General features: G+C 36.4%; 3 protein-coding genes across 4 annotated transcripts; all 3 read left to right on the top strand.

Moving 5' to 3' along the window:
* The first annotated feature begins 16,952 nt into the window (after positions 1-16,952).
* On the top strand, positions 16,953-20,634 carry LOC110704071 (programmed cell death protein 4-like). The gene is made up of 3 exons (XM_021881855.1): positions 16,953-17,118; positions 17,283-17,377; positions 18,241-20,634. The coding sequence occupies exons 1-3, from the start codon at positions 16,953-16,955 to the stop codon at positions 20,080-20,082; spliced, it is 2,103 nt and encodes a 700-aa protein (XP_021737547.1). The 3' UTR covers positions 20,083-20,634.
* A 25,270-nt stretch (positions 20,635-45,904) lies between these two features.
* Positions 45,905-54,636, top strand: LOC110704187 (KRR1 small subunit processome component homolog). The gene is made up of 13 exons (XM_021881978.1): positions 45,905-46,201; positions 46,684-46,918; positions 48,439-48,515; positions 49,894-50,004; positions 50,195-50,263; positions 52,276-52,332; positions 52,605-52,643; positions 53,016-53,120; positions 53,436-53,518; positions 53,608-53,689; positions 53,874-54,017; positions 54,098-54,172; positions 54,261-54,636. The coding sequence occupies exons 1-13, from the start codon at positions 46,166-46,168 to the stop codon at positions 54,366-54,368; spliced, it is 1,221 nt and encodes a 406-aa protein (XP_021737670.1). The 5' UTR covers positions 45,905-46,165; the 3' UTR covers positions 54,369-54,636.
* Positions 54,637-55,277: 641 nt separating this feature from the next.
* LOC110704186 lies at positions 55,278-59,603 on the top strand. Of its 2 annotated transcripts, XM_021881976.1 has the most exons (9): positions 55,278-55,428; positions 55,866-55,911; positions 56,001-56,039; positions 56,131-56,202; positions 56,699-57,388; positions 57,580-57,721; positions 57,809-57,886; positions 57,974-58,069; positions 59,580-59,603. In XM_021881976.1, the coding sequence occupies exons 2-6, from the start codon at positions 55,885-55,887 to the stop codon at positions 57,652-57,654; spliced, it is 903 nt and encodes a 300-aa protein (XP_021737668.1). In that variant the 5' UTR covers positions 55,278-55,428; positions 55,866-55,884; the 3' UTR covers positions 57,655-57,721; positions 57,809-57,886; positions 57,974-58,069; positions 59,580-59,603. The 2 variants fall into 2 exon arrangements, with proteins under 2 accessions (XP_021737668.1, XP_021737667.1); XM_021881975.1 differs by lacking the exon at positions 59,580-59,603 and having other exon boundaries at positions 57,974-58,389.
* The last annotated feature ends 12,486 nt before the right edge of the window (positions 59,604-72,089 follow it).

Here is a 72,089-nt window from a genome sequence, read left to right as displayed (position 1 = left end):
GATTGACTGACTTGAAGTTGACTCAATGTGACTGACTGACTTGAGGTTGACTCAAAGTGAAATGACAAGTGTGACTCATGACTCGTGTGTGCATTGTATTGTGATCGTGCGACTTGAAAATGCAAAAAAGCAAAAATTTTCCGTCATTTTTGTGGAGGGTACCGACTTTCTCCCGAAAAAGAAAGACGCGAAAAAGAAAGAAGCGAAGTTTTTGAAGGTGCATGTTGAATGATCTTAATTCGTTAACACTGTCTCTCATTGTACAAGGATTGTAACATCTAAGACTATCCTAGTTGACTCGATAATGAAAGTATTTAGGTAACTTAGGCGCGGAGGCTAAGTACTTCATACTTTGTGATGTAATGATGATTGATCTTAATGAGACAAGGCATGCTTCAGCGTTGTGTTAAGATTTCATGACAAAGGGTTCCTAAGAGAAGTATATTTGGTCAGGTATCTGTGCAGTGTGTGAAAGTGACACTAAAGTTAGGCCGCAAGGGCTAAGTGTGTGGGAAAATATTATTTCAAGAAGATCCAAATGATGGTGACCCTTTAGGCTAGGTAAGCTAATGATGTAAGGATCAAGCCCCCGAGTCTAGCTCTAAGTAGATAGGGATGAGCATAGGAGATCCCTATATATGATCAATTATGAGTGTAAATATGAATGCATTTTTATTACGGCCGCACCTCAATGTGAGGTTGCCTACGTACCTGTTTGGAATCAGGACGAACGTAGCTCTAGCCGAACCTCGTACAAGTGTGTGTATACCTCAAAAAGGTCTTTTTAAGGGTTGTAACGTGGGTAGGTTGAAAACTGAAAGGTCTATCGTTAGACGAGGCTCAAAGTGGTTTATAAAAAAAGGATTGCATATTTGAAGGGTGAAAGGTGATATGATGTGCTACAAGGGGTGCCTCAAATCATTGTTATACCTTGTGCTTTTTTTTCTTTCTTTTTTTTTAATTAAAATGCAATGCAATGCGATGATCATATGTAAGGAAATAAAATGCTCATTTTATTAAAGGAAAAGAAATAATGATCTTACAAAATAAATCTAAGGAGTATAAAAAGGTGCCTATGCTAGACTTATTAGGGAAAGGGTAAATAAAAATAGAAAAAAGATCATGAAATCTTGTTGTTGAAGCTTGCCTCTTATCCCTTGGCTTATCATCACTTGGTGTTCTTGCCGACTGGAGGTATTGGAAGCCCCTTATTGTCGATCAAATATTGGATTGCTTCCTTTAGCTTCCAACATCTCTCAGTAGTATGACCCCTACCTTGATGGTACTTGTAGCGTACATTTGGATTCCAACTAGGAAATCTCTTCTCAAGTGGGGGATCTTGAATGGGTCCAATAGGAGTAACGAGTCCCTTTGAATGGAGTCACTCGAAAGCATCATTGTAGCTAATTTCAATAGGGGTGAAATCCTTTCTTAGTTGCTTTCTAAATCCTCGATTATCCATGGCTAAGATTTCATTAAGGTCGAAAGTACCAACACTGTTACTAGAGTAGGTGTTTTCGGAAGAAGAAGGATAGTCGTTCTTCTTTCCTTTACATCCACTGTTGTTATTGTTACTAATCCTGGCCTTTTTGTTGCTTGGAAGAACATGGAGGAGACTTGAATCAATGAGGTCTTGAACACGATCTTTGAAAGCGAGACATACTTCGGTGGTGTGACCACGACCTCTATGGTATCGGCAATAAGATTTTGGATCCCAATTGGGATATCGTTTTTCATGCGGAGGGTCTTGACTGGGACCAATGGGGTAATTGAGACCTTGATTGTGAAGACAGTCAAAAGCTTCATTGTAAGTCATTCCTATTGGTGTGTATTCTTCAATGGTCCGTTTTGCCCATGGCTTAGGGGCATTGAGTTTTTCATTAAATCCTTGGTGAGAATTTTGTTCAATAACCATCACCCAATTTGCTAATCCTTCTACCATATTCAAGAGCATGACAATGACATCTTACAGCTTTCGAACGTCTTCTTTTGGACTTGACAAGTTTTCCCTGGTATTATCTAAGAAAAGACTTTCATCCTCCTCAATCATGGCCACTTCATCAAGAGAGGTTATATAAGCTATCTCGATCATGGGCTCGCCTACAAGTGTGATAAGGAGTGAAGGATCGAAGGATGTTTGATCTTCTACGATGGCTAGAATCTCGAAAGTTTTATTGTCATCAATCATATCTTGAATAGCTTCTTTGAGTATTCAACACTCCTCAATGTTGTGACCCTTTCCTTGGTGATATTTTCAGTGCTTATTAGGATCCCACTTGGGTGGCTTGGCTTCTGGAACTGGATCCTTGATAGGTCCTATGGGCATGACTAGTCCTTTGTGGTGTAGTTTTTCGAAAGTTGTTTCATAACTCATGCCAAGTGGAGTGAACACTCTTTTCGACCTTTGGATTCGTGGTTTGGGGGTGAACGTAGCATGTACTTCGTTAATGGGAGAGGAAGAAGAAGGGTGGTCGTTCTTCTTTCCTCTCGCACTATTATCTTTCAGAAGGTCATCTTCAATGTCAATGCCTATATTATACACAGCCTTGAAAGTATTCAAGTTGTATTGATATGTTAAGTGTTTTGCATATTTTTCTTGAAGGTTTTTTATGAACATCCTTACAGAATCTTTTTCGGTAGGAACCTTAACCATATTCGCAGAAGTTTCCCTTCATTTGTTGAAGAAAGAAGTGAACCCTTCGTTTTCTTTTTGTTTTAACATCTCAAGTTGTCTGTGGTCTATTTTGTCTTGAATGTTGCACTTATATCTATCTATGAAAGCGTTTGTTATCGAATCCCAGGTAGAGGTTTTCTCTTTGTCAAGGGAAAAGAACCATTGTTGACAAACGATTTCAAGAGATAAAGAAAACAAGGAATGAAAGACTTTCCTATCAATTTGTTCATTATGGTTTCAAAGGCTCTTAAGTGAAGATAAGGATTATATATTGCCTTGAATTTAGGGATGTCAGTGACATTGAACTTTTTCAGAAGAAGCTCCTTGTCCTCTGTAGACACCTAAAAATGTCTCCGCAAAACCAAACCCGATGATGAACAAACCTTTCACCGCCATTATTGGTCGGGTTGAGTATTTAATCTTGGAGTGCTTATATCCATATTTACATTTCATAAACCAACCCAACCCAACTCCTAGCCCATTTCCCCAAACCATAACGTATTTTCCTCTTTTCATGCCTTTAAACCCAAAATAATTCATTTCGTGTCCTTTAAAATCATTCATTTCGTGTCCTTTTTATAAAAATGTTTAGTCCAGTTTATTTTGGTCCATTATCTGGGTTCAAGGATTGAATAGTTGGATGGGGCTTTAAAAGATCTTTACAACGATATATTATAAACCCAAATCCGAGTTATAACAAATAAGTTATGGCCAAAATATTAAATTGAGCCCAAACCGAACCTAAGCCCACCTTACCTACAACCCAATGATCATGTGGAAGGTTCAAATTATTTAATCCCATTTCTAAACCAAATAGGATTAATTGGAAGCTTCTATAAGTTTCTACAAGATCTTAATTATCCTTTTTGAAAATATAAGATTAAAGAGTTTGAAATTGAATAAAAATTTTCTTTTTGAAAATCCTATTTGTATCCGAATTGAAAGACGTTCAAATATAGTCAGATATGATTTTCCAAATTTTATATGGTTGGATAGCCCTTGAACTTATATTTCCAATGATATATTATGATATCAATTCCGAGCTATAACGGAAAAGATATGAATAAAATGTCAAACTCTATCCAAAACTGACATCGTCTCTCTATTTCGGCCATATCTTTTATTTTACAAATTATTTTAATCTGATTCTAATTTGGTTAGAAATTAGACTTCAAGAGATTTCCAACAATATTTTATTTATCTTATTCCAATTTCTGGATCAAAAGATATGATAAAAACAAAAACCGCAAAAACTACAGTCAATCGAGTTTTATTCCGATCTTATCTTTTTTTTTTTTCTTCCCTTCTTTTTTCTCTATAAATAGAGGTCATATATTCCTTTTTCAATCATCAACAATCTTAATCACAAAATAATTATTTTCACCCTGTTTAGCCTAAATACTAGCCACACTATTCTTCCATAATACTTCCTTAAGCACTCCAAGGAGTTCATACAATACCCAAAGTTCCATACTTAAACCAAGGTGTGAAAGGTATAAACAACTGAGGTTTTGGACCAAATCAGATATATATTTATTTAATTTAATTTCCATTTAATTTATATTTTTTTATTGAAGTTACTAACAATTTATTCAAGATGTAGCAATTTAAAGGAACGTGCAGAATGTGAGTAATTAATTAATTTAATTACTCTTATTTTATTCTTGTTGCTAGTATCATGATTAGGATTTTAATATTTTATTTGACTAACTATTTATTGTTGAATTGCTTCCAATATTAATGTTTATTCTATTGTTATAATGATCACTATATTGCATGTTTAAAGGTAATATGTAATTGAAAATCACGCCTAATAAGATAATTTGGACAACCGGTTTAGGTTCCTTTTTAATCTTGTTATTAATTCAAGTGATCACAATATTTTAAAATTTTGTGTTGCATTAATATTCAACCAATTCAGCATAATAATAGTTTGGAGAAAATTGAATTTTTGTTTGTATGCCTTTGAGATTGCAGGAATCACTTTTCACTATAAGAATCGAGGAGAGGCCAATACGGATGAATGTGACTCCATGACTCACTTCGTACCATCATCCCCGATCCTCCTTTCGTGGTTCCGAACCATATGGAGTAAGTAATCTCATGGATTATGAATGGGGTGTAACCTTCACGGGTCAATCGTTGTTGCCTATCGTTGTCCCTTTATCGTGGTTGCCTTTTATGACCCGTGAACGATTTACAAGTTCCTTAAAAACTTGTTGGCGGCTCCCTAATTTCCTTATCCCTAATCGTATACGTCAATTCCCACTTCCTAAGAGTTCCAAGCACATTCACCACATGCTTTTAACGTACGCGCACTTCGAACGACGCCTACAATTTGGCGACTTCACTGGGGAGGATTCTTGGTTATTTATCGATTTGAGTGATCGGTATTTAACTAAGATGAGTGGATGAGACATGCAATATTCTTGAATTGTATTCCTGCGATTTAATTGGCATTGTCACATATGCATATGCTTTTTAGGTTACCTATTTTTCCACAATAGTACGTGTTCTACGTATGTGGCTAGCTCTGGGGATTTAAGCTCTATCAACCCGAAAACGCTCATGGCAATAAAGGTTCATCCGAGTTTTTAAATCTACCCAAACCATGGAGTTGAGTTCGATTTTATCACGAACTCGCGGAGCCGCCCATTGGCATACACCCTCAAGGGAGGCTGCCTTGCTAACGCGTCCAAACTCTTAACCATGGTACCCTTTGACACCCAAATAAGCTTGACCAGAGTCGAACATAGAATTTGACTTTAGGTTGCGAACTTCATTGCATCATGCGTGACAATGTGCTTATGTGTGCATTTCTTTTTCTTTTCATTTATTTATTTATATTTTTCTCGTATCAAAACCCTTTTTTTTATTAGAGTCGAGTCATTGATTTTTTTTAAAAAAAATTAAGTCACCCGGATTTTTATTCCCGTATACTGTACAAGAGTCAACTTGTTTTGGTCATATCTGGAGTTGTGGAAAGAATTACGTGTCGTGAAAACTATGGATCTGTAGCCCCGAGTTTTATCTTTCATTTGGAGCTGGTTTAGTCCTAATCAGAGTCACAAATCGAAAGTTATAACCGATATACTACAGCCTATCCAGTTTAGGTGTCTTTTTAGCGTCAACTTTCTTTTTTAAATTTTTTTTTAATTTTTCTTTATATATTTCTTGTCAAGCTAGTCTTAGCCAAGTCCTTTAATCTGTGTCAACTCAAATAACATAGGATTATAGATTTTTATTTATTTTTTTATATCCATGAGTCCTAACTCTTCTAGAATTCTAGTCCTCTTCCTAGTTTCTTGTGATTTTTTGTGCTAACCTTAACATGTGTCCTTTGTCTTTGATTTTGGTTGATATTATTTATGACTAATGATTGCCAATGGACCCTTTTCACCTAGTAAATAGCATAAACATTAAAATTGGACAAAATTAATCAAGTTAGTTTGTCTTTTAGTCTTCCGTGCTATTTGGTCATTGGATCCTTTGTTTTTCACAACGTCCTCATATCTAGCCATGCGATCAAACCATGAGTCTTAATAAACTCACCTAATACACATGTTGAGCCATTGCACACAATTTGTCTTCGAGTAATGCACTATATAGTTTATGATCGTATATTAGGACCATGCATGCATCGCTTTCCGTCGTAATGAGTGGAGTATTTCCCGATCGTTTTCAAAATTGTTTCATACACTCTTCCTTTCCAATTCGAGTATTGAGTGGATGCATTAAGTGATGAGTTCATCCTTACACATTACTTGAGTCTAAAATCACTAGGAAATAGTTGGAATAATAAGGGGAACGTCACTCCTTCCTTATTTCCTTCCAATCAAAGCATCAACAACAAGAAACTTTTTTTCTCACCAGGCGGCAAGAAGTTACTCATAAACAGCCATGAAGACAATGCACGATGCAAGCTTCTCACCAAGATTTCATGTTTTCTTCTTCTTTTGTTTCAAACCCTTCCCCCTAAAAAGTCTAGCATATGTTCTCCTTATCCATGTGTCTATGTGTCACATTTCTTACCTTCTTCATAAATGAGCATCTCTTTCTTACATTTGATCACGTAATTAGAAAAAATAATAAAAAAAAAATTACCGAACTAAATACAAGGTACACCAATGACTTAAGGCACCTTTGCACCCTTGTCATTCCCTATTAACCATTCAATCACATTCCATTTCTTCATCAACCACTTTGAGCCTCGTCTAACGTTTGACCTTCATTTCTTCAACCTACATTCACTTAACCCTGGGATGGGAAGGTGTGTAATTTGTATAACATTCAAAGGCAAGTTTAAAAAAATGTCTAAGGGCAAGTGTTCCAATGTCTTTGATATGAACATGTCTCAAATTACGTCTCTTATCGAGTGCTTGGTACCGTGCTTGAGAAACATGAATGTTAAGTGAGTGATAGACCGCATGATCTGAGATTGCCTACATTGATTCAAAAGAATTAAAAAAAAAGAAGAAGAAAATAAACTTACAAAATTCAAAATTTTCAAATGCACAATTACACATCTTGGGGGCTTCTCTCGGGTCTTGAGCCTTTTTCCCCTTTTTTCCTTAAACCATCAGCTTAACCACATTACAACCCTTGAAAGACCTCTTTGAGGTGTACATACACTTGTGCAAAGTTCGGTTAGAGCTAAGTTCGGCCTGATTCCTAACGGATACGTAGGCAACCTCACATCGAGGTGCAACCACATTCATATTTACATTTATATTCATATCCATGCTTGATCGAGTCAAAGAATATCCAATGCTTACCCCTACCCATTTAGAGCTAGACTTGGGGGCTTGAAACCACATCATTTATCTTACCCAGCCTAAAGAGTCATCATCTTTGTCTCTTCTCACATATATTTCCATCACCATAACCCTTGCAGCCAGCTTTAGTATCACATTCACACACTTCACTCACACATCCATATCCATATCGATCAACCTTCCCTTTAAGAACCCCTTATCATGAAATCTTGTTTCAACACTGTGCATGTTTCATCATCTTTCAAGACAACATTCATTAAAAGAAACATTGTATACTTGCTTAGCTTCCTGACCTGAGCAATGTTCATTGTTTCATGCATCGCATAATGTTCTTAATATCATTTATATATCAATGATTTTTAATCATACAAAGCATTCGTTCTTAGCTCCTTGACCTAAGAAACATTCATTATGCAGTACTCAATAATCACTTCATCTATATACGTGCTTAGCTTCCAAACCTAAGTGACGTTCAAGATCGTTTCTTTACACCATATATGATGCTTAGCTCCACGACCTAAGTTCATCATTCATCTATCGTGTCACATGATGTAATTGTCCTTAGCCTCCTGGCCTAAGAACATGCATCATGCATACGTTATTTTCAAGACAAGTAATTCAATCCATACGATTCATTTCATCTTGCTCAAGGAGGAAGTTCAAAACTTCTTCCCTTTTTCATAAAATATGTTTTCCTTGATTAATCGCCCTTCTTTTCTTGACCAAGTACTGTGGAAAGGGAAATTAGGGATATTCATTGTTAATTATTTGACTCAACTCTATTCAACATGCATAGATGGAAGAAGACAAGAAGAATGAAGGTTGTGATATGAAGGGATCATGTAGAAAATGGAAAGTTGATGTAGGTGGAGAGATGTGAAAAAATTAGGAATAGAATGTACCCCCAACTCAAATGACAGAAAAAACCGACTCATGCATGAACCTAAGACATGGTCATGGTGACATATACTCAAAGTGTGTGCTAAGGCTAGTGAGTGTAGGTGACATGTTAAGACTCGTGTCATGACCATGTGGCTAGACTATGTGACTAGACTCGAACAAAGACTAAGTTAAGACCTCGCGTATATGCATTTAACCGGACATGCTGTGGTATTTTAGTTATAACTTTTGATCTGTGACTTTGATTTGGATGAAACCAACGCCAAATTAAATATTAAACTCTGGGCTACAGATCCATAGGTTGTATGACTCGTACTTCTTCCTAGAACTGTGGATATGACCAAAACAGGTTGACGCTTGTGCAGTATACGGGAATAAAAATCCGGGTTGACTTAAAGGGACTATGACTCGATTTTAGACATATTTATTAGCTCAAATTAATTAACTAATTAATTAAGAAAAGTCCTTTAGTCATTAATTAGTTTATTAAGACTTATTTACAAATACAAGTCAAACCAAACGGTTAGTTTAGTCACATAATAAGTATGCACAAGAAGAGATGCACAAGTAGTCAAGTAGGCACAATTAGGGGTGTACAAAAACTGGACCGGACCTGAAACCGGACCTGAACCGACCTGATCCGGACCGGACCTGACCCGGACCTGTTGATTCAGGTCCGGTCCCGGTCCTTAAAAATCAAGGTTCCCGGTTCCGGTCCGGACCCGGTCTAAACCCGGGGTTTTCAGGTCCGGACCTGAAACCCGGAAAAATTGTATTTTTTTAAAAAAAAAATCAAAAATCAAAATAACGCTGCAAGCTGCTTGAGTGACGCTTCAGTTCTCTTTCATTTCATTCTAACCCTAACAAACAGCTATCTGACTATCTCCATTCTCCAAGACTCCAATCTCCAAACTCCCTGGCTGTCTCCCCCTCTCCCTCACGCTCACTGTCTCCAGTCTCAGCCCAACGCGGCAACGCCCACCGCCGACACCTCCTGCCTTCCTCACTCTCTCAGGCGAAGCCCAGGCGCCCACCGGCCACCGCATGAGACAGCTACTGCGCGATTTTCCATTTCTCCGGTAAGTTATTTTTTTTTTTAATGTAAATCTAAATTATCTAATTATGTTTGGGTATTTTGTATTCGAAATAATGAATTAAGTGTTAGAATTTATATGTTTATTCATGTTTCAATTGCTTATAATGATTATTTGATGTTTGCATGTTGAATTTCTTTTTTTTACTTCAATGTTTTAAAATTTATGTTTTCTTTTTTGGTTTATTTTCGAATTTCTTTCGAATTTATGTTTTTTTTTTTGGTTTTTTTTAGTTTAAAGTTTAGGGTTTTAGGGTTTAATGTTTAGAATTGATAACAAGTATGGTTTATCTTCGAATTTATGTTTTTTTTTTTTGGTTTTTTTTTAGTTTAGGGTTTAGGTTTTAGAATTGATCACACTATCACAGATTCACAGCCTTTGAATCTCTGCTAGGCCAAATTTAAATAAATAAATAAATAAATAAACGTAGTGCATGATTTGTAAGAGACTCAGATGATTAAATAAGTTGGCTAACTTGTATCAAAATTGATAAGACATGGTTGTATGCAGTTCAGAATTCATATTTGAGTTGGCTAACTTGTTTAGAATTGATAAGATCATAAGACATAGTTGTATACTTGTATGCAGTTCAGGGGTTCTTATTCTTGTTCTTATTCTTGCAGACTTGCCTAGGGCTAACAAGGGAGTGGAGGAACCACGGATTCTTATTCTTGCAATGTAAGTTGCTCTTAAATTTTTTTATAAAATGGTATGTGTATATAATTGTTACTTTAAAATTACTTATATTGTCTATAATTATATTGTAGATGGAGAGCTCTCAATCCAAACGGTCTGCTTCTTTTTCTGAACAAACGTCACAGCCACTTTCTGAAAAGGATATGGAAGAATTGCAATCTACTTTGCCTCCTGATAAGAAGCTAAAAGCGGGGCGGGAGTATATATGGAACAGAAAAAGTAAGAGGAAAGCTGAGTATTGGAAATATTACTTAGAGTACGTCGAGAATGGAAAACTACGAGCTGAATGTAAGTTTTGTCCTAAAACTTTTGCTGCTTATGGTAATCTTAATGGTTCCAAAAATGTTAAAAATCATGCAGAATCATGTCTCGGTAATCCTATTAATATAGAAAAAGAAAAGGGCAAAGAAAAGCAAACAAAATTGTATTTTGATCAAGACATGAGAGTGGTGAATTAAAGTGTGGGAGTAGGATTATTAACTTGAATGACGTTAGAGAGATATTGGTTCACATGATTATTGTTGATGAGTTACCATTTAAGCATGTGGAAAAACCCGGTTTTAGGCACTTTGTGCAAGTTGCATGTCCACAATTTCACATTCCATCTCGTGTTACCATTGCTCGTGATTGTTTAAAGTTGTATTATAGTGAAAAAGAGAAATTGAGAGAAATGTTTAAGACATGTCAAAGAATTTTTGTGACCACTGATACTTGGACTTCAATACAAAGAATTAATTATATGTGTCTTACAGCTCATTTCATTGATAATGACTGGAAATTAAATAAAAAGATCATAAATTTTTGTCCAATTTCTAGTCATAAAGGAGAGGCTATTGGAAAAGCAGTTGAGGCATGTTTAGAGTATTGGGGTATTGATGATAAACTTTTTACTGTCACTGTTGATAATGCTTCTTCAAATGATGTTGCTTGTGCACACTTGAGTAGAATGGTTAGAAGAACAGGATGTATTAATGATGGAAAAAATCTTCATGTTAGATGCATTGCTCATATCATTAATTTAATTGTGTGGGATGGTATTAAAGAACATGGTGTGTGCATTGATAGAGTTAGAAATTCTGTGAAATATGTTAAGAACTCCCCTGCAAGAATACTTAGATTCAAAGATCTTGTGCAAAAAGCAAACATAGATTCAAAATCTTCTTTATCCTTTGATGTCCCCACTCGTTGGAACTCCACATACATAATGTTGGAAACGGCTTTGAAGTTTCGACGTGTTTTTAGTGGGTTATCTCTTCCTGATGGAGAGGATTTGAATGACAATGAAAGGCCTCCCGAACCCGAAGATTGGGAAAAGGTGGAGAGGTTAGTTTTGTTTCTAGAGGGGTTTTATCTGTTGACTAAACGAATTTCTGGTTCCCATTATGTGACAGCTAATAAAGGTTTAGGAGAAATTGCTTCTATGTATGATATGTTGAATAATTGGGAACAAAGTGAGGACTTGAATTTTCAAGCTATGGCCATTGCAATGAAAAAAAAGTTTGATAAGTATTGGGGGGATGTGGATAAGATGAATAAATTCATTTATGTTGCTCTTCTTCTCGACCCTCACTCTAAGATGGTCATTGTTGAATTGACACTAACGGACATGCATGGACCGGAAAAGGGTACAAAACTTGCTAATGATGTGAAGGAGTTCGCTTACTCTTTATTTGAGGAATATAGAAAAATGTATGCTACTTCTAATATTCCAGATTGTGGAGATAATATGTCAATGGATATTGATAATAGTAAAGGAGTGGGTTCCGATTATGTGAGGAAACTAAAAGAAAGAGCAAAACGATTGAAGGGAACAAGTGGGTATGCGATAAGTGAGTTGGATAGGTACTTAAATGATCAATTAGGGCCGGAGGAGGAAGAACAAGATGCATTGACATGGTGGGGTAAGAATGGTCAGCGTTATGTGATTCTTAATCGCATGGCACGTGACATACTAGCCATCCCATTATCGACCGTTGCATCGGAATCTGATTTTAGTACGGGAGGTCGAACTCTAGATCCATTTCGGAGTTCTTTAACTCCTAAGGTAATGCATCGTTATCTTTTTATTTTATAAAATCAAGTTTGTTTATATCTTAATATGACTTTGTTTATACATATTTGTGTAATATTTTTGTATTGAAGATGGTTCAAGCGCTACTTTGCACACAAGATTGGCTTAGAGCTAAGGAAGTGCCAATTGTTGATGTGGAAGAAAATTTGAAAGAGCTAGAGGAAATAGAGAAAGGTAGTAATAATTTTATGTACTTGAAATTTTGTTACACCAAATTTATTATTTCATTGTTATCAATCATTAATATATTCTAACATATTCTATATTGTATTTTATTTAGAGGTGCAACGTGGTGAATCTAACGATGTAGACGATGAAGTTGTTTTCGTGGACTCATTAGTGTGAATCACGCGATCAAAGGGAAAACAACTCGTTGGAGAATTTATATATTTCTAGTACTTGAGACTTAAGAGAATTTATGTAATGTTATGAGTTTTCGTGGACTCATTTGTACTTTCGGTGGACTCATTTGTATTTTTGGTGTTTGAGAATTGGGACTTTATACTTTTATAGACTTTATGTAGTTTTGTACTTTTGTGATTAATAATTTTGGTTTGTATGTAATTATTAAATTATGCAACAGGTTTAAAAATCACAAAACAGGTCCATACGCAGGTCCATATGCAGGTCCAACAGGTTTTTTGTTAAAAAAAATAAAAAAAAAACGAAAAAATCACAAAACAGGTCCATTCAGGTCCAAACCTGGACCGGACCTGATTTTTCAGGTCTAGCCCGGAACCGGACCTGTTAATTCACGTCCGGTCCCCGGTCCTCATAATTACCCAATTCAGGTCCCCGGTCCAAACAGGTCCAGTCCAGGTCCGGTCCGGTTTTGGACCGGTGTACACCCCTAGGCACAATAAGATGCAATGAGTTTGAAACCTAACCATAATAATAATAATAATAATAATAATAATAATAATAATAATAATAATAATAATAATAATAATAATAATAATAATAATAATTAAAATAATCATAAAAACAATCATAATAGCAAGATCCTAGGCATGACACTAACAAGATTAATAACAAACCCTAGCATGTCACTAAGCATCAAAGATCAAATATATAGCCCTAACATGATACTAACATGAATATTAGGAAAGAAATAGGAAGCATCGCAGAAATTACAATTGTCATATTTGATATTAGGAATTATAGTTATTACCCTAAACATGATACTAGGAAGATCAAAACGTCCTAACATGATACCAGGAATCATAATAACAACCTAGACATGATTTCTAAATCATAATATCAATAAATCAGTTAAAGCACTTACTTGGATGCCTAGTATCTCTTTCTAATAACAAAATACACACGTTAGTAACTTTAAGAAAAATATAAAATAAAAAAATTAAATTAAATAATTGAAAGAGAGATTAGGGACCAAACCCTCAGAAATTAAAACCTTTCACGTCTAGGGCGAAGGCAACTTCGAACACTGCTAGGTGTTTCTAGATCTTGTGAATGCGGAATTTTGTATGCGAAAAGCTTGTTTAGAAAAGAGAGAGAGAGGAAGAATCTTGAGAATCTTGAAAACTAGTGAGAGTAATAAAATTGATTGTTGTTGATGATTGAAAACGGAGGTTTTAGGAGGCTATTTATAGAGAAAATCAGCCGGATGGATAGAAAAACGAATCACATTTTCGAAGAGAATAAAACGACTTAGCGTCAGACGCCAGACATTAGCGCCAGGCGCTAATCCCGTCGTCAGGCACTACGAACCAGTTTCACGCGTTTTCTTAATTTTGATAAACTTTAGCCGTACAGAAGGGCAAAATCGTATTTTCCTTAAAAACACTTCTTTTATTCTAATTAAAACTCTAAAAAGTCAACTAAAGTCAATTTATCAATGCTAATTAAATTAGGAATGAAAAGAACCTTCTAGACGAATCTAGAAGACTGTAACCAATTGTAATTGCATTAGGAATGATATATCAATATTAGGCCCTCCTCTAGATCATTAGGCCGCACATAAATATCAAACCGGGTCCAGTTTAGTAATTTGGCCATAACTTCCTCATTATTCATCGGAATTGGGCTTATAATATATTGTTGGAAAGCTCTTTTTGAACCCCATCCAACTATACTATTATTGGACCCTTGATATGGACCTAACCAAACTGGATTGGCTATTTTCTTAAAATAGGCTTTCAAAAACAGAGAGAAAGAAAAGAATTAAAAACTAACCGCAACACTAAACTTTCCACACTTTCACTTCATTCTATTATGATTCGACGTGAAAGGTACTCATCACTGGGTTTGGTTTTGGAGAGACACAAATGGGTGTCTACAGCCGCTGACGTTTGTTAATATTCACACCGTGACCTCAAAATACTCCTGACGTTAAAGTTCTGTTAGCAATAAAATTTAATTCACCAAATGCCCTAACTTTGTTAAATAATTACACAAAATACTCTTATTTTTGGACGTACAAGTGTACAATGTCTAGTTTGAAATTTAAGAAAACAAGCCGTTAGTTTTGATTTTCACCCTTTATTTGCATAAATAATCGATACATAGCATCCTCTTATTTGCTTAACCACAATTTTTTAACTCCTTGATAAATCAATCTTAAGAGTTGCAAAAAAAAATTTGTTGTAGTAGAAGAAAATTTGCAATAAGAACTTCTGAGTCCGCTAGCTAGTCCGCGGACAAGCCCAGACTGTTTACTAGGGTGGGTATAGACTAATTGTCAAGCCGCATAAAAGAGACTTGAGTTTGTTATATCAAGTCCGTTGGACAAAATGTGAACTATAGCCCGATCCGTTTTCCGTCCAAGCCCGTAAGTAATCACCTCTATTTTATTTGGCCCTCTTTTTCTCTATTTGCGAGGTCTTCGACACTTCTTTTTATGAATAGAGGATGTTTGCAACTCTTATACAAAAGTACTCATACATTGAGGAGGATTATTTAGATTGATAACTCATGGTGTTAAAAATTTGTGGTTAAGCAAATAAGAGAGATGCTATGTATCGAGTATTTATGCAAAAAAAAGGGTGAAAATCAAAACTAACGGCTAGTTTCTTTAAATTTCAAACTAGACATTGTACTTCAAAAAATAAGGGTATTTTGTGTAATTATTTAACAAAGATAGGGCATTTGGTGAATTAAATTTTATTGCTAACGGAACTTTAACACTATAGGTCACAGTGTGAATATTAACAAACATCAGTGGCATTTGGTGAATTTTGAAAAACTTGAGGGTATTTGGTGAATTTTTGAAAAGTTCAAGGGCATTTGGTGAAAAAACCATATTGATAAATTCGAGTAGTGTATTAAAAAAAATGATAAATCTAGTCCTATATCAAAATCTTAGAGAGCAATAAAATGGAGGACCAATCAACATATGATTTTATCATAAATTTAAAATGTGTATATATACATCCTCCATTTTTATTTACTTGCAACACAACCCTATGACACGTTCTTTAAGGTTGAGATTATAAAATGTAAATAATGGACATATTATTCAAAATAATTTTTACATGTGATACCTAACTCTGCTCTAATCCTCATGTTAAAATGGTTTTGATAAAATCGCTCATTAACCTTCACTAATTATCTCCTAAAGCGTGCTTAGAAGTTGTGCTGCAAGTAAAAAGAAACGGATGAAATATATTTTTCTGACAAAAAATGTATATAATATTAAGAATTAAGAAATGCATTTAATGTTATCTACAACCCTTATAAATGTACTTCATTATTATTGTACTAATATGAAAAATGAAAATTATAAGTAATAAGCCATAATACAATACATCTTACACTAGTCCTCTAGATGGAAATAGAGGATAAAAATAGATTATACCCATAAATTTTGGTTATACTCAAATAAATTTGACCACTTTCAAAAACTTTAGTAAACATTTTTAGTTGTAAGACCAACAACTTTTTCGGACTTTTTTCTTCCTCTATTTTTAAAGCACAAATTAAGGGTAGCTTTAGCCACTAAATTGATTAATTTGTCAAAATTATGTTGATTTCTAACTGAACCAAAACTCACTGACCAAATTTAGTCATCTATTACAATTTATCTGTTTAACATCTAACAAACTTATTACAATTAATAAATATAAAAACTCAAGTCATTTTGCTCCACTCCAACATTAAAAAAGTTGATACATTACATCAAGTAAAAATTTTGTAAGTTTGTTATTATTCTTTAAAAATCTAATTAGCTAACTTAATCTCTTGTAGTAGCCATATCTTTTATTTGATAGTTTATCCATTATGAAGATGCAACTTTAGTTAAAATAATTTAAATTCCACTATCAGTTTATTACAATTTAAAACATTGTGGCATTGAATTGACAATACTTAAAACAGTACAGATTTGAGATTTATTTATTAGTTTTGGAAACTTGATTTTAAAATCCTTAGGATCATATTATAATGTGCTATTGATCAACCTTTACAAAAATGTAACCTTTAATTGTCAGGCTTAATTATTATATACATACAAAGTACTAGTTTATTACATTAATTAACAACAATTAAATATCAATAATTTGGGCATTTGGAACGTCATAAATTTATGTTGTTTATATAATCTTGTACAAAATGATTTTTATTTATTTACATGTTTTGCTAATTAACGATAACAAGCTCTAATAATTTGTTTTACAGATTGTATGATTTATATAAAGGTAATTATGTTATGATGTCATAAGATAAATTAGGACAAATATAAGAGTCAAATTTTGATTGTTTACACGGAGTTCAAAGACAATTTAATGACAAAGGAACATCAAGAATCTCCTAATGCAACAAGGGAAAGTGTTGATCCTCCTTTAAAATTTGCAATATTCATGAAATCACATGAATTCTCTCCTAAGTCCCCCATATCTCCAAAGATTAAAGACATATTATTGGAATCGGCCAAAGAAAGTCCGACAAAAGGTAATAATAATTCTCGATTTCTATTTGTTTATAATGTAGAGAAAGCTACACATGCAATTATGCAAAAGTAAATGATGTAGACGATATTAGGTCCCACATCTTGGTTATCAACCTCGTATTTTAATGTATAAAATTATTTTGTAATAATTTAATGTGTTATATAGGTGTGTTTGATGGAAAAGGAAAATGTGGAGGAATATCAAATACAAAGAATAATTATGACTATGGCTATAATGGATTCAACTACAAAAATTATGAGGTAATAATTTTAGACAATTTCTTCATTATTTTTCATATAATTTCTCAATTATTTTGTGTAGAAATTAAAAACTGAACATGTTTCCCAACCTTTTTAAAAGTATGGGTAAACTCTAATGAATAGTGTTGAGACTATTGTACCCATAAAATGTTGATTTACGTATTAACCCCTTTTAAAAGTATGACCACACTTTTGAATAGTATTAAGACGATTATGTCCCTAAAATGTTTATTTAAATGTTTGTCCTCATTAATGTGGACATTTATACCCCTTAAAATAGTTGTTTACACATTTTTTCTAATTAATGATACTAACAATGCAAAATGAAAGAACTTATGGACATGGCTAGCTACGCACGTTATTAGCTGCTCAAGTTAAAAAAAATCAAGACAAGAAAGAACGATGATTAATTTTGGGGGAAATGAGAAATAGTTATTGCATGGTCAATTTAAATTGTGAAACACTATGTAAAAAAATATATTTTAAGTCTTTTCATTTCATTCAAAGTATGTATTTTACCATGAATTTGTCAAAATTTGTATTTAGTTATGATCACTTTGTTAAAGATGTTAACAACTCGACTCTTCAATTCACCGGCCTCATATACTCAAGTTTGATTCTAACCACTTATACAAGTGTATGGACATTTAAAACTTATTTAATGTGGACCAAAATTTAAACATAATAAAGGTTTACTTACCATAGAAAAATCTAACAATTTTAAACATACATGTGTATGAAGTCATGAAGTACCCAAGTTAAGGAAAATATAGATTATCAAAACAATATTTGTTGGATATTGTACTTCATAATTTAAAGTAAAATGATTATAATAGTGATATAAATTAATTATTAAATTACAGGAATTTGAGTTATTAACTCCAAGAACAAGAAGCATAGAAATGGACGAGTATAGGAAAAAATCAGTTGTAATTGTGGAAGAGTACTTTGCAAATGATGATGTTGTTTCAACAGCAAATGAATTAAGAGAGCTCGGGATGCCAAATTATGATTACTGTTTTGTTAAGAAACTTGTCTCGATGGCCATGGATAGACACAACAAGGAGAAAGAGATGGCTGCAGTGTTACTATCTTCTCTCTACGCCGATGTGATATGCCCTTCACAAGTTTATAAAGGCTTTTCAAAACTGGTTGAATGTGTTGATGATTTAGTTGTGGATATACCAAATGTCGTTGATACATTAGCTCTATTTATTGCAAGAGCTATTATAGATGATATTCTACCCCCTATATTTTTAACTAAGAAAATGATTATTTTACCAAAGGATTCCAAGGGAGTTGAAGTTATAAGGAGGACCCAAAAGGGTTATTTATCGATCCCATATCATACAGAGATAATCGAAAAAAGATGGGGTGGAAGCAAGAATAAGACAGTTGAAGATGTCAAAGCAAATATTACTACTTTGTTGACAGAATTTGTTGTTAGTGGTGATAAGAAAGAGGCTTGTATGTGTATAAAAGAGCTTAATGTTCCATATTTTCATCACGAAATAATGAAGCGTGCATTGATACTTGCAATGGAGAGACAAAAAGCTGAAGGTAAGATCTTAGAGCTATTAAGAATGGTAGCAAAAGAAGGACTGATAAATTCAAGTCAGATAAATAAAGGATTTAATCGAGTGATTGAAACCATAGATGATTTATCACTTGATATACCGAATGCTAGACAGATTCTTCATTCCTTAATTTCAAAATGTGCTTCTGAAGGATGGCTATCAGTTTCTTCCTTAAAGTACTTATCAGTAGAGCCGAAGAAAAGGCCACTTGAGGAGGGTGTAGCGAAATCTTTTAAGATGAAGGCTCAAGCCATCATTCAAGAGTACTTCTTATCACGGGATACAATAGAAGTATACAACTGCCTAGACTCAGAGAATTCTACATCATCTTCTGAGCTGAATGTTGTATTTGTGAAGAGATTGATCAATCTAGCAATGGACCGTAAGAATAAGGAAAAAGAAATGGCGTCTGTTCTTCTATCATCCTTAAGTTTACCAGCTGAAGACGTTGTAAATGGATTTATAATGCTAATAGAATCAGCTGATGACACTGCCTTGGATAATCCTATAATTGTTGATGATCTAGTAAAGTTTCTAGCTAGAGCAGTAATCGATGAAGTAATATCGCCTTCTCATTTAGAGGACATAGGTAACCAATTCATGGAGTGTGACTCAAAAGGCAATCAGATCATCCAAATGACTAAATCACTTTTAAAGGCTCGACTTTCAGGGGAACGTATTCTAAGGTGTTGGGGTGGTGAAGGAAGTAAAGGAAATGGGTGGACAGTTGACGATGTCAAAGACAAGATAGGAAAACTTTTAGAAGAGTATGAGTGTGGAGGCGAGCTAACGGAAGCATTTCGGTGCATAAAGGAGTTGGGGATGCCTTTCTTTCATCATGAAGTTGTGAAGAAAGCATTAGTGATTGTTGTGGAGAAGAAAAATGAAAGATTATGGAAGTTGCTCGAAGAGTGTTTTAATTCAGGGCTTATAACAGTGAATCAAATGACAAAGGGATTTATAAGATTTGAGGAATCACTTGATGATTTGGCTTTAGATGTACCAGAAGCTAAGCAACAATTTTCATGTTGCGTTTACAAGGCCAATAATTTAGATTGGTTGGACTCTTCATCTTTTTCTAATGAACCTAGAGACCTACTTAACGTTGGTAACCAATCTAAAGATTGAGTTTTACTTGCACTTCTTGTTCAATAATTTATACAATTAGTTTTTTTTTTTTTTTTTTTGGGGGGGGGGGGGAAGATATGGCATCAACATCTCATCAATCTTAAGTCATAACTAATCAAATTAAAACCATTAAGCATAAGTTCTATTTTATTTTTCTTTATAAAGGGGGAGGGGAGGAAACATTAGTTTATGATTGTTTTTTTTATATAATACTCAGTTCCTTTCAATATAAGGGGAGAGATTCGGTGTGAATAGATCTTTAAGTGATAACCCTATTATATATGAGAACAAATCTCAATCATTGGATACATCATGATCTAACTGTTGAGATTGCTCACATAGTAATGGTAGAAATGTAATTTATATATTTTTTTGCTCATTTCGAATAATAATTTTTTGTTCATTTATCAAATGAGCAAACACTTATTTGCTCATTATGAAATGAGAAACAATTTTTTGTTCTTTAATCAAATGTTTGCGTAATTTGTTTTGGTTTTTTTTCATTTATCAAATGACCAATTAATATTTGCTCATTTTGTAAATGAGCAATAATATTTGTTCATTTATTAAATGAGAAAATAATATTTCTTTGTTTTGTTTGTTGATTTATCAAATGGCAACTATTCTTCGTTCATTTGTCAAATGAGCAACAATTCTAAAATATCCAAACTAATATGAAACCTTGAACTTACTATATCTAAAAATGTAAACAATTTTTGGACCATAAGAGACCAACTGTATACTAGTTTATATTATGCACTTCATTTTTTGCCTATTTTTGAAGTACATAGTTCACAAGGTTAATTTAATACATGTTGTTCTGCTTATATCCTTCACAAATGAGCAAACTAAATTAATATGAGCAAACTAAATTAAAATGACCAAAATCACATACAATTAAAATGCATAAATGAAGATGAAAAAACTTATATAAGAATCTCAAAAATTGCTCCATACTATCAACATCGCTCGATCTAATCTAGACATTTTGATATCTTGCATTGCCAAGTCGATGATGTACTTCATTGAACTCTTGAACTATTCAAGGTAAAGATTGTTCACATTTGATGAATATAGCCATATTCTTTCAAATTTCTCGTGAAACATTGAAGTAATTGAATCCTATTTAGCTTTCAGAGTCAATTGTCTAAACCAAGAACAATAGCTCTTTACTTTGTCGATTTTTAACAAGTAAGACTTGCTTGTACTGTCTTAAAACGATTCCAAATCGATCAATTACTAAGAGCCTATATAGCCTTGAGTACGTTCTTGTTAATGTGACATTGCTAAAGATGTTCAGAACACAAATCATGCTTATGATTTGAACTTTTGTGAGTTTTCATGTAAGGGAAATGTTTTTTCTAATCAAGCATTTCTTGACTCATGGTTTAGACAACAATGTCATTCAAAGAAATTTGCAACTATTGCTCTTTACTTTGAATGTGAGTCTTTCCGTGTGTTAACAAATTGTTTGTTGATCATGGAACACAATAACCATTTATTTGTTCCGTCCTTAGCTTAAAAGGTCTTTAAACAAAGCATACTATCTTACAACTGATGTAGCACCACTTGCTACATTCTAAGCTTGTAAGTCAATAACTTAGCTTATATTCAATAGTTTGAGGTCACTTTCAAAGTGCAATACTCAAGCAGTATCTGATACTTGTGAAGATAATAACTTGCTAAGTTAATTAGAATAACATGACTCTTCAGCGAAAATGGAATCTTATTCCTTTTCTATGTTCCTCGTTTCTATAATTCTTATCATACTTTATCTTATAATATTTTAGAATTATTTCTTTAAGAGCCTTTGACTTTCATACTTTGTTAGGCATAATTAAGCATTTAATGCACCGTATAACAAAGTTCCATCTTTTCCTTTAATTTATACTTGAATTAATACATCAGTGAATTGTACTCACCAGCATATAAAGCGAAAGTATATGTTGGTTGTCAAGCATTGACAATTTTGAGTTTCCAACTCAATTCTTAATGTTTATAAAAAACAACCTAGTATTTTGAATACATGATGTCCAACCGTCCTTTCGGACTTTTATAAAAGTCATTTGTGAGAATTGTATTCTAGAATTGTCTCTCCTTTCTTTGAGAACCATTCTAAAAGATTTCCTTTACCAAACATGAAAAACAATATAGTTTAATTTGGAATTCTACAAATATGAGTGCAAAGTATAACCATTTATCAAGTAAATAACATAATAAGTTTGAAAATTAAAAGGCATTCATGCAAATTTTCAATCTTATTAAACGTCTTATCCACGCATTAAATTTGTCCCCATTTGGCGAGAATAAGTCGATTCCAAGATCCAAAGAAACAGAAGTGGTTAAGCATGCTTTGGCTTGTCTTAACACTCAATATCCTAAGGCAAGCAACTCTTTGCTAATGGCTCCAAGCCACTCTTGGTTGGATAAATCGTCGCATCTAATGATCTCACAACAACTTATCCACTTTACCACGACATGTTAGGACTCCATCACTCATATCGTTGAGTATAACCAAAACCAACTTGCATACCCGGTATGCCTTATGAATCCTAGGGAGTAATAGTGATGCCTCGCTTTGACGTAGCCCATCACTACTCTCAATAGGTCGATAAATGTTGTTGTGAAATGGCAAGTTTTACTCAATATTTTAGGGACTTAAGGTTTCTATGTTGGTTGATTTAAGTGAAATTAATTAATCATCACAACATTCTAAATCCTAAACATGCATCTAACATATAATTCATATATAAATACTCATAAATATATATCGAAAACATGCATAAATAAAGATGCATTTGACAACTAGCATGACCCCTTGAATCATCAAGTCTTCAAGGGACGGCTTTTGCAACTTCATGGCTTTGTCTTCTAAGAACCCCCGTCTTCAAGACATGACCATAATTATGAAAATACTAGTATCTATGATTAGGATTAATCTAGATATTAAGGTACTAATATACTCAACGGTTTGCAGACCGTATTTAGATTTACAAAAATACATCACGGATCACAGTCCGTATTTTCTATCCACTAGTTATCATTTTATAAAACCTGTGAGAGAATATACATTCCAGTCATCCATTCACTTTTTGTGAATGGCCCATGCATTTTACAACGATAAGACAAGTAACAATGCATAAAACGCGCGTAAACTAGTAACTAATTTAGGTTGATAATATAATTAACATGCCTATTTAAAACAAGTCAAAGTTGTTTAATTGATTATGTAATTTAGCGTAATTAATAATTGAAAATTTAAATGGGAGTTGGAAATATGAACACAAAGTTCAACATAAAAATTCCAACTTTAACACTTGTGAATCCTTGAAAAATTATATCTTCCAATATGAAAATAAATGAAATTTCTATTACAAGATCCAAATTTTATGATTCCAGTCAACTTAATACATGATTAAATCAAAAGTTCAACCAAAAATTCATGGAATTTAGTAACTCAAAGTTTCAATCACTTAACACAATTAAAGATTGAATCTTTAGTACTTGGAAGCAACAAAGAACAAATTTTCACACTTAATAATGCAATTAATTTGCAATTATGTGAAAAATAAAACCAAACTTTCAAGCACCAATTACTACTAAGTAACCATGCTTAAAGAGGTTTAAAATTGCATATAAATTAAGGAATGAACCAAATACATAACCACCATAAATATGCAATGAATTTTCAAGGTTAGAAAAACTTAACAATTTTCGTCCAAACGAAAAATCCCTCGAAAAGTGCATTTCTGGTCATTTTTTTGTCTAAAAACACAGTCCTTAGAGGGTAAAACCATTTCCATAATGCCTTTTTCTAGACACCCATTTGTGTCTCCCCAAAATCAAACCCAGTGATGAGTGTCTTTCACGTCGAATCATAATCGAATGAAGTGAAAGTGTGGAAAGTCTAGTGTTGCGGATAGTTTTAATTTCTTTTCTCTTCTCTCTGTTTTTGAAAACTTGTTTTGAGAAAACAGCCAATCCAGTTTGGTTGGTCCATGATATGGGTCCAATAGTAGTGTAGTTGGATGGGACTTGGCAAGAACTTTCCATCGATATATTATAAGCCCAATTCCGATGAATATTGAGGAAGTTATGGCCAATTTACTAAACTGGGCCCGCTTTGAGCCTTACATGCGGCTCAATGATCTAGGGGAGGGCCTAATATAGATTTATCATTCCTAATGCAATTAGGAATGGTTTTAGTCTTCTAGATTCTTCTAGAAGGTTCTTTTCATTCCTAATTCAATTAGCATTGATAAATTGACTTTTGTTGACTTTTCAGAGTTTTGATTAAAATCAAAGAGCATTTTTGAGGAAAATACGATTTTATCCTCCTGTACAACAATTTTTATCAGATTTTTGCGTGAATTTCCAGGTCAGCGCCAAACGCTAGCTGTAGCGCCTGGCGCTAGGGTTAGCGTCTGGCGCCAATGGCCAGCGTTGGCGCCAACCTTGTTTCACGTGCGCCAGACTCTGTTTTGATAATTTTATCTTTTTGGCTGATTTTCTCTATAAATAACGTCGTAAAAACTCCGTTTTCATTCACCTACAACCAGTTTTCATTCATTCATCAACTCATTCTCATTCTCTTCTAATCATTCGCCAACTCTCATTAATTTTCTTGATTACTCTCTTTCTCTCTTTTTCTAAACTCGCTTTTTACATAAAAAATTTCGCATTCATTAGATCTAGAAACACCTAGCCATATTCGAAGTTGCCTTCGCCCTAGACGTGAAAGGTTTAATTTCTGAGGGTTTGGTCCCAAATCTCTCTTTCAATTTTTAATTTAATTATTTGTTTATATTTTTCTTGAAGTTACTAACGTGTGTATTTTGTTATTAGAAAGAGGTACGAGGCATCAAAGTAAGTGCTTTAATGGTTTAATTGATGTTATGATATAGAGATCATATTTAGATTGTTATTATGATTCCTAGTATCATGTCTAAGGTAAACTTTAATATCAAGTATGATTAAAAGTATGATGCTTCCTATTCTTCCTAATAATTATGATTGTTAGCATCATGTTAGGGTTAAAGATTTGATTTTTATTGTTTAGTGACATGCTAGGGTTTGTCATTAATCTTGTTAGTATCATGCCTAGGATCTTGCTATGCTTTAACATGATTATTATTATTATTAATATGATTGTTATTATGATGATTATTTTTTGTTATAATTGTTTTGATGATTTATTATGTTGCTTGATAATTTTATTGTTATTGCTTGATCACGCCTTTTTATGCATGTTAAAGGGTATTTGTACTTGTAATCACGCTTAATAAGATAATTAATAATCTTGTTAGGGTTAATATGATTATAGTTTCAAGTGATCGAATAATAGATTTTTTTGTGCATTATATTCAACCAACATAGATAAACAGGTTTAGGGTTAAACCTATTGATTACATGTTAGTCAAGAAGCGCACATGAATACGATATGAATAAAGTAGAGGCCTATTATTAGGGCAGGTTCAATCTCTTTTAGGTTGGATTTGTATCTTCATCCCCGAACCCTTATTTGGTTCAAGACCTTATGGAGTTGACGATCTCTTGGATCGTTAAGGGGTGTAACCTTCACCCTGTGAACGGTTTACAAGTTCCTAAAACTTGTTGGCGACTCTTTTGCTCTATCTTCTTCCCTTTTGGACGCCACCGTACTTTAGTATATGATCACAGTGGGGTTCAAGCTAGGGATTAACGCTTGAAAATATTCCCTACACCTTTCCACCCAAAATTCACTATTTTTGGGCGTAAATCTGGGTTCGAGGCTGAAATCAGCTCAAATACGGGTTTAAAATTAATAAAACCGAGCTACTAATCTAATTAGCAACTTAAAACCAGAAAATTAAACCATAAAAACACCTTGAAAAATATGATTATAAAAATGAATGAGCAAGGCTCCGATACCGCTTTTGGGTTTCGGTGAGTCCGACCCACCGCGGAAAAAAACCCGACCCCAAAACCAAACTCATAATAAATATAAACATAATGCATAATTAACATAAACACAAGAATAAGTAAGAGATTATTACCTTTATAGTGCTCTTCGCTCACGTAATTGAGCTCTTACTTCAAAGCCCCGACCCTTAGCCCCGCTCACACGGGGACCTCCTACGAAGTTCACCCGCAACGCGAGCACCAAACTCGGTTTAATTCCTTGGAGTTAGCAAGGTCCGACCTAAACCCGAGTAATTTGTGATCAAAGGTTTTCACACTATGATGCCTTTTTCAACACTTACTCAAGTGAAAAATCTCAACTCCTAAGGTTGGTATTTATAGGCAAAGGCTCTCCAAATTCCCATCATCTTTCCATGTGGGAGAAATAATAGTATGAGAAAAATAAGCAATTAATTTAATTCTAAATTAAATTAAATAGCAACACGAATAATCAAACAACACTTAGCACACACATGGGAGTGGTTAGGTAAGGACCACAAGGAGGACCACATGTTCTCCTTGATCCCCAAGCTACCAAAACCTCTGATCATAAGAGGGCATGACCGGTCAACCTCCTTGGTCACCAAGAAAAAACCGGTCAAGGCCCCTTTAACTTGGTTGGGCCTTGTACCCACACGCAAGCCAATGGACTGCATGCGCTGCTGGGCTTCAGCCAGCCAGCACGCACCGTAAGCCCGCAAAGCTGATGTGCGTTGCTTGGCATCGGCCAGCCATCACGCACCACACTTGGCCAACGCGCCCAGCTTGCCCTTCCTTACGGCTTGTTGGGCTTGCGGCTAGTGCTAGTGATGTCACGTGCTAGCGTAGCTCTCGTATGGTTAGGACGATACGAGTCTACGGCTACGCGTTTTGACTTTATTTGTTGTTTGACTTATTTGTTATGTCTCGTTAATTCCTAGAATTTAACTCGGTTCCGGCGCTCTAAGCTCATAATCCGACGTCTAAATATTATACTCAGGCGACTCATTAATTTCTTCCAAATTAATTCGTCGCTTTGGTTCGTTAGTTGCTTGGGTGTGACCCAAAGGGTTCAGTGAAGATTATGTTGTAATATTATTTATACATTAATATTACTGATCAGAAGCGGCCTCCACCCTACATTCCGATCACTTGACCTCACTGAATAATTAGCATTCTAATAATTCCGAACCCTCTATCGAAATAATACACTTGTTCGAAGGACACCATTCCTTTCACTCAGGTGGCCTAGTTTGCAGCGGAGACTCACATTTCTCTATTATTAGTGTTGCTGCTACTACTGTTGCTGCATTATCTTCAGGAAAATGGAAGAGCGCGCAAGAAGAATAAGTGTATATTGTATAGTGTGGTAGGATTTAGTTTCACTAAAGGAAGTGGAAAGATCGAGGAGAGGGAGAATGAAATGGTTGAGAAAGAAGGAAAGTATATAGAGTGAACACTTTAAATAGCCTTGGAGAAGGAGAGTAAACGAATGGCAGGGAATAAATTGGGGAAAAGCAAACAGCAAAGCAAGGTCAGGCATGATACACAAGAAGAATCCAAAAGATAAAACTAACCCTAGTAATTTTGGAGAGTTTAGGAGGGAAGGGCAGAATCAGAACGTCACTATTGCTAAATGAACAACAAATTTGGTGCTTGTTGGGACTTTTGTATATGTTATAGATTATTTTTGGAAATATCATGTATTAAGTTAAGTAAAATTTCTATTATAAAACTCATGTAAGTTATATTGATCTAGTAAAGTGGCTCACAATTTCATATCATGTTGTATATCATAAACTCATAAAAATTATTTATCGGTCAAATAGTTTATAGATAATCATTTTTTCAATTCTAATTAAACTTCAATGATTTAATAAGGAAAAATGTCCAGAATAATCCCACCTTTATGACGTCTGCTAAAAATAATCCGATCTTTATACCCAATCCGCTCAGAATGATCCCAACCAGTCATGTAACCGGTTATAACAAGTTACTTGACTCGTGGTGGCAAGTGATTGGTCAAAAAAATAAAAATAAATACAAAATAATAAATTAAAATTATAAAATCATCTGCCAGTTGCTTAAGCCACTGCCGATGTCGCCTGAGGCCAATCCCATGTCACGCGGCTCCGGCCACCCAGCCCTCAACCACAACGCTGACGTCACGACTAACCCTTTCCCTTGAAAACCATTTCCTATCTCGATCACAGCTCTCTCCCTGTCCCTTGTCCTTTTTTGGTCGTGACAACCTTCCCTGTCCCCCATTCTAACTGCTTCGTCCTCCCTCGACTTCTATTCATGTCGTTTCATGGGGTTTAGTCTGGTGGGTTTCAATTTTTCAAAGGGGCTATAATCCTACCTTTGGGGTTTTAGGGTTGGGTTGGCTGGGGGACCACTCGGTCGGCAAGGGTGGGCCAGAAGTAGCCTTGTCGCATAACCCTCTCTGTTAGGGACCTGCCGCCTATGTGTGAGGCAAAGAAGCCCGAATGTAAGTCTTCTAGAATCTCTTGCCCCTTTTCTGGGGTGACTTATTTCAAGAATGGTTGTAGGAAACCCTTCTTAAAAAGTTCTCCTTTGTGAATATCAAAGTTTGCCGCACACTTTTTCCGTACGGCTATCTCAACAAATAGCCTAGCAGCGTACCATCTAGCAGATACACCTGGATGCCATCCATCCAGGTAGAGGTTTGGTCAAGAACTCCAATGGGATCCTCTTCAATGCTACGTTTATCCATTACTTCCCAAAAGCCAGATGATGCCAACCTAGAAAGAGCATTTGCCTAATTATTCTCAGACTTGGGCACTTGACTTAGATAAAATTCTTCAAGCGTCCCAGCTTCAGCTTTAATCGCCTGTAGATCTTTGATCATATTCGGATTGGTGGCCTCATAGTCACCATGGTATTGGCTAACAACCAAATGAGAATTAGAGTAGGCGTCAATATTTTTGAACTTGCTGCCTGCACATGCGGATACCTTCTAGCAAGGCTTCATACTTCACCTCATTGTTTGAGCCCTGGAACTTGAACTGTAGTGCATACTCATACTTGTCTCCCTCAGGAGATTAACATGTAATCCCTGCACTACAGCCATTCATAGTGGAAATCCCGTCTATATACACTTCGAAACCTGATCAGTATTATTCAGCTTAGCCGACCTTGTCATTTCGACGATGAAGTCGGTGTACGCCTGACCCTTTACCGCCTTCCTTGGTTCAAAAGTGATTTTGAGACTTTACATTTCAATAGCCCATTTGAGGTCTACCGGATGACTCTAAAGTTGCCATTGGCCGTTTGAGTGGTTGCTCTGTGTAGACCATTACCAGATGTCTAACAACTTTTTTACTTCGACAACTGTCGTCTAACTTCTTTCCTTGCTGTGATTTATTTTATTTTGCCTAACCGGCTTCTTTTTGGGATCCACGGCGAGTTTGTAGACAGCAAGATCTGGACTAATGTCTGACATCTCTTCCACTTCAAAGGCAAAGATGACTTTGAATTTTTTCAGCAGGTTGTGCAGATTTGCACCTAACCTCACAAAAGAAGTCGTCCCCACCTTAACAATTCGCTCTGGATGAGCATCATCTAGGAAAATATCAATGTGTTCACCAGTCGGCTAAGGACGGAGTTCATCTAATCGTTCCTCGGTTAGTGAGTGCCATTACTTTTCCTTTTTGAGAACCACCAACTGATCAGCTTTTCTCTTTCCTCCGGCTACTGGTGGGGCTAGCTTGGGATCCTTGACATCGCCAAGGTCTATTGGTTTCTTTCCCTGGCCAACTACGGCCATTGTGGGCTTGACGTTTGAGAGGTAGCACTCTCTAGTCGTCTTCTGGTTCCCAATTAGGAGCCAACAGAACCATCATCCCTTTCATATTTCAGAAGCATGAGGGATGGGATAATGACTACCTTGGATTCATTCAAGGTCGGACGGCCTAGAATGATACTATAGGCGGTCAGCTGCTCAACAACCAAGAACTTGACGACCAAGTGATATCCTTTCCTTTTCTCTCCCAACCGGATGGGTAGGTCAATCCTATCGACTGGGTGCACAACTTTACCCCTAAATCCTACGAAGCGGTGAGTGACCGGGTGCATTCTGCTGGGTTTTTACTTTAGTTTTTTCAAACACTTAAAGTTGATGGTGTGAGAGGAGCTACCCGTGTCAATAAGGATCTGACCAACTAATTGGATGGAAACCTTGCATTCAATGACCACAGGGTCATCATGCGACCATCGGATTTTGTCCCGATCTCTTTCAGTGATGATGACCTCTTGGAAGGTGCTGGCAGACGTATGCCCCTCATCAACAGCATTAACATCCATCTTCCTCAAATGGTCCTTGGTGCCCTGGATGGTCGGGGCCCCTCCAGCAAACCCGTCTGTTATTGTGTAATATCGGATCTTCGTAAGTGTCCAAGCTACTAGTAGGCTAGGTCGTCGTTTTGGACGACTGCTCGGGGTTCATTTTAAGGGTCACCTTGGACTTGAGGATGTATGATTCAACACCCCTTTATCAGCCAAACGGTCTAACAACTGCTTGAGACTATAGCATTCATTGGTGTCATGGCCAATATCCTCATGAAAATAGCAATACTTGTTTTTATTCCAATTCTGGGTGAAACCTTTTATTGGGTTCGGCTTCTCTATGGTCAACCGATCCTTTATCTCCATGAGGATGGAGTAGAAATCCTTGTTAAACTCGTACTTTTGGACGTACGGTTTAAACTCTTTGAGCTTCTTCTGGGACGGCTGGTCAGAATTTCCAACTACCAAGATCTCTTTTCTTTTCTTGCTTTCTTTAGTCTTTTGAGCCGGCTAAGCATGCCGACTCTCTTTTTGTTTGTCAGACTTCTTAGAGTCTTACTGATTCTGGGCGAACAGAGGTCAGTTGCCTGTATATAGGCTTTCGCCTCCATCAACGCCTCTTGGAGAGTGAAGACTCTCTTTCTGACGAGGTCGAACTTAAAGGTTAACCCGTCCTTTAAACCCTTGAAGAAGTTTGTGTATGCAACCTCGTCAAACAATCCTTGAATCTTGATTCTCACCGGGTTGAACTGCCTGACATATGAGCAAAGCCCATCTTTCTCTTTTGGATGGTACTCAAGTTGAGACTTGTTTTCTTGGCAATGATGTTCATTGAGAAGTTGGAAGTAAATAAGAAGGCAAGCCTCTTAAAGCTGTCAATGCATCCGGCTGTCAAGTTGCCAAACCATTGCTTGGTGATGCCCTTCAATGTAGCCGGGAAGCATCTGCACCAAGTGACATCATCCAACACTTGTAGGTACATGAGAGTGGTATAAGCCATGAGGTGGTCTTCCAGATTGGTGGTACCAACCAAGACATTCTTAACCTTGGCCGGTTGGGCTGCCTCAGTTATCTCCTTGGTGAACGCAGAAGGTTGTTAACCAAGTTTCAGCAGACGAAGTTAGCAGTCCAAAGGCTAGACGTTGAATGTTGCTTGGCCTCCGAAGAGGGTCGGCAACATGTAGGGTTAAGCATATTGCCCGTATGGCATTTGAGGCACATACGGGCCTAAACCAATCATTTGAAGACCTATATGGACGGACTAGTTGCATGTTAAGTTCTCATGTATTGATTGGGAATACCTTGTTGAGGTATTCTTGAAGCTGTCTGGGAAGCTCGACGTCGAAACTGATTCAAACAGCTGTGGTTTCTCTTTTGCTCGATGATATGTCGACCATCAGAGAATAACTTTTTGCTACCATCCGGCTGGACATGCCGGATGACTTTCCTCGTGCCCGTCTGGGGCAGAATAACCTTGGACTAGTTAATTAAGGTCCCAGCCTTCTCTTTAGTATTAGGGTGTGGAGTAGGTTGCCGGTCCTTGATTGACTTTCTCCTCTCAGCATGTGGAGATTTTCTGACCAACTAAACCTTGCTAAAGCTAGCCGTCCTCTTGTTGATCAGGTCCTTGATCTCCCCTTTGAAACTAGTCATGAATTTCATGAGTTCGTCTCTAGCGACGGGAGCTTTCACCCTTGCCCCATGGTTTTCCCCAGCCGATTGTCCAGAGGATTTGCTCGGACCTGCTTGAGTTTTGCCTTGTTCTAATCTATCCTTGAGACAAAGGCGTTTTTTTATGAGTGACCCATTAGGGGCCACATGCATTTTGACTTCAAAGTTGTCTTTATCATGGTCTGAATAGACCTCTGCCTTAGCCCGAGACTGCATCTCATTAAGAGGCAATATAGGTTCTCAAGAAACCATCTTAAAGGTACTTTCCCCACTGCGTCAAATGTTTCAGGGTTTTCTGTGTCCCTCGGGAGATTTACAATACCAAGCCTAGAATCAAGCCGCCTGAACCTGCATGTCCCTTACGTGACCCTCACGTGGCATGGTCAACGCTGGGAAATAAAAGTCAAATGTGTTATTCTGGGTGGGAGGTAGTCAATTACAACATTTTATACTTTATAAGATAGTTAATTACAAAAGTTAGTTTTTCACAATATATATATATATATATATATATATATATATATATATATAGAGAGAGAGAGAGAGAGAGAGAGAGAGAGAGAGAGAGAGAGAGGCTAATGTAAGAACTAACTCTCCTCTATATAAGAACTCAATCTTATATAAGAACCAATTTCAGCCCTTTATTACTTTTGATCTAACCATCTAAAATGATCCTTAATAGCATTTCTGTAATTTTGAGGTGATTATATTTAAACATAGAAAAAAAAAATTATAACATCGAAAAAAAAATTACAACATAGGAAAAATTTTAGAACATAAGAAAAAAAATTAGAAGATAGCAAAAATTTAGAACATCAAAAAAATAATTTAGAACATAAGTTGAAAAAATGATTTATATTACAAGAAATTTTTTACAACATAAGCTAAAAAATAATTTAGAAGATAGGAAAAAATTTAGAACGTAAAATGGAATAATAATTTAGAACATAAGCTAAAAAAAAATTAGAATATAGGAATAACCTTAGAACATAACCAGATTGAAATTTAAAACACGAGGTGTTCTTACATAAGAAAGGGTTCTTATATTAAGAGGGATTTCTTTTATATATATATCCTAATTATCTAATATAAACAATTTTTAATTACAAAATGTGAAAGAAAGTGATTTGTTTGATAAATTGTATGTCATTTGACTTGTTAAAAGTTAATACCCTTAAAATTCAACTTATTCTGAATTAATTGAAAGGTTGGCTTATTTTCAGCTAAATGTGCAAAGGTTGGCTTATTCTTCACAAATTTCCATACTTCAATGGATCTATGGCTGTTTGTGCTAGATACTTAATACGCGAGTATGATCACATAAGGAATATGTAAATATTTCTAGGCTCTATATGCTAGCTAACACCTAAACAATATTAATGTACGTAAATCAGAATACCAAATAGAGGAGATTGAGGAAATTCAAAGATGATCTGATGCTCTGTACAATAAAGATCAAGAAATATTCTCACAGAAGCGGTACAAATTCATGTAGTACATCCAGAGCAGTACGTTAATTGTGGACAAGCAAAATTAATAATCAGCAAGCAGTGAGGTCATTAATTTTTAGATATTTGATTAAAGGGAAACTTTTAACATTCTAATGGCTATATAATCTTTGATAGACTTACACAGTACCCTAAACATGAGTGTGGTTTGCGACAAAGGTCATATACAGACTCTGACTTTGTTCCCATATTTAGCTATATGTACTATATAAAAACCACATACTTGAATAATAACCTACCTTCAAATACTGGAACTATTTTGCATCCTGCAACTTCTCTTGAATCTTAGATTCAACTTTTGTGATTTCTTTTATATAAGCATCATTTTCTTCCAGCAATCTAGCCTCCCTTTGTTTTGCCAAAACAAAATCAATCACAAAATGAAACCATTAAGAAAGCTTCTACCATTAGCCATAATCCCTTCATAAAATTTAGTACAAATTACTAAGAATCACTTTTAATATGGCTAGTTTCTATTAAGCAATGCTCATCAGGCTAACATATGCATTACCTGCAGAACGACAATTAGAAAATTGCAACAAAATCAACTTAACATCAAAAAAAGAAATACATATTGATTTCTTGTACAAGGAATGTGAAACCGTTTGATATTGCACTTGGTGTACCTCAAAACTCTTCCCTAGTCATTCCCTCTAGCACAATTTACACATATCCAATGGATCCAGATCCCCTGATAAACAAAAGACACAAACAAATCAAAATGGGATTACATAAGAATTGAGCGCTACAAAAAAAAAGGGAACTTGATAGTTTTTTTTTCCTCTGAAAGATGGTTGGCCCTACTTTTGCTGCCATGTTGATCATAAGTATAAACCTAGGATTATGCACACACAAGAGAAGCATAATGCGCACAATATTAGAAAATTGAATGTTATTGGAAATGGAACAAGTATATAATCAGCAAAAGAGTTTATTTCATTGTTCTTCATTCCATTTCCAAAAAAACAAAAGCAAGAATACCATAGTATCAAGCAATATCTTCATAAGAAATAAAGTAATATTTACAAGAAACAAAATAGAGTACAAATTGGTCACCTTCTCAAAGGCACATACAAGCAATTTTAGAGTTATAATCAAACGCAATGACATAATAATTTTAGAGTTATTATCAAACTCAATGACACAATGTAATGGGTAAGACCTTATGACAAGTTGACAACTCATGAGTCATAGCAGTAGTAACATGCCAACAATAAGTTCATACGTGTCAACATTACCTTATTCTCTTAACAATGAATCCATCTTAACAATGAATCCTTAAGTCACATGCCAACAAGTAAGATGATATCAGATTATCAGCTATGCAACATCTAAAATGAGCCAAATTAGAAACAAGGAAAATCCATCTTATTAAGCACTTACAAGCTTTTTTTTTTTTTAACAAGCACTTGCAAGCTTCAAGAAACCTTGTATGAGCCGTTTTAATTAGTTAGGGGTGTTCAAAAATACCCGACCCGAATGACCCGTCCCGTTAACCCGCTGACCTGACTGAATTTAGCGGGTATTTTTTAAAAAAAAATTTGAAATTACCGGGTCGGGTACCCGACCCGAGAAAATAGCAGGTCTTCGGGTCGGGACATGGGCCGACTTGTGTGGTTAGCGGGTACCCGCTGACCCGTGAGTGTAATTTTTTTTCTTTTGGGTGAAAAGTCGTTCATGTGAAGTGAAGGGTTAGGGTTTTATACTTTTACTCCCAAATCCCAACTATCATACTCTCCCTCCTCTAACAAGTCGTCATTCCTCTTTTCTCTCTCCTCTACATATTCTCTTTCCCTCTATACAATATACAATTCTACATGCTCTCTTCCCTTCTCTACAACTCTCATCTCTACTCTCTTTCCCTCTCTACATGTCCATCAATATCTTACGGCTCTACGACGATAACAGAGCTACACTTTTAAATAAAATAAGATGATGATCTAATACAGTTAAAATATTGTTGCATAATAAATCACAAACATACTGCAAAATTTCTAACAATCCAAAATTTGTCATCGACTATTAAAAAATAGTTTCATCCCTCATGACAACTTATTTCAAGATAGCCATATTAATTACAAATCCAATCAAATTCAAGTCTCCACAACAAACCAAACAACAAAACAGTAGATCTATCATATTTTATAACAAAATGTACCAGTTTGCCAAAGCATGAAGCAAACTAAGATAATTAGCAAAAAAAATGCTAAATAACTGAAAACCATTGAGATAAGACAAATCTAAAATAAAATCTGGTGACAATTGAAGTAAAAAGAACATCAATTTGCTCCATTTACCCCTATCAAATTAGTTGACTATACATAATTTCTCCCAAAACCAATTTATAAAAAGTTTCAAACCAAAATTATAAACCCTAGAATTTCTAAGATAACAAATAACGAAATTGAAATTAAAATTTAAGGCCTAACCTTTCAGCGATCATCTTTAATAGTGGATGATTAACCTTCAAGTGTATTATCAAGCGGTTCAATTGGTTTACATTTTCTGAAATCGAATTTTTAAACCTGTAGAAATAACATTGAACAAACACAAATTGAAAATTTCATATGGAAGAGAGAGTTGTAGAATACCAAAACAAAACCCTAGCTATTTAATCTGAAGGGGAATGAAAAATCAATACTTATATACTAAAAGAGACACCGGCAACGACATGTGTCATCTCCTAGTGTGTCCTTAATTATTTTTTTAAAAAAATATATATTTTAATTAAGGAAACAAATCATTTATAAAAATCAATTTTTTTTTTTGTGCATATTCCATATTGACAAGTAATACTTATTATATTTAAAATAAAAATTTATTCACAAATATTTCTAAAAAAAAAATTGGGCAATATATAACAAAAATTAATATTTTTAAATAATTAGTGACCTATTTTACAATAAAGATTTTTTTTTTTGCCTACTTTGTTTTAGTTGTGTATTGGAAGCTATAGTTAAAATTGCAAATATCAAATTAACATATCACATAGTTTTTTTATTTCTTGACTAATTTATGATTATAATATTTCTCAATCAATTAAAAAAAAAGATCACCGTGCATGGCACGGGATCTAACCTAGTATTAATGAACTGATTGACATAGAGGGAGGAAGAAACGAAGATGAAACTGGCAGTGTGAGGAGAGAGAGTAAGCGACAAGCTCAAAAGGATTTTCAATAACGGTTTTGAAATTTTAGGAAAAATAGGAGGGGAGGTACGCGCCTATATGTTATGTTTGTATTAATATCCTGACCGTCATATTAAGGTGGTCTGATGCAACAGCTTTCAATATGTCGTTGTATTAGAGTACAGCCGTTGCATTAGATTATTCTGTTGCAACGGCTAAAAAAAAGTCGTTGCATTAGCTTAATTTAAGTCGTTGCATTTGATTAAAAATGTAGTAGTGTATAGAGGTTAGAATCATGTTTCTTGAAAGGATTTTTTTTTTTTTGGAGGGGTTCTTGAAAGGATTTTTTTATTACCTATTAATTGGGAATAAAAGTAGGGATTATTAATTAAGTTTAAGCATGTTTTAAAGGGTTTAAAAGTGATTTAAAGAGTGTATATATATTGCTGGAAATGTGTATTGAATAGGCATTAATGTCTCTTTGTAATTTTGGGTTGTAGTAGACTTCCAAGTGAGTGATTTCATTTAGTCGTGACGTTTTTTGAGATCATATTCAAAGTACGTTCGCGTACTCGGTAATTACTTAAGTGATAGAAGCATGCTAGGCTTTTGTTTAATTAATTCTAGGATAGTAGCATGATAGGTATTAGTTGGAATTGGTGATTGGATTAATGTTGGTGATTGATTTTTGAAGTATGAATAATTTGAGGTGAATTGATGTTTGGAACTAATTGTTGGCATATTGATTATGAACCACACTTTTATTTTTAGCATGATAGAAAGCATATTTATTTATTTATTTTAATTTTTTTTTTTTTTGGTGTTTAGAGAGCCACAAGGACGGGTGATGAGAATCGATCCCATGATTCCCTAGAATCAGGAGGGAAGCTCTAGCCATTTGAGCTATATCCCTCACTCTCTAGAGAGCATATTTAATTAAACTGTATGTTTAATTGAGTTTGAAATATCAAAAGGGAATTTTATTATGGTTTATATAATTTTTATTGATGTTATAAGCATGGGAAATAAGTTATTTAAGTTTCTATGTATACAAGAAATAAATTATATTTTGGTGCCTAATTAAGTGCACTTAAGGTGTTCTAAACACTGAGGGATAGGTTTGATTTAGGGCTTTATGCGTTTAAGGTGTTATTTAACACCGAGGTAGTTTAAAAAGGTTTCAACATTAAATTATATGTGGTTACTAATTATTCAAGAATTTAATTGGTATGTTTGGTTGCTTGGATGATTTAGGGCCTGTTCACATTTACTGAATTGAGTTGAACTGAACTGAACTGATTGGAGCTGAACTGAACTGAACTGATTGGAGCTGAACTAAACTGAACTGAGCTGAAATGATTATTTTGTGAGAGAGGGAAATTAAGAGCTGAACTGAACTGAATTGAGCTAAAATGAATATTTTGTGAGAGAGGAAAATTAAGAGCTGGACTGATCGGAGCTTAACTGAACTGAAATTAAGTAAGTGTGAATAGACCCTTAGTATGATCGATTGTGTTATGGATTGAGAGTCATCGCCAAGTCTAAAGATGTAAATAACGTAAAGTAAAAGAGATTACACACCCAAACTCTTGGAATGTATATACCTTGAGTATGAACATATGGGAAGAGTTATGCGACTTTATATTTAGTAAGATCGGCAGTAATGCCAAACGAGTCCTTAAAAGTTAAAACCCCTTATAAAGCCCACCTTATCCCATAATTAGGACCTATTATTTAGAGATGTTCTGCTTTGCTGAGTCCTACTTTGCTCTGGCCTACTTTGCTTAACAATAATAATAGTAATAGTAATAATAATAATAATAATAATAATAACAATAATAATAATAATAATAATAATAATAATAATAACAATAACAATAACAACAAGAACAACAATAACAACAACAACAATAAAAATAACAATAATAATAACAATAATAATAATAATAACAATAGTAATAATAATAACAATAATAATAACAATAACAATAATAATAGGTTTTTCTCTCGACTTGGGCGATTAGGGCTGGGTAGTCTTAGGATTTCCACGTCATTTTTCCGGCAACACCACGTCAATTTTCCGGCGCCAACGTCAGATCAACCGCATTTCAAGCGAAGGGTTCTCGGGCAACATTTCTTGCGTCACTTTTCAGGCTGTTTCAAGGGGTTTTTTTTGTGCAGTTTCAGGGCGATTTTCAGGCTGTTCTCAGGTTGGTTCTGCGTATGTTCAGGCAGTTTCAGGGCTTGTTTTGCGGCTGCTTCAACGGCGTTGTGTCAGGTCAGGTTTGCCGGCGATTAGGCAGCAGTTTTTGGGTGGAATTCTGTTGAGTTGAAGGGGTTGTTTAACTGTGCAGTTTTGCGGGTAGTTTTATGCGAATTTCGGGGAGTTTATGAGCGAGTTTGGGGCTGCTTTGTACGCGGGTTTTTGGCAGTTTTCTTGGTGATTTTCAGTCAAGTTTTAGGGTCTCGTTCTTTGGTGTTTGGGGCTGCTTGTTGGTGCAGTTTTGCAGGCAGTCTTCTTTGGTGTTCTTTGGTGTTTTACGCACAGCAATTTTGCATTTCTTCTTGCTGCAGTTTCTGGTATGTTTTGGTGCTTTTGGGTCCTTTTTTGAGTGCATTTTGTCTCTAATTTCCTGTTCAGTTTTCTTGGTTATTTTGAGGTGCAAATTTCTAGTCTGTTTGGGTGGTGTTTTTTGTGATTTTTGGGTGCATTTTGCTGGACATTTCGGGTGCAGTTTATTATGCTTTTGGGTGCAGTTTATGGTGGATTTTTTTTGGGTTTTTTAAGTGTTGTTTTTCGAATGGTATTGGTGGTGGCTGTGTGTAGCCATGTCGGTGAAGTTTCATTGTCCCTTCGTGGGTCTTAGTGGGTGTCAAGATGGGAGTGGCAATGGGCTAACAAGGCGTTCTTTAATCAAGCATCTTCATGATCGTCATTGTTGTACTGGTGCGCGGGTTGTTACACGTCAGTCTCTTACTTCTAATTTGGTTGTTTATATTGAGGCAAAAGTTACTTTTACGCGTATGGGGATTTGGTTATGTGGGGTTTGTTACAAAACTCATACGCTTCGTTCTTGGTGTCGTCATGATAGGGGTGAGGATGTATCACCCCCTGATGAAGGAGATGGTATTGTTCGTTTTGTGCTTCATAATTTCTCCAGGCCACAAGCTCCCTCTTCTTCGGCTCATATTGGACTTGTGGATGGTTTGGCGCGAGATCAGTTTTGTGGTTTTGACGTGGCTCTCCTTAATGGGGTTTCGCACAAAGGGGTTTCGCACTGTGAAATCTATCCCTCCCAAGTGTCGTTTGGGGTTTTCTCGGATTTTGAAAGGTGCTCTTGATATGGTGATCTCTAACCCTAATGACATTTCTAGTTGGATATCGTTGTTATTGTTACCTGTTTGCACCCTTAAAACCTTTCGCCCGCGGAGTAGTCGTGAGTCAAGGTCTTCCGTAAAGCGTCGGCATCAAGAAGAAAGTATTTCTCGGGCTATTTGTTCTTGGGGTGCACCAGGTGGTAGGTGCAGCTTGTGAGGAAACTTTGGTCGAGGATCCTTCTACTATGTCGGTGGTTGATGATGAGGACCTTGATTTGGAAGAGCGTAATATATCAAGCAGTGTCGTAGGAAGATTTGTGATGGTCATTACACCGCTGCAGTCCGGGTTCTTTCTTCTTCAGGTGTTGCTCCGTATAATGAGGCCACTCTTGCAGATTTGCTTTCAAAACACCCTTCTTCTTCACCTCCTTCCTTGCCTGATGATATTCCTGTTGATCAACTTCATCTCGTTGCTTCCTCTGCTGTTGTTTTGGATCGGATTAAGAGTTTCCCGTGTGGCACATCGTGTGGTAGGGATGGGTTACGTGCTCAACACCTTATGGATTGCTTGAGTGGTGCTGATGTGGCTGTCTCAGACGAGTTGGTTGACTCTATTACCGGGGTGGTTAATCTGTTTCTAGCTGGTAGATGTCCTATGGAACTAGGAGAGTATATTGCTAGTGCTCCACTCACACCCCTTGTCAAGCCCAGTGGTGGAACTCGTCCTATAGCTATGGGTACCGTTTGGCGGCGTCTGGTTTCGAAGTCGATGCTGTTATGGTTAGACAATCTTTGGGAAGCTACTTTGATGGTCTTCAATTTGGCGTTGGGGTTTCTTCAGGCGGTGAGGCCATTCTTCATGCTGTGAATCGATTACTTGAGGTTCGTGGATTTGATGTTGGTCTTTCAATGTTGTTGTTGGATTTTCGTAATGCCTTCAATCTAGTTGATCGTGCGGTCATGTTACGTGAAGTTTGTCGTCGTTGTCCGGGTATTTCGCGGTTGGTTGAATTATGATACTCTAATCCAGCCAGATTGTATTATGGGGACCACACCTTATGGTCGTCTCAAGGGGTGCAGCAGGGTGATCCCCTTGGTCCTCTGCTTTTTGCATTGCTTTGGTATTACAACCCTTGGTGTGTAAAATCAGAGATACTTTTGATGTATGTCTTCAGGCTTGGTATTTAGATGACGGCACTATTATTGGTGACACATTGGTGGTGGGTAAGATTTTACAGCTGATTATGGAGGAAGGGCCTCGTTTTGGGTTACATCTTAACGTGGAAAAAACTGAAGTTTCTGGCCTACAGAAGACCCCGAAGCAGGCTTCTGGGTGTCTTTCCACCTAACATTGCTCGACCTTCGCGTGGTGTTAAGTTGCTTGGTGGTCCTGCTAGTTCTGATTCTGGTTTTAGTATTGAGCTTGTGATGCATAGGGTGACCAAGACCATTGCGCTTATGGATAAGGTTGCTACGCTGGATGATCCTCAGTGTGAGCTATTGTTACTTAGGGCTTGTACCGGAGTTTCTAAACTCTACCTTGCGTTGCGTACTTGTCCCCTAGTACTTTTGAGGCGGCTCAGCGCACATTTGACGGGACTCTTCGATCTTCTTTGGAGCGTATTGTTACTGCCTCAGGACCTGGGTTTGGCGATTGGCAGTGGCGGCTTGCAACTTTACCATTTGCGTTTGGAGGGCTTGGTGTTTATTCTGCAGGTGATGTTCGGCATTATGCTTTTCTTGCTTCTCGGTTACAGTCTACTGGGTTGCAGACAAAGCTTCTACGATATGCTGACATTGTTAGTCATGGTCGAGCTTTTGAAGACGCTTTGGGTCTGTTTAATGGCGTGGTGGAGTCTGATTTTTTAAGTAATCCTAGTGAGGTCGCTGCCCCGAAACTCATGAAGAAATTGGCAGATATATATTTCACGAAGGTTACCGATTCTGCAGAATCCACCTTTTCATTATCCCCTCGTCTATCAGTATTGTGGAAATCTCAGCAAGGAGATCACACGTCTGCTTGGCTTCGGGCTGTTCCTATTTCAAGATTGGGTCAGACTATGAACGCAAAGACTTACCGATGTGTGTAATGCTACCGATTGGGTGTTCCGTTGTTCTCTGCCTCGACACCGTGCTCTGCTTGTTCGAGGGTTTTTCCAGGGGATATTTTTGGCGATCACACGGTGTCGTGTGCTGGTATCGTGGGTATTAAACATGGACATAATGTTGTTCGGGATACCCTAGTAGATGTTTGCTATCGTTCTGGGATTTCAGCAAGGAAAGAGGTTGACATTGGGTTGTCTGGAGGGTACGACGAGACCCTCAGACCTGCTGATGTGTTACTTTATTCTTGGGATTGTGGTCGCGATGTCTGTGTAGATTTGACAGGATCTTCTCCTTGACACAGTCAGGGCTATCTGACTTTATTCCTGGACGGGTTGTGGCTGATGCAGCTCATCGGAAGCGGGTTAAGTATGAGGCTCGTTGTCAGGCGATTGGATATGGGTTCATTCCCTTCTCCTTTTCTTCGTTTGGTGAATTAGAGAAGCAGGTTGTTGCGTCGCTTAAGCGAATTCAGAGGTTCTCGACGACGCAAGACATTGGACACCTGCTGCAGCTCATATTTTTACTAGGGTAGGCTTTGCTATAGCTAGCAGAGTGGGGGCCCAGATTGTATCTCGGCTTCCCACTAATTTATTGTAGGTTGTATGACTTTTTGTTTTTGAGATAATAATAATAATAATAATAACACAAAAAAATAACAATAATAATTATAACAACAATAATAATAACAACAATAATAATTATAACAACAATAATAATAATAACAATAATAAAAATAACAATAATAACAATAAAAATAATAACAATAACAATAATAACAATAACAATAATAACAATAACAATAATAATAATAATAACAACAACAACAACAACAATAATAATAAGGCAAAAGCAAACGGACGCCCCGAGGGTGTTGGATAAGCTAGCTAAAAGTCGAAAGATTAAATTAAAATGAACATTAATTACACCAATCGACGCGATTTTGTCATGTTTTTCCAAATTAATACCATTTAGGCAATATTTTAAATGCTTATCCAATGTAGGGGTGTCAAACAGATCAGGTCGGGTCGGGTTCGTGTTCGTGTTCGGGTCAGCTGACCCCCAACCCGTACCTGATCCATTTAAGTTTTAGGGTTGAAAAATTGAACCTGAACTTGATATTTTTGGGTTTGGGTCAACCGAAAATGACCTAATTTGACCCAAAACTTTTTTTGGGTACAAAACAGGTTGCTAAATTCGGGTTGGGTCAACCCAGCCAAACTGATTTTGTTCATTCAATTGAATTTTAAATTTTTTAAGCAAAACAACAATTCAAACTCATAGTCTTATAAATTTACTTACCGGATTACAAACAAGTCTAATTAACAAATTACAAATTGGATTCAAAAGCTACGCTGATTTTTAAATACAATCTTTAATACTCTTTGTTTTGCCCATCCCTTATATTGGAATTAATGTTGTCCTCTTTGAATGAAATGGATTTGAGAGGCCGCTACTTGCTGGAATTACACAATAATACAACAATTAATTAAAACCAAAACATAATTAATTTGTTCACAAACATGCAGATAAATTAACAGGTAGAATTTATCAAATAAGTAAACAACTTCTCACAAAAAGAACATTATCAGCAAATAAAACCATGTAATAAAAAATTTTAACAAAATTAAGCATCATAAATTCATATGATACTAGAAATTAGCTTGACAAATTTGTATAAACACATTTACAACAAAAACTAACAACAAAAATCAGCAAAAACAAGGCAAAACCCGTATAACAATACAACAACATAACTTAACAGCAAAAAATAGCATGAAAAATACCTTGGATAGACGAAGGAGAGGCTGGGAAGAGGATTTTAGGGTTTGAACAACAATAGCTAGAGAGGATTTTAGGGGTTGAAGAGAGAGAAAAAATTTAAGAGAGATAAAGAGAATGGTAGAAAACGGTTGAGAGAGTGAATAGAAAGAGAGGAATTTAGGGTTTTTTTTATTTTATAAGGGGATCTATTCAAAGTTAGGCGGGACTAAAGGTTTCTTTAAGGGTTTTTTTTTATTTTTTTTTTAAAAAAACACTTAAATGTGTTCGGGTTATCAGGTCGGGTTCGGGTTGACCCGACATGATAATAAGCTGATTTTTTTTTGGGTTATGTGGGTCATATTTGGGTTGAGATTTTCAACCTTAACCTAACCCATTTAAATTTTGTGTCGAGTTTGTGTTGACCCATTTAAGTTTTCGGGTCGTAAACCACAACCCTAACCCGTTATTTTCAGGTCGGGTTTGTGTCGGGTTTTCTGGTCGAGTCAATTTTTGCCAGCCCTAATCCAACGCCTCGATGGTGTTCGTTATCAAGATCCTAATCTAATCATATAACTAATATATAAAGCTAAAATTTTAGCCAGGTGACGAGACAGCGACACTTGGCGTTCCAACTTTTCGCCAAGTGTTTTTTGCCAAGTGTCGTGCCACGTAGGATAGAGTTATACAGAATTCAATTTGTAGGATAAAAAAGTTCATTTAGAATTCTATTTTCAATCAAATTTGGATATAATTTAAGGATAAAATTGTTAAGGGTTTTTCTATATAGTAACCCTGTTTTTTTCACTTTTCTACGTTGTGCCCCAATATATATCACTTTCTACATTGTAACCCCAATATATTTTTTGTTTTCATACAGTAACCTTGCCGTTATCCTGCCATTAAAAAATTCCGTTAGTGGGGCCCACTCTCCATTATTAATATTTTTTTATCGATTTGCGCGTTGAAAAATATTCCGTCACAGGTTTCGGGGGCTATTTTTGCCCTTAAGGGTCTAAATTGAGCTCAGATTTGACAAAAAAATAACGTAAATGCCTCATTTTGCTTATTAAAAAATGTCTCGATTTACGTGTTCACATTTTAACACACAAAACGAGGCATTTACGTTATTTTTTTTGCCAAATATGAGCTCAATTTGGAGCCTTAAGGGACAGAATAGCCCCCGAAACCTTTGACGGAATATTTTTTCAACGCACAAATCGATAAAAAAATATTAATATTGGAGAGTGGGCCCCACTAACGGAATTTTTTAACGGCAAGATAACGGCAAAGTTACCGTATGGAAACAAAAAACATATTGGGGTTACAGTGTAGAAAGTGATATATGTTGGGGCACAACGTAGAAAAGTGAAAAAAACAGGGTTACTATATAGAAAAACCCAATTTTAATTTAGAGTTTTATTTTCGATAAAGTACGTACCAATATTTACAAATTGAATTATAATTTTATTCAAAAAATAATTACATTATAACTCTCATAAATTATCATATAATTTTATTTTTGGTATTATAATATTTCTTGGAGCGAAGGAATTAGTTCAAAATGTACCACATCTATTATTTATAATATATTCTAATCAGTTAAAATAACAATACTTCAAAATCTAATATAATTTTATTACTATGTGTAAACCTACCTGTCAATCGGGTCGGATCATGAGTCATTTCGGACAGGGTCATTATTTCAGGTTACGGGTCAAGAAATGTTTTCACCAATATTATTATTATTAGTCATTACATGCCTACTACGTAGTTTAAATTGTCACAAAATTAAAACACATAATTTCCTAACTAATTTGTACCAATGATATGTTTTAAAATTTGACATATAGATTAAAAATTAATCTTAAAATTCAATAAACAACTCGGGCATTGCACGGGCACAAAACTAGTATATATATATAAAGGGGAGTTTTTTTCCTGAGTTTTTAGATAGACACGTAGGATTTAATTTTTTCATTGCGCCGCGTAGGAATATAAATTTTAGTGATAGCCAATTAAATAAGAGATTATTAATTTCTTTTAGAATTAATTAATTCAAATGCCATATAAGTAAAATTGACGAATGATATTTTTAAGTTTAAATTAATTAAATATAAATATTATCTTTTGATATTAGAAATTTTATACAAATGTGTAACAAATTAGCACATAAATACAAGAAAAAAAAAAATTAAAAAATTTCAAATAAGACCCGGCCCCATTTATTTATCAGATGGATCTAACCCATATTATAACTATGGCGGGTCATGGCATTAAGAAGACCTCCATTCCTACCTCTCTCAGTTATTTCATTGAAGCGCACTCAACGTTCTCCATTGAAGCACAGTTGACGTTATCCGACGATGAATCAAATATCCCCCATTGAAGCAGCTTCTAAGGTAAGTTGTTTGTTGTTGTTGTTGTTATCATCATATCAATTTCACAATCTAGGGTTTATATTTGAGCTAATCTAATTTAATTATCAGTGCTGTAACTTTAGGGCTCGTAAATTCTTAGATTATGAAACATCATAACCAAAAGAAAAGAAAACTATGAGCATTATTGAATCAAATATCCCTAAAGTTATGTATTTTTCGTGATAATTGAATATGAAATTAAGTCTCGAAGCTGGGAATTTGCAATGATAGTGTGGCAAAGTTGTGACAGTAATTAAGGAGTAGGGAGTAAATGTGTAACATGATAATTTCGATATTCTACTATTTGTAGTATGTTGTTTACACATGATACAAAATTAAATGTAATGCAATACTCAACTTAATATATTGATGAATTGATGGATTGAGAAAAGCAGAAAAACTAATGCAATGGTTATTGCTTAAAATTTGAAAAACTAATGCAATTATGTTTTCTCTATATTTAGGAGTATAAAGAAAACAAAAGTTTGAAAGTGAATCCGGATTTTGTTGATGATGCTAAAAATGAAGCACAAGTAGGAAAAAAGGGCCTGACTAAGCACAAGGGTAAACACGACAAGGACAAGCCATGGGATGACCCCAGTATTGACCATTGGAAAATCGAAAAATTCGACCCTTCTTGGAACGAATCAGGCTTGCTCGATGTCAGTTCTTTCTCTACTATTTTCCCCCAATATCGAGGTTTGAAATTTATTTATTTATTTTGTTGTGCAATTGTATGAATTAGTTACTAAGCTAATTTTTAAATTTAATTGGGTTTTATTCTAAACCTATATTCATGTTAATTTACTACAAGTTGAAGTTACTGAGAAAATTTTGATTCAATGCTTTCATCGATTTATGGAATATGCCCTTTGTGCAAGCTGATAATTTGTGCTGAAGCCAATTTGTTTCAACAAATTTGTGTCTGTAAGCTACTTACATAACACCGCTCACACACTTAATTAGCTATTTTTGTAATTGCTAAACCAAGTTCAAAACAAATTAACTAACTAATCTACAATAAGAACACACAAAGACTTACATAAACATACCCGGCTTCTTCTTGATTCCAACCGCTTATACACAACCCACTAAGCTCAACCCAAAAATAAAAAAGTCAATTAATGAAGCTTACTATAATTGGGCCAGTTTTAGTTTTTTTTTGAAGAAATTGATTGGGCCAGATTAAACTAAGAAAATTTATAATACTTAACCACAATTAAAATCGCAACATAACACTACAAAATCACAATAATTAAATTAATCCAAAACATGAATAACATCTCAACCAAAATTAAAACTGGGTGAATTCAATCTGATGAGATCTAATTGCTATTGTAGATCCATCATAGATGATCAATCGAGTGCTTGTTGTTCCTTGATCAATTGATCTGATGAATACTTCGGATGATTTTGACATTGTTTGATGATCTCTCTCCTCCCCTGTTTCGATTGATTCAATGGGAAGAAGATGGAAGATGAATTGAAAAGAGGGGGAGCGTTGAACCATTGAGATTAAATTACGAGAATTGAGTGTGAAATTTGAGGAGGGAAAACAGAGAAATTAAAAGGAAAAAAAAATTAGGCTTATAGAAATAAATTAAAATCAAATTGAGATGTTAAAAATTCTATAGAATAAATCATATATAGAAAAAACAGAGAAATTAAAAACCAGAAATGAAAAATTCTCATGTCCGAAAACAAAGATGAAATTGTAAGCAAAAATAATCAATGAAAAGGCCAAGAAGAAAGATTAACTCTTGGTTGCTCTTGAAGAACAGCTCGTGCAGCCAGCTTTATTAGCTCCCAAAATATGGAGAAGGAGATGAGAGTGCACAGTGGAAAAGATGGGAGAAGAAGAGTGAGGAGAGAGATTGAATGAGATTCTTCAAAAGCAAAATAAAAGGTTTAGAGGAAAACTGGGAGTGGCAAAATAAACCATCATTTCACTAAAGGCAGGGGCAATAGAATCATTGCACTATTCATTTGAACATAGCTTATAAATACTTTATAGAAGGGTTAAAGATTAGTATGAACTTTAAACAACCAATTATTTTGAGATGACTTTAATTTTTGGTGCATTAATCTTTCTGGCAGGCTGGTGTCATCTTTCTTTCTCCCCCCCCCCCCCCCCCCCTTTTTTTTTTTTTGTTTGTATTACTTATAGTGTTTAGTTATTTAGTTATTCAATGCTGAATTTTCTTTTCATTATCTTTCAGAAAAATACCTGCAAGATGTTTGGCCAACGGTGAAGGCTGCATTGCGCGAGCATGGTATTTCGTGTGAGCTTAATTTGGTAGGGTTTTGCTCTTTGGCCTTCAAAATTGGACAAGCTTACATTTGATTTTTTGACAAACTAATAATATTGAGTATTGACTATATATATGTGGTTGTTGACTATTGATAATACTTTTTTAAGGTGGATTTATATATGTGGTTGTTGACTGTTGATAATAGTGTTTAAAGTGGTAGGTGGATTTATACTCAGTCCCCCCCCCCCTCCAAAAAAAATATCATTAAATGGTTGTAATTGTCAGATGTCATGCTTGTGATGGTAACAGAATTGTCATGGTTGGCTAACCAATGCCGCATGAAGGAACGACACTATTTAGATTAAGGATGTCATTGACAATGTTTACCATTGAGTTGTTGAGAATCAATCTATTGTTGATTACCTGAATTATCTCCTCACAGTCTCGGTGGTATTTTAGTTTGCACCAACCCGTTTTAGATAAGCTCTTTGATAAGGTTGAGGATTGCCAAGTGCTAACGCTTTAAGTTATGTTGTTGAAATTCCCAGGTTGTGGATCCTTTACACAGCTTTCATCTGGTTGGATGATTTGAGTCTAAGAAACCACCCATCTCCACTTTGGGAATTAGGATAGTGTTCGCTTATTGGGCATTCACCTTGGTGGTGTACTAAAGAGAAGAATCTCAGGGGTTTTGTAGAGGCTTACCTTTTGCTTCCAGTGCTGTTTTACTTGGGGTCTTGTGAATACATGTTTGTTATTATATTCAAGTTCATACTTATGAAAGGTTTACCTCAGCTAAATCTCCACTAATCCTCATTTAGGTTATTGAATACAGAAGTTATGGCTCCTGTAATCCATTTATGCAGTGTAATGGAAGTTTTCACTTGGGTATATAGACCAAGGTAGCTTAACATCTGGATTTTTGGAAAAGTGTAAGCCCTAACACATGATGGGATCAAGTCTAATGCCTCTTTTTTTAGGATTCTCATTGAATTCTATAGCATCACTTTTGAAGATATTCTGCTTGTGAAGAATATCCAATAATTCATATTCTGGAGCTTTCTTAGATTGTGAAATTACTAGAGAGTTGACTAAGAGTGTAGATACTATAATGGTCTCATTAAGTGGGCATAGCTTGACTTAGATGATTATATAACTCTATCTATCTGCACTCTCTTGCAGATTTTTCTAGGATCTTGTCTTTTGGTTCTTAATGTCTATTGTTAAAGGAATATTTCAAGAGTATGTTCTAGGGGATAAAGGGGAGTTAATGTGATAAGGGTGTTTGGGGGAATGAAATGTGGAGGTTTTTTTTAACCCACAAAAGATACATGAAAAACAATTGGGCCATCCGTATAAGTGGGAAGGAACATTTAGTGACAAAGGGAGTAACTGTTTATCTATCTCTTTCTTTTTGTTCAGGTTGAAGGTACCATGACTGTTTCAACAACTAGAAAGACCAGAGATCCATACATTATAGTGAAATCAAGGGACCTTATTAAACTTTTGTCAAGAAGTGTTCCGGCACCTCAGGTATGTCTTTAACTCTGTAGTTTATTTTTATTTTGCTAGTATCATCTCCCACAATTAAGATTCTGTTTCAATGCTTATGCAACACTTGTCTGTATCAGGCCATCCTCATTTGTATGAAATCCTCCATTCCTGTTTTTAATTGTAGTTTTGGGTGCACTTTGATATGGTTCTCTTATGTGTTGATTCACAGGCAATCAAGATACTCGATGACGAAATGCAATGTGACATTATCAAGATTGGTAATCTTGTGAGAAATAAGGTGTGGTTCATTCTGATGAAAATTGTTTTACTGTTTTTGCAATATTTGTCATTGGTGGAGTGTTTTTTCTACAAATTGTCAATTTATGTTCCTTACTTTTGATGCATGTATAATTTGTTGCTTTTCATCATTCATAATCTTTTGACAAACAAAATTGAAGATATAACTATGATTTGTCCCTTAAATGTTATACTTGTGTGTTTTCAGTTGGTTTAGGAATTTCAGAGCCTAAGCAAAAAGTTTGAGAGTAGAAAACTCCTGGTAGAAAGCTATGCTCGAAAACTCAAATCTTATAAGACTAACCTTAGGTTGACACTTTTTATGGTGCCACTTTCCTTAGAAAGTAGTAGTCAAACATCCTGTAATGCTTAAGGCAAATGGTCAATTCAACTGATAAAAGCATAAAGCTTGGTATTAATTACAAAGATGAGAACTGTTGAGAGGTTCTCTTTTGATCTTCTCTCCCAATATATTTTTCAAATTTCTTCACACCTCTTGTATACGATTACAATTGTTCATAAGTAATACCAACCTCTTTGTCTTCCTCTACCCATTTCCCATATTGTGCTCCACCTAGTGTTTCCTTCTTTTGTCTCATCCTCTGCTGGCCACTGCCTAGAGTACTTATGAGCACAGGTGGCCTGATTTAGTTTATCACATTGTCGTAGCCTCAAGTCTATATCCTTTATTGGACATACTTTTGTCCAGATGCCTATGAAGTCAGAATTTCCCATGTCTAACTCTTGGATCTCATAACTGAGCCAAACAACTGATAGGCTAACTATCATAGCAGGCTTCTATCTGTAAGTAATGTTACTTTAAAATTTTGGAAGATTTTAGGATATGCAGATTATACCATGAGTATCTTTTTAAGCTTTTCGATTCTTGGTCTTATGGGTGCAATCACTTAATTCAACTGTTAGTGAGAACAAAAAAATTTCCAGGGAACCGAAGAAGACTCAGTATGTTAGACAAAATTTTAAATTCTTAGGCAAATCAAGTTTCTCATCTAGGACTAGTTTCAGCAATTTTACTAGAACTTGCTGAACTGGAGAAAGGAAGGGCAGTTTGAGTTGTGGTGTTTCAGCTGTTTCCTTAAATGTTGAAAGTCCTAACACACATTAGTATCCATCAAAAGCCATGCTCCATTTCGTCCTTTTTTTGCTCTCTCCTTGTACCTTGTTCAAGGTTGCGAGGCTCAGCCTTTTTTTATCCGAACTGGTTGATCTTGATATCCTTCCCTTATTTTGGTTGAAGGTTTATCAAATTCATACTCAGATCATAAAACGTTATTTCAGTTGAAAAGAAAATAGCCTTAGCTACTAGTCATAACTTGAATTATTGAAAGCCATTCTGAATCAGCTTGACTCCCTAGTTCCATATTAACAAAAGGAACTATTAATAAAGATGAGCTCCCACTTGCAAAAGAACCCCATCTAATCAGAGCAACTTAAGTGATGTGTCCTGCAGAACTGCACAAATTAACCATCCCTGAAGCAAAATGATAACAGTACTTTCTGCCAGAATTGTTTGGCTACGGTTGTAGAGCACCTGGGTCAGAAAATCAGTAATAAATTCTTTTAGTACACTTTTTTTATTTTTTTTAAATATGTGTGGATAGAGTTATGTCTTCACCCAGACATTGTTTGTGTGATGTTAAACATGTAAAAGAAAGAGGAAGAGAATAGACGATGGGATGGGGGTGAAGAAAGGAGTATATTGTACATACACTAATACATAATAACATTTCTCCTTTGAGCAAAAAAAAACAAAAATGTTCAAGTAATTTCTCCCTACGGTCATCTCATGAAACTGCTCCTTCTTTAAGTCTTTATTTGCATGTGTTTAAGCTCAGGTTATATTGTTAGTAACTCACAACCAACCCATGTCCTTATGTGCATATTTTGTTTCATGTCCGATTCGCTGTCCAAAAGTGATAGTCTGTGGCTTTATGTGTATGACAGATACATTTCTTTGGAAGGATCTTGATTGGTTTGTTTTGCTAATTGTAGGCACGCTTTGTCAAAAGGAGACAACATCTTCTAGGTCCCAATAATTCTACCTTGAAGGTTTGTAATATTAATCTTATTATGGAGTTCTGCTTTTGAAAAACTGAGAGAAGTGAACTGTGTGGATCTTGTAGGAAGTTTTGTGCTATGCTGGACTGATGGCCAAAAGAATAGCTCAAACTTTATTCCATTCCCCCCCCCCCACACACACACACTTTTTCCCTCCCCTGAGGTTAACAAAGCTTTGTAGGGATTTCAGATATGAAGTTGGTAGGTGGATCGTTGGGAACATGCACTTAGTTCCTTGGCTTATTGTTTTGTACTGTATGCAGGCACTTGAAATCTTAACAGGCTGCTACATCCTTGTCCAGGTATGCATCAAGAACTTCTAGTTAATGTTGGAGATCCTTTCTTTTTGGAGCATTTTTTAGGAGTACCAGTCCTCTTTTAAGTAATACTGACTTGTGTAGCTGTATATCCAAAAGTGAAAGTGTTAATTTACCATCAAAAATAATTTTCTATTATTTTCCCAGAGATTCCATCACTGAAACATTCCTGCAGCCCTTGCCCCAAATTCTTTGTTTTCAGGAGGGTGAGGCTGTGTGCACCAGAGTTCAGATACCCCCAAAATATGATTATATTTTAATGCAAAGTTGGGATTATTAGGACTGGCCTTTTTTTTTTTTTTAAGATCATTCTTATAAATTGTCGATCCCTTTTTGCTCTTCTTGCCATTTATGCAGGGAAACACAGTTGCAGCCATGGGATCTTTTAAAGGATTGAAACAAGTGCGGAGAATTGTAGAAGACTGCATACAGAATAAAATGCATCCAATATATCATATCAAGGTACACAATAATCATCTGCTTCTCTGTTTGCTGTGTGTTGTAGACTTCAGCAGCTCTGCCTCAAACAGGATCTGGGTTTTGAAAAAAAAAAAAAAGAGAGAGGAAGGAGAGGGGGGGGGGGGGGAGGATTTTTGTTGCTTGTTGGTATTTCTCTGTTTCTCAACGACAGAGGTAATATTGCTCACTGGCTGCTGAAAAATTGAAGCCAACATTGTTGAATGAAGGCATTTGCTCTTGGGATATGGGAATATACACTTGTCATTGAAGTTATATACTCAATTAATTACTCACTCTGTTGTCCAATTTCATCGACAGATTCTCATGATGAAGAGGGAACTTGCCAAGGATCCCGCCCTTGCAACTGAGAACTGGGAAAGGTTTCTGCCACAGTTCAAGAAGTATGACTATTTGGATTGAAATTTATGTTAATATTTTAAAAAGCATTATATATCTGTGTCATCTAATTTTTTGTCTTCTTGAACTTCAGGAAGAATGTTCAGAAAAAGAAAGGCAAGGGTAAGGAGAAGAAACCTTATACTCCATTCCCCCCTCCACAGCAGCCTAGTAAGGTGAGAACTATAGTCCGTAAATCTTATCTATCTTGTGTGGAAGTTTCTAGCTTGTAAATAATGTGGTAAACTTATATGGATGGATGGCTGATTTCAGAAACACTTTTGTGGTTGATGTTGAAATTGTTATGTTTGGACACCTTTTTTTGTTCTTGTGAGCAATATTAACAAGTATACCCTGTAGATTGACCAACAACTGGAAACTGGAGAGTACTTCTGGAGTGAGGAAAAGAAGTCAACAAAGATGCGGCAAGAGAAGGAGGAGAAGCAGGCTGAGAAGACAGCTGAAAACAAACGAAAAAGAGAAGCTGCATTTATTCCACCTGAGGTTTGAGATGTTCAACTTTTCACTGGTAATCATTAAAGTTGTTTGCTTGAATTTTGACACCATGTGCTATTACATTACAGGAACTTGTGATGCAAGGGCATAATAGTGCAACAGATGGTAAAGGTGATGTCAGTTCCATGGCACTATCATTGAAGGTAATTGAGCAGAGCGATTTCATCCTTTTTAAACATTGCTTTGCTATACTTGGCTGGTTTGTTAAATTGGGGTTGCATAATTCTGCAGCAAAAATCAAAAGAATTTAAAAAGCAGAAATCTGCCAATCATGTGGATCCTCAAGCATATATCGCTGAAGCACCTGCTAAGAAGAAGATCAAAAGCTCGAAATCTTGACCCCTCAAGCATATATTGCTGAAGCACCGGCAAAGAAGAATAGAAGATCAAAAGCTCCAAATATTGACTGGAGAATCTTGGACTTACCAATTGAGCAAGAACTCACTGTATCATAATTTTCAACAATCCATATTTGCCAATTTTGATGTATTTGCCAATTTTGATGTTAGTGAAACTGATTATATTAGGTTGATATGGATTTCTAATACCATGAAGTTCAACATAATTTTATCTTTTAAGCTAATGTGTCTCAAAGCTTTGGGTTCAATTTTGGTTGATTTTTTGGTCCTAAGGGTATCATTTGTGAAACATAAAAAATTCCTTTGTTGCAAATAATAAGAAATAAGAAATAGTAATGTCGTAATAATAAAAAAATATGCTCCATCTATTATAAGTTCTTGGTATTAAATGGTTAAATTTACCAAATATTTAGAAGCGAAAGAGTAAAACTATTGGTCCCTTAAGATTTGCAGACATATAATATTAGATATCAATATTAGTAGGGTAGTTTCTAACTATACATACTGATTAAAACTATTTATTGCATTAATAATAACTATTTTTGACAAGAGTAATCATAATTAGTTGTTATTTTGATGCCTATGCTTCTTTCTTTGTTTCACATACAAAAAGATCATGTTATATAAAAACCTGCAAAACACAATACCTTAGACAACTGCATATAAAATTGAAAATGAGTCGGCCCAGGTTTATAACAGGGCATTATCGTCAATTCAGCTTCAAAAGTAAGGGTTAAAATGTCCAAGGCGATTTTGATGCCTAACTGCTGTTATGTTGGACGTTACTTTGCCTAGCTTAACCATGGTTACTTGGTGTTACACCAATCCAACACATCCGACTGTAAATACGAAACACGTGTCATTGTCTTTTTTAATTTGACCATGCTTTTTCAGTCCCTCATTGTTTGTTTCTTGTTCTTCTACCTAGCCATCAGATCTTCTTGTGGATTTGGTGTCGGGAACGCTGTTGTGTTCGTCGATCTGGGGAAATTGCGGAGGAGTTCTGTAAATTCATTTACTCGGATATCAGCGATTATCAGGTGCGTGTTTGTGTTGCTTCGTTACTCCAATTTGTTTGCGTTTTCAATGTGTTTGCGATAAAGTAGGTGTAATTTTCGATTTACTCCAATATCTTTGTTGTTTTGAATTTGAATTTTCCAATTTGAATTGGCTTATAATTTGCACAAGTGAGATGAAAATTAGGAGTTCTATTTGTGTTTGCTGGGTATAATCAACAGTGATTCCTGATAAAGGAGGTGTAATTCCTGATTTTACTCCATTTTCTCATTCGAACAAATTGTTTGCATCTTCAATTTCAAATTATTATGAGACGGAAATTAGGGGTTTGCTACTGTAATTGAGTTTAAAGTTGGAGTAATCTATCATTTACTCCAATTTTCTGCGTTTTCTATTTGAATTAGCATTTTGATATCGGTTAGCTGGTTAGTGAAGAGTGTTGTATGTCATGTAAATGTAGGCAAAATATTGGGGAGTAAATGTCGAAGAGGAAATTGGAGCCGAAGGTATGAGTTCACATATATTTTCTGCTTGTATCTTGTAATTTATGTGGTGATGAACAAATGGGTACTGATTAAGCCGCTGTCCAATGTAGGCTGGTTGTGCAAGGTCGAAAAGGAAATTGGTAGAGAAGGTATGATATTTCGCATACAAGTTCAGATACTAATGCTTATAATTGAATGATTCACATTGGTTGAATTGTCTTTGTTACAAAATGGAAACAGGACGTTGTGGGGGGTCAAGTGAATCAAAAAACAGAAGCACTGAATCCCCATGTGTGTTCAGGTAGAACAAAGGTCAGTCAACTCATACAACCTTGTTCAAACATCATGCTGAATCAAAAAAGTGAAGCACTGAAACCCTCTCATGCTTAAGTTCTTCAAACAATTTCAAAATTCACTAAAACCTTAGGAATTCAGGGCCGAAATCCTTTAGGAAAGAGTATATTACTCTGACCATATTCTTGGTGTCGCTTTTGAAATTCTTGTAAGTGTATTTGACGGGGATCCAACAAGACACTATCACCAGTTTGACTCTGGGACCTTGCAACTGATTTGGGAAATTTTATGTAATTCTGTTCCTCATTTTAGTTAAATTATTTATGATTATTTTCCAATGGTATGAGGTTCTGTCAAATACTTAACAACATAGCTTGTATCCTTCTCAATATCTCATTAATTTTCTGTTCACTTTAAATTAGTGACACATATGTAGTTCAATTTGTGTTAGACAGCTTGTCTTTCATAAACATCATGGTGTAGTCTGAAATGTATCCATTGTTGGTTTTGCCAGGCACCAAATTTGACTTGCCGTGTGGAGTCATTTGGAAGAATATGTCAGAAGTTTGACGAGAGACGGAAGAGGTGGGTGTCTGAAATGGGGTTTTCTGGCCTCCTTCATTTAGCTTCTGGGATGCATATGCCTAGGCAGTTGGCATATTGGTTGCTGAGTCGGGTGGATCCCATTTGGAAGATGTTGATTTCTCCCAAGGGGTCTGAGTTTAAGTTGTCAGCTAATCAAGTACATTGGATACTTGGCATCCCGAATGGTGGCAAGTGTGTTCCCTTGAAAAAAAATATGAGGCTAGATGTTAAGGACCAGGTTGAGAAGTTGCTCAGTCGATACAGTTATTCATGGGAAACAAAATGCACGAGATACAAAGGACGTGCGTATGTTGTGAAGGGCATCCATGTCAATTCCACTATAATGGATAGAGTTGAAGGTAATTGGGAAGAGAACGAGGAGGCTGAATTTAAGACCCTATTTCTCATTCTTTCACTTCATATGGTTCTCTTCTCTACACAGTCACCACGGTTATCTTCCGATTTGTTGCCTGCTTTGACTTGTGCAACTGAATGTGCTAAGTATGACTGGTGCAACTTAGTGCTGTCCAAATTTTTGTCTTCTGTCTCTTCATTTGCAAAGCGTTTAGATGCAACAGGAAATGGTGGTGGTAGCGGTGGCTGCTTGTTGTTTATTGTGGTTAGTACTTTAATCAAAATATCCGCGTTTAAATGTGTTGAACATATGATTTTGGTTTGTTGTTTCATGCCATAGTATCATGTGTTGGTTCCTGCCATAGTATCTTGTTTTGTTGTGTTGTCTTGGTTGTGTGCTGTATCCTTATGTAGTATCCTATTTTGCTTTGTTGGTTTTGTGTTGTCAAACCGTAGGTCTTTTACCTGGATCGGCTTATCAGGGATCCCCTTCGCTGGGGGACATTCCCCCGAATAACTGTTTGGGGGTAAACATGATATACGTCTTACAGCCAGAGATGATCGCATTAGCGATGTTGGCGAATTTGGCAAACTTGGGGTATGTTTCTCATCTGTTTGTGAAAATTCATTGATAATTAGTGAACATGTGGTTCGGCATTACTTAGTTAGAGTTTCCGTTCGACAGATGCTAAATGTTGCTTATGGTGAAACCCACCCTTTAGACACGAGGGATACCAGTGGACCTCCTGAATCCTGTTGTAAGGTACAATGTAGCAGTTGGTAGACGAATGTATTCCATGCTATCATATTGAAGGTTTATGTCTGCTGATAGTACTTGCTACACCTGCAGATCGAAGTCCCAGAAACGAACTCATCCCGAAAGCCCAGGCGAAGGAGGCCTTGGAAGGGTGCTGGTGTATCGTGGTTCAATTAAGTACGGCCAGAGGTACCTATTATCATGTAACGAAATGTGTCTTGTATTCTTAATGAGCTGATCGATTTGTTACTGAGTTTGGGCTGAATAATTGGACATTATAGCTTATAATGTGAAACAAAGGCTTGGGCTTAGCCCAAACCAAGTGGATGAACTTATTTTTGATAATCCTCTTAGCCCAAACTCACATATGATGATTTTTCTGAGTTTGGACTTAATAATTGAACATTAAATCTTGTAATGTGAAATAACGGCTTGGGCTTAGCCCAAACCAACTGGATGAACTACTTTTTAATAATTGTTTTCGCCCAAACTTACAAATGATGATTTTACCAGATTTTGTGAGTAATATTGTTCTTTAACATTTGGGCCTGGCCCAACCTACTAGATGGTCAATCCCAAACCCATACCAAAAGTTTTTGAGGGTAAAATAAGATTTGAAATCGCTTGATCCTTAATGATTCATGGTTATATAAATTTAGTTGTCTACCTCCTATACTAATGAAATGAATCAACCTGTAGACACCTAAAAATGTCTCCCCAAAATCAAACCCGATGATAAATAACCTTTCACCGCCTCTATTGGTCGGGTTTAGTATTTAATCCCGAGAGTGCTTAAAAAATCGTATTTTATTAAATTCATACTTTTGAAAGGTCCATGGATTAGTCTTGATGTTTGGTAAAAACATAGTTTTAATTTTAGCCCAAGCTTATTAATTAATTTTAAGCCCAAACCTTTTTATTTTATTATTTTATTATTTATTTTTGGCCCAAACATTTTATTTATTTTTATTTTATTATTTTCTTATTTTAGCCCGAATAATAAAAGTCAGAAAAAGACCGAAATTATCAATCGGCACTTAAAAAGCCGAAAGAAATTAGGGTTAAAAATGAATTTAGACGGAAAAATGGACTGGAAGTGACCGTGTCACGGTACAGTCTGACCGTGTCACAGGAACCCTTCCCGTCTGACGGTGGGACTTCCCGTGACACGGGAGGTCTGCCGTGACACGTGATGTTCCGTGTTCTTTCCGCGTAAACCCTTAACGCGTTTTTCATTCCGTTTTCTGAAAATTTCCCGCGTCACTCCAAAACAGACCGTGTCACGGGAAAGTGTACCGTTTGACGGTACAGTCTAACTGTGTCACGGTACAGTCTAACTGTGTCACGGGATACTTTTTTAGGGTTTTTATCATTTTAGGGTTCCGTGTGCTCCCTCAGCACATTTTCCCTATAAATACCCCCTCATTTCTGATGTACGGGGCAACCAGAATTTTATTATTCTTATTTTCTCTCTTCTATGCTATTAACCTAAACACTAGCCTACCCCTTTTACTTCAAAATTCCTTCTTCAAGCACTCAAAGGAGTCCATATTTTACTCGAGGTTCTGTCCTTAAGCCAAGGCGTGAAAGGTAGAATCGTTTGAGGGTTTGGACCAAATCAACTCTACTTTTTATTTAATTTAATTTTCATTTACTTTGTATTTTCATTGAAGTTACTAACAGTTTATTCATGATGTAGCAATTCAAAGGAACGCGCAGAATGTGAGTAATTAATTAATTTAATTACTCTTATTTTTAATATTGCTAGTATCATGATTAGGGTTGTTATTATTATTATTATTTGATTTGACTCACGTTATTATTGTTAAATTGCTTCCAATATTAATGTTTGTTCTATTATATTTATTGATCACCATATTGCATGTTTAAAGGGAATATGTAATTGAAAATCACGCCTAATAAGATAATTTGGACAACCGGTTTAGGATCCCTTTTAATCTTATTATTAATTGAAGTGATCACCAATATTTTAGAATTATGTGTGCATTAATCTTAAACCAATTTAGTTAAATAATAGTTTGGAGCAAATTGAATTATTGTTTGTATGCCTTTGAGATCACAGGAATGCTTTTCAATATAAGAATCGAGTAGAGGCCAATACAGGCGAATGTGACTCCATGACTCACTTCGTACCATCATCCCCGATCCTCCTTTCGTGGTTCCGAACCATATGGAGTTAATAATCTCATGGATTATGAATGGGGTGTAACCTTCACGGGTCAATCGTTGTCCCTTATCGTGCTTGCCTTTTTATGATCCGTGAACGGTTTACAAGTTCCTTAAAAACTTGTTGCCGGCTCCCTACTTTATTTGTCCCTAATCGTAATGTCAATTCCCACTTCCTATGAGTACCAAGCATATTCACCACATGCTTTTAACGTAGGCGCACTTCGAGCGACGCCTACAATTTGGCGACTCCACTGGGGAGGATTTTTAATTATTTGTCGATTTGAGTGATCGGTATTTAATTAAGATGAGTGGATGAGACTTGAAAGATTCTTGAAAAAATGTTCCTGTGATTAATTTGGCGATTTTGCATCTGCATAGACATTTTAACGTCGCATTCAGGTCGGTCCCGTAGGAAAAATTGGATAACTTGATTGCGCGCAAAAGCAAACAGGGCACCAGTCAGACTTTCTGACTGCCGTGTCACGACAGAGTCTGCCTAAAATCAGTCTGGTGGCCTATTTTCTTTTCTCACAGTCGACTTCCTTCGATTTTTCTGAAAAAACGTATGTGTTCTACATACGTCTTAGCCCCAGGGGATTTAAGCTCTATCGACAAAAAAACACTCATGGCAATAAGGGTTCATCCGAGTTATTAAATCCACCCAAACCATGGAGTCGAGTTCGATTTCATCACGAACTCGCGGAGCCGCCCGTTGGCATACACCCTCAAGGGAGGCTGCCTTGCTAACGCGTCCAAATTCTTAACCATGGTACCCTTTTGACACCCAAAGCTTGACCAATAGTTGAACATAGATCTTGACTCTAGGTTGCGAACTTTTTCCATCATCGTGCCTAAATGCTATGTGGTTGTTTGGTGTTAACCTTCATGTGTTTGCTCTTTTGTTTAACCCATGACCGAGGGTTTTTATTCTCACATAGTAATTAGTACAGACTTAAAATCGATTAAAATCTGAAAAATCACAAAAACTGACCTGGAACTGCGCACCGTGTCACGGCATATTCTGCTGTGTCACGGTGAGCAGTGCCGTGACACGGGAAAGTCTACCGTCTGACGGTAGACTGAACCGTGTCACGCCAGTCTGCACCGTGACACGGTGCCCAGGAAAGTGTTATGTCAGTCTTTTTTTCTCGATTTTTGTGTCCAGTATTGAGTCGTGTCTAGCTATACGATCAAAACACGCGTCCATAACCTCACTTAATCACTCACATGTCGTGTTCACACTTTTTTGCTTTAAGTTGTGCACCACTTTTTTTACCGTATTTTAGGGAAGTCTTGTTTTTGTGTTAAAAAAAAAAAGTCAAATATTCCCGTGACACGGGATGTTATCCCATCTGACGGGAGAAATGTCCCATGCCACGTCACCCCCTGGCAAAAAAAAAAAGCGTCAGTTAAGTCTTCCGTGTTAATTTGGTCCTTGCGTCAGTCATTTTGGTTATTGTTTACATGTCTAGCCATACGATCATACCACGAGTCTTATAACATCACTTAGTCACTCACGAGTCAAGTATAGTCCACACACTTTCTTTATGTTCTGACTCGAGTCGTGCACCAGGTCGTTTACGATCGTATATTAGATTCATGCACCCTTTTTTCGTCATAATAAAAAATGAGTGGAGTTTTCTCACCTGTTTTCAAATGTCTATTTTTTTTCCTTCCTTTCCTATCTTGAGCAATGAGTCAAACAATTAAGTGAATTATTTTATTTCACAGTACTTGTTCAAGGAACAGAGATAGATCAATACGGTTTGAGCCATTACCGCAACAATCTCTCAGATCTAATAGGCGTTCAAAGAGAACTTTGTCATCTCCATTACTCATCACCTTTCAATGGCTACTAAAGAAGACATTGAGAACATCAACAAATCCATTGAGGCACTGTCTTCCATGATGAAAACCCTTACCACTAGGGTCACTACCATGGAACAAAACAAGGTCACTGTTTCCACCCTTGACAAACTGAAGGAACAAATGAGTAAGATTTCTGAGGCTTTCACTTATGTGGAACGGCCTCCCACTCCTTTGAATGTGAAGGACAGACTCCCTGAAAAGTTATCCACTGCTGATATTCCAAAGTTCAATCCTACTGACAATCCAATATTCCATTTGAAGGCATTCTCTGTAACCATGGCTCTTAAGGGATTGGACGTAACACTCTTCCCTACGGTGTTCCTTCTCTCCTTAGAACATGCTTGCCAACAATGGTTCTATTCCCTAGATGTCAAGCGTACTGCGACTTGGCAAGATGTCACCGAAAGTTTCATGAATCGTTACAAGTGTAACATTCAAACTAAAACTTCTGAACGTGAACTCTCCATTCTCAAACAGAAAGAGAATGAAGGCTTCACCGCTTACCTGAACAGGTGGAGGGAAACAACTTCACTCTTGGTAGATCCCCCCAAAGAAAGAGAGATGGTTCGCCTCTTTATTCAAAATCTGACTCATAAATATAGGGAACATCTCAAATTTCTTCCACTGAACACTTTCGAAGCTGTATACGACATCGGCATCAATATCGAGGATGAGCTAATAAAGACTGCTGGTAGTAACAATAATAACACTTGGAAAGACAAGAAGAACGACCATCCTTCTTCTTCGTCTTCTAAGCACGAAAATACTACCAACAATATAAGCCAAGTTGATCTCAATGAAGTGCTAGCTCTTACTCCATTGCCCAAGAAGAAAAGATCTTACACTCCTTTAGGAATGACTTATGATGCGGCCTTTGATCGCCTTTACAGTTAAGGCCTGATCACACCTATTGGGCCATTTCCAGAGCCAAAACCTGAAGAAAGGAGCGCCAAATGTAATCCCAATGCCCATTGCAAGTACCATCAAGGAAGGGGCCACACTACGGAGCAATGTTGGAATTTGAAGGACGTCATTCAAGACTTGATGGATGCAAATAAACTTCCTGTCCCTCCAGGCGGCAAGAAGTAATGAATACAAGGCACACAGATCCTTCGTGCAAGATTTCATGCTTTTTTTATTCTTTTGTTTCAACCCTCTCCCCCAATAAGTCTAGCATAGGTTCCCGTTATCCATGTGTCTATGTGTCACATTTCTTACCTTCTTCATAAATGAGCATCTCTTTCTTACATTCGATCATGTGATTAGCAAAAAATAAAAAAATAAAAAAAAAATTTGCCGAACTAAACACTTGCAACCCTGTCATTCCCCATTAACCACTCAATCACATATCCAGTTCTTCATCAACTACTTTGAGCCTCGTCTAACATTTGGCCTTCATTTCTTCAACCCACATTCACTCAACCCTGGGATTTGAAGATGTGTAATTGTATAACATTCAAAAAGCAAGTAAAAAAAAAAAAAAAGTAGCAAAGCAAAAATAAAACAATGTCTAAAGGCAAGTGTTTCAATGTCTTTGATATGAACACGTCTCAAATTGCGTCTCTCATCGAGTGCTCGGTACCGTGCCTGAAAACATGAATTCTAAGTGAGTGATGGACCGCATGATCTGAGATTGCCTACATTGATTCAAAAGAATAAAAAAAAAAAAAAAGAAATTCAAAACAAAAAAAATATATGAAAAATAAAACTTGCAAAGACTAATACACAATTACATATCTTGGGGGCTTCTCTTGGGTCTTGAGCCTTTTATGCCTATCTTTCTTAAACCTTCAGCTTAACCACCTTACAACCCTTAAAAGACCTCTTTGAGGTGTACATACACTTGTGCAAAGTTCGGTTAAAAAGCTACGTTCGGCCTGATTCCTAACGGATACGTAGGCAACCTCACATCGAGGTGCGGCCACATTCATATTCATGTCCATGCATGATCGAATCAAAGAATATCCAATGCTTATCCCTACCCATTTAGAGCTAGACTTGGGGGCTTGAACCCAAATCACATTAGCTTACCCAGCCTGAAGAGTCGTCATCTTTAACTCTTCTCACATCTCTTTCCATTGCTATAACCCTTACAGCCAGCCTTAGTATCACATTCACACACTTCACTCACACATCCATATCAATCATCCTTCCCTTTAAGAGCCCTTTATCATGAAATCTTGTTTCAACACTGTGCATGCTTCATCATATTTAAAGACAACATTCAGTAGAAGAAACATTGCATACTTGCTTAGCTTCCTGTCCTGAGCAATGTTCATTGTTTCGCATAATGTGCTAAGAAACATCTATATATCAATGATTTTTAATCATACAAAGCATATCGTGCTTAGCTCCTTGACCTAAGCAACGTTCATTATGCAATAATCACTTCATCTGTATACGTGCTTAGCTTCCAGACCTAAGTGACATTCAAGATCGTTTCTTTACACCATATATGATGCTTAGCTCCATGACTTAAGTTCATTCATCTATCGTGTCACATGATGTAATTGTCCTTAGCCTCCTGGCCTAAGAACATGCACCATACATTATTTTCAGGACAAACAATTCAATCCATACGAATCATTTCGTCTTGCTCAAGGAGGAAGTTCAAAACTTCTCTCCCTTTTCATTATTTTATTTTGGGGAAAGTTCAAAAAACTTTTTCCAAGTTTTCATCGAAGGAAGTTCGAAATTAAAAGTTCAGTTTTCACATCTTTCTTTTTCGGGAGAAAGTCTGTACCCTCCACTCATGACAAAAATTGACGAAATTTTTTTGCTTTTGCATCTTCGTTTGCTTGTGTCTGCACACACACATATACACACAAACACACACTCACAAGTCATACACATGTCATGTCACATCAAGTCAAACTTGGTAAAGTTAGTGGTCAAGTCAATCACAGTATGTACGAGTCCATTGGCAAATTTATTTTTGCAGGTCTTATCTACAGCCCACGTCCGGGGACAAGCGGACCATCTACAGCCCACGTCCGGGGACAAGCAGACCCTCTACATCCCACGTCCGGGGACAAGCGGACCACCATCATTTCATGACGCAAGGTTCTCGATACACAGAGACTTGCAATCTCATCATCTTTCGACTTTCCTCAAGCATGGAAAGTATTATCTGGTGGATTTTTCTTCAAGTATAGAAAACCGCCAAATCGGCTTTCCTCAAGCATGGAAGGCATTATCGGTGGAATTCTTCAAGCATAGAATGACATCATATTCATCAGTCGGCTTTCCTCAGGCTTGGAAAGCGTTATAGGTGGATTTTTCTTCAAGTATAGAAAACCGCCAGGGCGTCTTTCCTCAGGCTTGGAAAGCGTTATCGGTGGATTTTTCTTCAAGTATAGAAAACCACCAAATTCCTTTGTCGGCTTTCCTCAAGCATGGAAAGCATTATTGGTAAAATTCTTCAAGCATAGAATGACACCAAATTCGTTCATCGACTTTCCTCAGGCATGAAAATTATTATCCGGTAGCTTTCATCAGGCTTAGAAAGCTACCAAACTCTTCAGTCAGCTTTCCTCAAGCATGGAAAGCATTTCAACAAACGTCATCGGGTGGATTCCTTCAAGCTTAGGAAGCTGCCAAATTCGTTTGTCACCGACACACTGGTGCCAGATACGTATTCTATCCCGTTACTCTTTTATCTGTGGAATTAACATTTTTCTGCAGGTATCGGTGTATACAGGATGATTTAGGATCGCAGAACGTCTTAAATCATTCTCCGTCCCTATCGACTACTTTGACTATCGTTTTCGAAACTAACGTTTCTACAAATTCAGTCAAAGTGGGGGCTTCTGTAGACACCTAAAAATGTCTCCCCAAAACCAAACCCGATGATAAATAACCTTTCACCGCCTCTATTGGTCGGGTTTAGTATTTAATCCCGAGAGTGCTTAAAAAATCGTATTTTATTAAATTCATACTTTTGAAAGGTCCATGGATTAGTCTTGATGTTTGGTAAAAGCATAGTTTTAATTTTAGCCCAAGCTTATTAATTAATTTTAAGCCCAAACTTTTTTATTTTATTATTTTATTATTTATTTTTGGCCCAAACATTTTATTTATTTTTATTTTATTATTTTCTTATTTTAGCCCGAATAATAAAAGTCAGAAAAAGGCCGAAATTATCAATCGGCACTTAAAAAGCCGAAAGAAATTAGGGTTAAAAATGAATTTAGACGGAAAAATGGACTGGAAGTGACCGTGTCACGGTACAGTCTGACCGTGTCACGGGAACCCTTCCCGTCTGACGGTGGGACTTCCCGTGACACGGGAGGTCTGCCGTGACACGTGATGTTCCGTGTTCTTTCCGCGTAAACCCTTAACGCGTTTTTCATTCCGTTTTCTGAAAATTTCCCGCGTCACTCCAAAACTGACCGTGTCACGGGAAAGTGTACCGTTTGACATTACAGTCTGACCGTGTCACGGTACAGTCTAACTGTGTCACGGGATACTTTTTTAGGGTTTTTATCATTTTAGGGTTCCGTGTGCTCCCTCAGCACATTTTCCCTATAAATACCCCCTCATTTTTTATGTACGGGGCAACCAGAATTTTATTATTCTTATTTTCTCTCTTCTATGCTATTAACCTAAACACTAGCCTACCCCTTTTACTTCAAAATTCCTTCTTCAAGCACTCAAAGGAGTCCATATTTTACTCGAGGTTCTGTCCTTAAGCCAAGGCGTGAAAGGTAGAATCGTTTGAGGGTTTGGACCAAATCAACTCTACTTTTTATTTAATTTAATTTTCATTTACTTTGTATTTATAGGGACCTGAGGTAGTATACCGACCATGGGGTGGTTGGACAGTCCCTGGATTAGCCGCACAGTACTCTGCTGAGCGCCGCTACTTTCTGGAGACCTACGGAGCGGTTGTGTACTTAGGAGAGAGAGTTGCTAGACAGCACTCTTCCGATATTTTTGTTGTTCTTGCTCCTCCACCGTGTCACATGTTCGACGAGAGAGAGTTATCGAGCATGACCGAGGAGTCTGGTTCCCTCTGGCGGTCTCATGTGATCCTTGGGCGGAGTTATGCTGAGGAGCTACTTCCTTTGTTAGCTCCAGCCCCTGTACCGGCCGAGGATGTGAGGGTAAGATCCTTAACTTTTTGTTTTTCGCTGCTGAGTAGCCCCCAAGTAATATCTTGCTGATTTCTTTCTGTTTCATCAGGATGGTCGCACTGAGTTTGTGCCACCCCGTATGTCCATCCACTACCAGGGGATGTACGAGCCGATCGAGGAGATGATTTCTCCGGCTCCTGAGGGCGAGCGCTTCGTGGAGCAGTCGATTACTCGTCACCAGACTAGGGTAAGCCTAGTTTTTTAATTCAGAATCTTGTATTCAGTTATCATGCATTTTTACTGACTTAACTTTCCTTGACAGTTCTCACGCGAGGTGGTTTCGGCTATGGCACGATGCATAGATGCCTTCCGGAGCCAACTCGTTCGGATGAGGAATGCGGCTACCTGTCGTCGAGACGACACTGTCCGAGAGGTAACTTTTCTTTACTTATTATTTCTGCACTATGCTTCAGTTTTTACCTTATTTCTGATTTAATTCTTTTTGCAAGGTCATTCGATTGCTTCTCACACCCGTACGAGGCCTGAGGGGCGGAGAGAGCCGGCGAGGTCTAGCTCGAGACGTCGTCGCACTTCGTTAGGAGGTAGAGGTGGTCGTCTGAGGCTGCTCAAGCCGATGTTGCTGAGGGCTCAGGGTCTTCTTCTGAGGGTGCTCCTTCTGCACCGGTAGGAGAGGCTACCTCGGCTTTCAGAGGTGGTGGGATGCACGAGGTTGGCTCGTCATCGCAGCAGCCTCCGCGGTCTCAGCCTCAGGTTGACCTTGGCTGGAGCGGTCCTGTTTTGAGTTTCCCTCCTCCTACGGAGACTGGAGCTGGTGCTAAGGCCAGAGCTGGCGGAGAGGTGACTCCTCGGACGGCGCAGTTTTATGGCATGATGGGCCTACGTCCTCCGGCGCCGTAGTTCATTTCTGTATATGCATTTTATTTTGATTTTTTATAGAACTTTGCCTTTGACTTATTATTTAGACACTTTGTACTTTATGTTATTGTAAATTTATCTATTATTATGTTAGTGTATGTTAGTGTGTGCAAATGTGATAACAATTTTGCGCAAAAATTCCGTCATTTTTATTATTGATGGAGGGTATTATCCGACTCTCTCCCCCAAAAAGAAAATAAAAAGGAGAAAATAAAGCGGAGAAAAAAGCTGATTTTTGAAAATTAATTCAAAAAAAGAAATAAAAATAAAAAATTAACTAAAAATAATTTCTATATTTAATTAATTAATAAAAAAAAGATAGAAAAATATTTAGAAAAATAAAAATGGGGCGATAAAGTCATTAACCGACTCCAATTTAATATCAAAACGCAACTGAGTACGCGCGGCCTTCTTGCTGACTTGGTGCCAGCTGGCGCCAGCCTGTGGCGCGTGGCGCCAGGCGCTACACTTAGCGTGTGGCGCCAAGAGCAGATGGGTGACGCCAATGTCGGATGTGGTGACGCCAATTGACGCTGACTCCGTATTCCAGTCAGATTGAAATTCCTCGTAATTTGTGCATAAATAGCCCCCTGCTCAGCCGATTCTTCTCATAATTCCAGCAAAAAAATTATTCTTCTATTTAGAAAAAATAATAATCATGTCTTTAGCTACTAAAACCTTCACCCAATATTCTCATGAATGGTGTCGATCTCTTAATGCTAGAGAAAGAAAAGAATTGGATTTGTTTCACTTGGGGGGAATATATGGCATCAAAGGGGTAGATTTAGACATAGACTTCATATATACCGCTTTAGAATATTGGAACATTGATACACATTGTTTTAGAATAGGGTATGATGAAATTAGCCCTTTGCCAGAGGAATTTGGTGCTATTTTAGGCTTCCCTGCAATAGACCTGGTAGTAATCCCTAGAGTAGATGCATATTACTATAAGGATTTTGAGCACTTCTTTAACTTAAAGGAAAGGGATTTATCAAAAATAGTAGATGGCAATGTAGTGAACTTAAAAGAATTCGCACGCTATTATTTTGATAAACCGCTTTCTGAATCTTTTCACATATATAGAAGAAGGGCGTTCTTATTCTGCATGCTTAATCAATATTGTCTTAGTAGTGGTAAAATTAACGGTGGTCAATCAATTATAACCACTGTGCTAGAACAAATTGAATCAGGGAGAAATCCAATGCCAATGATAGTTGGAGAGACTATGATTAGTCTAGATGAATTGAAAAGGGACCCAAAAGCACCTCTTCGCGGTTCTCCAATTTTATTACAGGTAGAAAAATAATATTTTTGATTACAGAAATCAAAAAATATATTTTTGTATTGTAATATTAATTTATTTGCATTGGAATTTTTTTGTTTTTTAGATGTGGCTAGTGGAGAGGCTAGGATTAATTAGCCCTCCGGACGAGATTGAAAATTATACTCCCACTTGCTTTGTGAGGAGAAAGAAGCGCATCCCTAAAATTGGGCGCCATGGGTGGAAGAAAGTCTTTGAATCACGTGATTTTGCTATCAAGTGGGTCGTCCCATGGTGGAAAATAAAAAGGATGGTTGGTGTTAACAAGCAACCTTTCTGCCGTCTTCCAAGCTTGTCTCGCGTGACATATTATTATCCCTGCAGAGTAAAGAGACAATATGGCTTGCTTCAAAATATTCCTTCCGGGGATCTTCGTCCTCCCTATGAGTATCCCATATCTCAAGAAGTAGATAAATTTGACACTTACTGGAGCGCTAGACCTTTATGGGAAGTGATTACCCAAAAGGTTCCCCCTTCTTTACCTAATGATGTAAAGAAGTGGTTGCTGAAGAAGTCTTCAATTGAGCAGGGTAGAACCGATGTGAAGAATCGTCTAGGTGACAGGGTGACACCGGCCAAGGAACGCTTAGGTGCAAGAATTGAGTTCAAAACACCCACAATGCCTAAGAAGAAGAATACTACTAGAGACAAGGGGAAAAGGAAAGCTACAGACAAGAAAGTTTGGGTGGAAAAGAAGCATGGGGTGCTAGCTGAAGGAGAAACAATCTATTTTAAAATTGAATGTAGGTCCTCTAAAGGATGCCTACTAGCTAAAGTAATGGATGAAGAGGAGGAAACGGAAAAGAATTGGAAAAGGGCAAGGAAGGAGAAGAAAGACTAGAACATTGCTTAGCTTTAGATTTATTAGATTGTTATTTTTCTATTTAAAGTTAATTTATTTCAGCCTTAATTAAATTCCATTAACAATGTAATGTTGTTTTATTAATGAAATTTCAGCTTTCAATTAAATTGTCACTTTAAAATTTATTTTATTAAAGCAATGAAAAACCGAAAAAAAAAAATTAATTTTCTGAAAATCTTTCGAGTACGGAAGTCGAAAATTTTCCGAAAATCACCGAAATTCGCCCAGATTTTATGACTGAATTGTCGTCAGTAATTGCAGATTAGCGCCAGCTATTGAGATCTGGCGTCGGGCGCCAATTCCATCGTCTGGCGCTAATGGCTTTTGCTGGCGCCAGACTCTATTCTGTGACGCCAATAATTTTCCGACTTTTGTTGACTTTTTGCTGATTCTGGAATGCGGAGATGTCGAAAAATAAAGTGGCCGCACCCGTAATGGGTTGCCTACGTATCCTTTCCTAAGGAATCAGGCCGAACGTAGCTCTCTTGAGTGTCCTACTCAAGTAATTATGGGTAGTATTTTTTAAGTTGGTCAAGATTGGTCATGTTTGAGAATTCATTGCCATCCATGTCAGTTAATTTTGCTGCACCACCTGACAGGATTGTTTTGACAATGTAGGGGCCAGACCAATTAGGTCTAAACTTTCCCCTTGGATCTAAAACATTTTTCCTTAGTGCTTTTAATACCAAATCACCTACTTTGATATTTCTTGTCTTGACCTTCTTATTAACATGTCTAGCCATACGAGTTTGATAGCACTGAGTGTGATGTAGAGCTTCTAGTCGTTTTTCGTCTAGTAGGATCAATTCTTCATATCGTGCCCTAGTCCATTCGACTTCATCGAGTTTACTCTCTAGCGCAATACGTAGAGATGGTATTTCTAGTTCGATAGGTTGTACGACATCCATTCCATATACCAAAGAAAATGGTGTATTTCCTGTTGACGTACGGATTGACGTGCGATAACCCCACAATGCAAAGTGAAGCTTGTCAGGCCAATCCTTATAATTTTCTGTCATTTTCTCGATGATAGTCTTTAAATTCTTATTAGCTGCCTCGACTGCTCCGTTTGATTGAGGTCTATAAGGGGACGAATGATGATGTTGGATACCATATTTATGTAGCAATTCTTCACATTTGGCTTGAAAGTGAGTTCCATTGTCACTTATCATTTCATGTGGGACTCCATATCGACAAATGATATTCCTCTCGATAAAGAGTGCTACATGTTTTGCGGTGAGTTTAGCATATGATTGCGCTTCAACCCACTTCCTAAAGTAATCAATTGCTACTAGAATAAATTCATGGCCTCCTGTCCCTGGAGGAGTGATCTTACCAATTATGTCGATTCCCCATGTAGAGAATGGCCAAGGTGACGTGTAGGTGTAGAGCAAAGATGGAGGAACGTGTTGTAAATTGGCATAAATTTGACACTTAGGGCATCTTTTCACGTATTGATGGCAGTCCCTATTCATGGTAGTCCAATAATACCCTTCTCGCATTATTTTCTGGACTAACATTTTGCCATTTATATGAGTTCCACAGATTCCTTCGTGGACCATTCTCATTATTCTTCGTGCATCCACCTTCCCTACACATAGGAGAGCTCGACCTTTAGGTACCCTTTTATGTAGCTCGTTGTCTATGAGTACATATTGAGAAGCCAAAATTCTCAAGGCTCGTTTTGCTCTTTTGTCAGCATGAGGAGGGTATTCTCCATTGGTGACGTAGTTGAGAATGTTTGTGTACCATGGTTCTTCTTCTTGTTCTTCATTTTCGTCTTGGACTGGGTCGTCGTCTTCTATAGCCTGTATATATGCTGGTTTGTGTCTTTTTTGGATAGTTAGAGGCATTTTCTCGATATCCGTGGGAATCCTAACCATTGAGGCTAATCTTGCCAAGGCATCAGCAAATTGGTTTTCTTCTCTAGGTAGATATGTGTATTCTACCTTC

Source organism: Chenopodium quinoa, unplaced genomic scaffold, assembly GCF_001683475.1.
Source record: "Chenopodium quinoa cultivar QQ74 unplaced genomic scaffold, ASM168347v1, whole genome shotgun sequence".
Lineage (NCBI taxonomy): Eukaryota > Viridiplantae > Streptophyta > Magnoliopsida > Caryophyllales > Amaranthaceae > Chenopodium > Chenopodium quinoa.
Note: the sequence above shows the minus strand (reverse complement) of the source record. Positions and strands in the feature narration are given on the sequence as shown.

Excerpts from the sequence above, each read along its gene's own strand:
- LOC110704071 (XM_021881855.1), top strand. The coding sequence starts at position 16,953 with ATGACAAAGGAACATCAAGAATCTCCTAATGCAACAAGGGAAAGTGTT. Across the intron at positions 17,119-17,282 it reads CAAAGAAAGTCCGACAAAAG|GTGTGTTTGATGGAAAAGGA; the intron begins GTAATAATAATT and ends TGTGTTATATAG. Across the intron at positions 17,378-18,240 it reads TCAACTACAAAAATTATGAG|GAATTTGAGTTATTAACTCC; the intron begins GTAATAATTTTA and ends ATTAAATTACAG.
- LOC110704187 (XM_021881978.1), top strand. The coding sequence starts at position 46,166 with ATGAATCAAATATCCCCCATTGAAGCAGCTTCTAAG. Across the intron at positions 52,644-53,015 it reads GCTGCTACATCCTTGTCCAG|GGAAACACAGTTGCAGCCAT; the intron begins GTATGCATCAAG and ends CCATTTATGCAG. Across the intron at positions 53,690-53,873 it reads CTCCACAGCAGCCTAGTAAG|ATTGACCAACAACTGGAAAC; the intron begins GTGAGAACTATA and ends TATACCCTGTAG.
- LOC110704186 (XM_021881976.1), top strand. The coding sequence starts at position 55,885 with ATGTCGAAGAGGAAATTGGAGCCGAAG. Across the intron at positions 56,040-56,130 it reads AAAGGAAATTGGTAGAGAAG|GACGTTGTGGGGGGTCAAGT; the intron begins GTATGATATTTC and ends AAATGGAAACAG. Across the intron at positions 57,389-57,579 it reads GCTGCTTGTTGTTTATTGTG|GTCTTTTACCTGGATCGGCT; the intron begins GTTAGTACTTTA and ends GTCAAACCGTAG.